The sequence below is a fragment of the Schistocerca cancellata genome, chromosome 4, assembly GCF_023864275.1.
Source record: "Schistocerca cancellata isolate TAMUIC-IGC-003103 chromosome 4, iqSchCanc2.1, whole genome shotgun sequence".
Classification (NCBI taxonomy): Eukaryota; Metazoa; Arthropoda; class Insecta; order Orthoptera; family Acrididae; genus Schistocerca; species Schistocerca cancellata.
In genome coordinates, this window is record NC_064629.1 from 101,025,003 (window position 1) to 101,097,091 (window position 72,089).

Sequence of the window (72,089 nt, forward strand, 5' to 3'; positions counted from 1 at the left end):
CATTTCCTAATCTAATTCCCTCAGCATCACCCGACTTAATTCGACCACATTCCATTATCCTCGTTTTGCTTTTGTTGATGTTCATCTTATATCCTCCCTTCAAGACACTGTCCATTCCGTTCAACTGCTCTTCCAAGACCTTTGCTGTCTCTGATAGTATTACAATGTCATCGGCGAACCTCCAAGTTTTTATTTCTTCTCCATGGATTTTAATACCTACTCCGAATTTTTCTTTTGTTTCCTTCACCGCTTGCTCAATATACAGATTGAATAACATCGGGCAGAGGCTACAACCCTGTCTCACTCCCTTCCCAACCACTGCTTCCCTTTCGTGTCCCTCGACTCTTATAACTGCCATCTGGTTTCTGTACAAATTGTAAATAGCCTTTCGCTCCCTGTATTTTACCCCTGCCACCTTTAGAATTTGAAGGAGAGTATTCCAGTCAACATTGTCAAAAGCTTTCTCTAACTCTACAAATGCTAGAAACGTAGGTTTGCCTTTCCTTATTCTTTCTTCTAAGATAAGTCGTAAGGTCAGTATTGCCTCACGTGTTCCAACATTCCTACGGAATCCAAACTGATCTTCCCCGAGGTCGGCTTCTACCAGTTTTTCCATTCGTCTGTAAAGAATTCGCGTTAGTATTTTGCAGCTGTGACTTATTAAACTGATAGTTCGGTAATTTTCACATCTGTCAACACCTGCCTTCTTTCGGATTGGAATTATTACATTCTTCTTAAAGTCTGAGGGTATTTCGCCTGTCTCATACATCTTGCTCACCAGATGGTAGAGTTTTGTCAGGACTGGCTCTCCCAAGGCCGTCAGTAGTTCTAATGGAATGTTGTCTACTCCCGGGGCCTTGTTTCGACTCAGGTCTTTCAGTGCTCTGTCAAACTCTTCACGCAGTATCGTATCTCCCATTTCATCTTCATCTACATCCTCTTCCATTTCCATAATATTGTCCTCAAGTACATCGCCCTTGTATAGACCCTCTATATACTCCTTCCACCTTTCTGCTTTCCCTTCTTTGCTTAGAACTGGGTTTCCATCTAAGCTCTTGATATTCATACAAGTGGTTCTCTTTTCTCCAAAGGTCGCTTTAATTTTCCTGTAGGCTGTATCTATCTTACCCCTAGTGAGCTAAGCCTCTACATCCTTACATTTGTCCTCTAGCCATCCCTGCTTAGCCATTTTGCACTTCCTGTCGATCTCATTTTTGAGACGTTTGTATTCCTTTTTGCCTGCTTCATTTACTGCATTTTTATATTTTCTCCTTTCATCAATTAAGTTCAATATTTCTTCTGTTACCCAAGGAGTTCTACTACCCCTCGTCTTTTTACCTACTTGATCCTCTGCTGCCTTCACTACTTCATCCCTCAGAGCTACCCTTTCTTCTTCTACTGTACTTCTTTCCCACATTCCTGTCAATTGTTCCCTTATGCTCTCCCTGAAGCTCTGTACAACCTCTGGTTTAGTCAGTTTATCCAGGTCCCATCTCCTTAAATTCCCACCTTTTTGCAGTTTTTTCAGCATTAATTTACAGTTCATAACCAATAGATTGTGGTCAGAGTCCACATCTGCCCCTGGAAATGTCTTAAAATTTAAAACCTGGTTCCTAAATCTCTGTCTTACCATTATATAATCTATCTGATACCTTTTAGTATCTCCAGGATTCTTCCATGTATACAACCTTCTTTTATGATTCTTGAACCAAGTGTTAGCTATGATTAAGTTATGCTCTGTGCAAAACTCTACCAGGCGGCTTCCTCTTTCATTTCTTAGCCCCAATTCATATTCACCTACTATGTTTCCTTCTCTCCCTTTTCCTACTCTCGAATTCCAGTCACCCATGACTATTAAATTTTCGTCTCCCTTCACTACCTGAATAATTTCTTTTATCTCATCATACATTTCTTCAATTTCTTCGTCATCTGCAGAGCTAGTTGGCATATAAACTTGTACTACTGTAGTAGGCGTGGGCTTCGTGTCTAACTTGGCCACAATAATGCGTTCACTATGCTGTTTGTAGTAGCTTACCCGCACTCCTGTTTTTTATTCATTATTAAACCTACTCCTGCATTACCCCTATTTGATTCTGTGTTTATAACCCTGTATTCACCTGACCAAAAGTCTTGTTCCTCCTGCCACCGAACTTCACTAATTCCTACTATAACTAACTTTAACCTATCCATTTCCCTTTTTAAATTTTCTAATCTACCTGCCCGGTTAAGGGATCTGACGTTCCACGCTCCGATCCGTAGAACGCCAGTTTTCTTTTTCCTGGTAACGACGTCCTCTTGAGTAGTCCCCGCCCGTAGATCCGAATTGGGGACTCTTTTACCTCCGGAATATTTTCCCAAAAGGACGCCATCATCATTTATCCATACAGTAAAACTGCATGCCCTCGGGAAAAATTACGGCCGTAGTTTACCCTTGCTTTCAGCCGTTCGCAGTACCAGCACAACAAGGCCGTTTTGGTTGATGTTGCAAGGCCAGGTCAGTCAATCATTCAGACTGTTGCCCCTGCAACTACTGAAAAGGCTGCTGCCCCTCTTCAGGAACCACACGTGTGGTTGCACCTACGGTACGGCCATCTGTATCGCTGAGGCACGCAAGCGTCCCCACCAACGGCAAGGTCCATGGTTCATGGGGAAGGGATCTGTCAGTTCAAATTTATTAGGATCTGTCATAATAAATTTGAACTGACACTCAATTGTGTTTCATGGGCAAACGGTATACTATCAGTTGCTTGTTCTGAGTCAGGAACAGTTCAATATAATAAATTCTCTCGTATTAATCATACATTTCAAAGGCAACAAAGTGTCCATATTATGTTTCTTGAGGAATTGTATTATTTTCACATTTACTTCTGAAAACGCATTTAAACGATAACCAAAACCAGTAACCTTGTATGTGAAAAGTAAACACTTTTGATAATTAAATACAGAAACACAACAGTCATCCTATAGAGAGTGAACATTTATTTCCCTTACAATTCCACAGTCTGGTATCTTATGAGTAGGAATTGAGGTTTTATATTCTTTTAATACACACTGTTAATACTATGCACATACACAGAAAGAAATTACGTTAGTTTGTATGAATATTCTCGCAACCAACTATGTCCATGTTAATTATACACAGTGCCACTGTTGAGAAAGCCAAGTTCGAATCAGTAGCAGTTGAGAATTTTCATGGTAGATATATCTTACATTTCATCAAATATATCAGTACTGCTGCTCCCAGTTTCGTGTTGATTCATCTTGCGCTAAATATCAGGTGTCTCTTCTGTTCTCTAATGTTGACAGTCTTTCAGTTTGTATTATATTCCCATCCTCATCCAGATCTTTCAGTTTGTATCGTATTTCCATCTTCATCCAGATGTTTCAAATTCTACAACATTCAAGCAGCACAATCTCTGTTTTCTTGATTTTCAATTAGTAACTCATAAGCGAAATACTAATTTTAAAAGTGGTAGTACATACGAGGGTAAGTCAATTATTATAAGCAAAGTAGTTATAAAATTTTATTGTAATCAAATAGGAAACTTACAAGAACACCATTTTTGACATAGTCTCCTTGCGTTTCAACGCACTTGGTCCATCGTTGTACAAGCTTCCTGATGCCCTCATAAAAGAAGGTTCTCGGTTGAGCTGCGAGCCAAGAATGCATCACTTCTTTCACTGCTTCGTCCGAAGCAAATCGACGGCACCTTAAAGCATGTTTGAGTGGACCAGACAAGTGATAGTCAGAAGGGGCGAGATCGGGACAATATAGAGGATGATCCAGTGCTTCAAATTTGAGTTTCTGGAGCGTTCCAGCGGTGTGGGCAGCAGTATGTGGACGGGCATTGTCGTGAACAACACAACACCTTCTGACAGCAATCCACGACGTTTGCTTCGAATCGCAGGCTTCAGTCTGGCAGTAAGCATCTCACTGTAACGTACATTGTTTATTGTTGTGCCACATTCTCCACAATGTTCCAGTACTGGACCTTGTGCGTCTCAAAAACCTGTACACATCAGTTTTCCTGAGGACGGTTGGGTTTTGAACTTTTTCTTGCACGACGAATTTGAATGTTTCCATTCCATACTCCGCCGTTTACTCTCCGGCTCATAATGATGGATCCATGTTTCGTTACCAGTAATGATCCTGTCTAAGAAGTTTTCCCCTTCGTTACCATAGCGACCCAAATATTTTTGCAGATGTCCAAGCGCGTTTGTTTATGCAACTGTGTGAGTTGTTTTGAGTCCCATCTTGCACAAACTTTATGAAACCCAAGTCTGGTTCAAAATGGTTCAAATGGCTCTGAGCACTATGCGACTTAACTTCTGAGCTCATCAGTCGCCTAGAACTTAGAACTAATTAAAACTAACTAACCTAAGGACATCACACACATCCATGCCCGAGGCAGGATTCGAACCTGCGACCGTAGCGGTCGCTCGGCTCCAGACTGTAGCGGCTAGAACCGCACGGCCACTCCGGCCGGCCAAGTCTGTTGTGGATGATTTCGCATTCAGAACCGTGACTAATTTGCAGGCGATGTGCCACTTCGTCAATAGTTAATTGTCATTTCAAGTGAACGCTCAATGGTTTCTTCAGTCTTCATTTGCAGCGGTAAACGGTCGTCCGGCTCCTTCATCGTGCGTAACACTTGTGCGAGCATTTCAGATTTTTTCAATCCATTCGTAGACACTCCGTTGTGGCAAAACACTGTTCCCGTACTGTAGCGAACGTCTTCGATGAATTTCGGCCCCTGATACGCCTTCCGACCACAAAAAACGGATCACTGAACGTTGCTCTTCTTTGGTGCAAATAGACGGCGGAGCAGCCATGATTAACAGCGCGGCAGCGATAACGAAACTAACCTAGCAGCTTGAAAATTGCAAAGATAAAACGACAAATTAACAAAGCATGCGTCATCAACGTAAAACGACAGTACTATCAAAATAAACAAAAATATAACTAAATTGCGGATAATAACTCACCCTCGTATTACACCAACATTTTTTGTAATTTGATGACACATACACATGCACAGAGGACGGCGGCAACAGCAGAAGAACAAAAATCGATATAAAAACAAGCAATTTTTCAGTAGTTACACCAATTGGAACCATGAGCACCTATAATGTCAAAAACGTCAGCTTCAATAATCAGCCCCTAGATGTGAAAAACTGGAGCCAATTACGAGAAAAGAAGATAAATAAAAAATTTTATTTTAAATCTTACTTCTACTAGTAACTGGTTCACTTTTATACATATTTTCCTGCTCATTCGATAAATAAATTCTTTCGCAATCTGCACACATGCTACATTTTGCCGACTCGACAGAAATACACATGTTCTTTCTCACAGACAATTTGTTCCCAAAAGGAAAACTGATTGATAAGTCAGTTCAGGTTCGACGATACCAGCAAGACAAGACATGTTTCACCAAACAAAATCCTAAGTCAGCAAGTTGAGACTTGCTGATGACTGCCGAGTAATGACCTGCAGGTCACATTTCACTGTGCCAAACCCAATTCACTGACGTGAAGAGTAAGTTGTATAACAAACAAGACGGAATTTCGAAAAAGGTTTATAGAAACATTATTTCCTCAAACGTTAGTTATATCATTAACCTAAATCCATAATGTAAGTAGTACGATTGTTGATGAAGCTAAATTATGTACTGTTATTAAAACATCCAACACCAACGGTTCAGAATGAAAGGCTACCAAATTTCTATCAAAATTATTTAAAGTCTCGACTTGATGTAGTTCATTTCATCAAAGATCAGTCATTCACATTCATATCATGAACCTACATCCCTAACATGTATAGTATGATTGATTGTGATATGCCAGATTGTCTGTAGCGCCAGTGCGCTGCTTGTATATGTTGCCACACAACGTGTCGGTGCTGCACCGTCTCTCACCTGAGCTGATCGTTATAAAAATAATGTATGTTGGCCCCATCTGAAGCACACTGGCGTCATTGGCGGCTCTTAACCATGCATTCGCAGTCATCTTGCAAATGGATCATTTACAAATCCGTTTTTGCTGGATAATTTTTTACTTTTACGATCATATACTTTCATGTCAGTTTTCAATATTAATTATGGTACTCTCTGGTATAAATATGATGTAATCACAATTTAAAAACGTAGTTCCCAATATGCAACACTGTAGTATGTAAACTGCCCTCATTAGCCGTGATATCAAGATGGCATACAGTGGAAGCTCGATTAACCGTCATCTTCGGGACCGTGGTCGTGACGGTTGAGCGAATAGACGGATAACAGAAACACTGTATTCCTCCAAAACATAACCTCAATCAATTATTTTATGTATAGACTCATATCACTCTCAAAGTAATATAATAATATTTCGGAGCGAAAACAAATTAAACACGATTGTAACAGCAAATTAAACTATTTATTACATGATAAAAACATCCGTACAGTAGCTACAAAAGTTGCAAAATACGTAATGTACAGTACTGTACTGTACTATAAACTTACAGGTGAAATAGTTTATCTAGCTTGGAAATAGTCAGTCAATTTCTTCTGCCTTTTTGATGTTCGAGCTTTTACCGCGGCAATATTTCGTATTTTTCGGAGCAGTAGTGCCTGCGTTGCATTAGCCTCTTCTTGGCTTTCAAACCACTCTATACACTTGGACAGCATTGTTTCGGCCTCTGAATGGCTAATAGTTTGTTTTTCTTCATGGTTTGAACACTCGTCTCCATCAGCCCCTTCTTCTCCTTCTTTGATGGCACTTACGCTGGCAACAATTTCGTCATCACTCAAAATTTGAAAACCCCCGTCCACTTTGTCACACTCTATCCACTCTGATACTTCTTCTGACGTCAAATTTGTGCTGATTTGTAAATTATTGCACAAATTGACCATCTCGTCAACAGTCACACACTCAGGTTCCTCCGATTCTTCATCTCTAGGTTGAGGCCAAAGCTTATTCCAGCCGTTCTTGAGATTTGACACTGACAAATCACCCACGCACTGGCAACATTGAAAATGGCATCTTTAATACTGTAAGACCTCCAAAACTGTTTTACAGGTGTTGATTCATCAGATGAGAGCAAACTTTCTATAAATATTTTTCTGTAACGACGTTTCATGTTTTCGATGATGCCCTGATCCATGGGCTGTATAAGTGAAGTTGTGTTTGCTGGAAGGAAGAGACATGTTATGTTGCCGTCGTCACTTTTCATTTCACAAGCAGGATGCGTTGAGGCATTGTCTAATAGCAATAGCGCTTTCTTTGGCAGCTTTTTTTTCAGCCAAATGTGCTCTAACTTGAGGTACAAATTGTTTGTGAAACCAGTCAGAAAAAATTGATTGATCCATCCAAGCACTCTTCTGGGCGTGATTTTGTGCAGGGAGAGCATTCAAATTCTTGAATGCACGAGGTTTTCTTGATTTCCCAATCACAAGGAGGGGTAGCCTATGATTGCCGGTCGCATTTGCGCAAACCATAGCAGTGATGCGATCTTTTTGTACTTTGAAACCTGGAGCAGCTTTTTCAGAGAGTGGTGCTAATGTCTTTTGTGGTAAAGCCTTCCAATGAAGCCCAGTTTCATCACAGTTGTAAACTTGCTCCCTAACAAAATTCAATTCAGCCATATTTTCTTTAAATTGTTCCCGGAACTCAGCAATTACAGAGCTATCCTTCCTGAGTTTTTCTCCACTAATATCAAGTTGGCGAATGCCATGACGAAATTTAAACTTGTCGAGCCATCCGATACTTGCTTTAAAAGACGAGTCACCATCAAGTTTGTTGTTCATTTCAACAGCCTTGGCCATTATTATAGGCCCTGAAAGTGGAATCCCCTGGCTTCTTGCTTGTATGAACCATCGGTACATTGCAGTGTCCAATTCATCATATTTTTCAGGTTTCATTGTCTTTCTTGTTCGCACATCTCCATCCATGCTCTGCATTGTTGACACATATTGTTCTATTTTATCAGCATCACGTTTTATATCGTTAACTGTTGTTCTTCCAATACCATAAATCAGCGCTACACTTGTCGCAGTTTCGCCCTTTCTTAAGCATTTTATAATTTCAAGTTTTTGATTAAGTCCTAAAACAACACGTTTACGTTTTTCAGACATTTTATCAAGTCACTGTATCACACACATCTGCACTAAACACGGTAGTGTAAAATATAGGTCAATAAAGCTTATTCAAGTGGAAAACACGTAACACGGCACAGCCCGCTAGATACACTGCGACAATTACAGTCTTCTCGCCACAACTGGAAACCGATCCAGTGGTGATTGTTGACTCACAAGTGAGACAAAGACAAGAAAAGGTGGATATGTGTTAGCACGTTAACTGAAGGTCAAATTTTATGTACCATTCTACGGCGGGAGGGTACATTCACTTCCCACTAAAATTGAGTAAATAAACAAAGCGAACGAGTCACTGCACCTTAAAGTATTCTGTTATTACAGTATCATTGTGCTGTTACAGCAGTGACGGTTAACAGAAACTGGCGGTTTAAAGAGTGACGGTTAATCGAGTTTTTACTGTACCTCAGATGAGATTGGCTACTTATGAAGAATACCTTATGCCTGTGCCTGTAACTAAGGTAGGAACAAAGGTAGGAAACACTTCCCCCATATCCTGCAACTACACTCCTGGAAATGGAAAAAAGAACACATTGACACCGGTGTGTCAGACCCACCATACTTGCTCCGGACACTGCGAGAGGGCTGTACAAGCAATGATCACACGCACGGCACAGCGGACACACCAGGAACCGCGGTGGTGGCCGTCGAATGGCGCTAGCTGCGCAGCATTTGTGCACCGCCGCCGTCAGTGTCAGCCAGTTTGCCGTGGCATACGGAGCTCCATCGCAGTCTTTAACACTGGTAGCATGCCGCGACAGCGTGGACGTGAACCGTATGTGCAGTTGACGGACTTTGAGCGAGGGCGTATAGTGGGCATGCGGGAGGCCGGGTGGACGTACCGCCGAATTGCTCAACACGTGAGGCGTGAGGTCTCCACAGTACATCGATGTTGTCGCCAGTGGTCGGCGGAAGGTGCACGTGCCCGTCAACCTGGGACCGGACCGCAGCGACGCACGGATGCACGCCAAGACCGTAGGATCCTACGCAGTGCCGTAGGGGACCGCACCGCCACTTCCCAGCAAATTAGGGACACTGTTGCTCCTGGGGTATCGGCGAGGACCATTCGCAACCGTCTCCATGAAGCTGGGCTACGGTCCCGCACACCGTTAGGCCGTCTTCCGCTCACGCCCCAACATCGTGCAGCCCGCCTCCAGTGGTGTCGCGACAGGCGTGAATGGAGGGACGAATGGAGACGTGTCGTCTTCAGCGATGAGAGTCGCTTCTGCCTTGGTGCCAATGATGGTCGTATGCGTCTTTGGTGCCGTGCAGGTGAGCGCCACAATCAGGACTGCATACGACCGAGGCACACAGGGCCAACACCCGGCATCATGGTGTGGGGAGCGATCTCCTACACTGGCCGTACACCACTGGTGATCGTCGAGGGGACACTGAATAGTCCACGGTACATCCAAACCGTCATCGAACCCATCGTTCTACCATTCCTAGACCGGCAAGGGAACTTGCTGTTCCAACAGGACAATGCACGTCCGCATGTATCCCGTGCCACCCAACGTGCTCTAGAAGGTGTAAGTCAACTACCCTGGCCAGCAAGATCTCCGGATCTGTCCCCCATTGAGCATGTTTGGGACTGGATGAAGCGTCGTCTCACGCGGTCTGCACGTCCAGCACGAACGCTGGTCCAACTGAGGCGCCAGGTGGAAATGGCATGGCAAGCCGTTCCACAGGACTACATCCAGCATCTCTACGATCGTCTCCATGGGAGAATAGCAGCCTGCATTGCTGCGAAAGGTGGATATACACTGTACTAGTGCCGACATTGTGCATGCTCTGTTGCCTGTGTCTATGTGCCTGTGGTTCTGTCAGTGTGATCATGTGATGTATCTGACCCCAGGAATGTGTCAATAAAGTTTCCCCTTCCTGGGACAATGAATTCACGGTGTTCTTATTTCAATTTCCAGGAGTGTATTACTCAGTTGACAATGTTGGAAGCTCCGTGAGACATTTTGCCGATGAAGCTATTATCTATAGGAAGCTAACAACACCAGAAGATTGTAGCAGAGACCGGCAGTTGAACCTGAACGTAAATAAATGTAACGTATTGCACATAAATCCTTGAACATTACGTAATGCACACAGCTGTTATATAGCCACTTAAAATAGTTAGCCAGAAATAACCCTGTGCGGTTCTGATAGATCAATCTTTCATAATTTGTTTGATTATCACGATAGTATAGTTTATATAGAAAATGAGAAAACTTCAGTAGCCTCCCTTTTCTTTATTCAGACGTTTAAGTAATGCTCAATACTGTAGACCCAAAACAAATGATGATTAATATTGGATTTAGTATTAAATTAACAAAGACGCTTAACAGTTTTTTGCCAAATTCGTAACAGTATGTACTTGTATATGGCCATTCTACCTGTCAAAATCCAGAGATGGGTCAAACAACTATGTTCGAAGTCAGAGACACTATTTGGAGTAACACTAGATCCATCGCTACGCAAACTCACTTCAACATGCAGAGGAGTCAAGTGTGGAGAGCTGCATACAGTATTCACAACGCATACCGATCACCTAGGAATTCTTGTAACCAGTCCAAGCGACTCTGCCGCTATCCATGCAGTACTCTAATTTTAATATCGTGTAGTGCGATCAATGCTCAGTCAACAGAAAACAGTGCTGATCACACTAGGAGTTGGGATAAGACTATGTGGGTGATGTGAGTGATCAGTATCATATTAAAAGAGGTTAACATAGAAGCCATCATCTTTATGTCTGTATAAGCCTCTTGAAAACAGGCTATCACAATTTGAGCCCAGAACTTGACTCATAACAGCAATAGCAAAATGAAAACCCACACTAATTTATAAACATCAATTTCCTCTCGAAAGCCTGGTGCAGCACATAATTTCTTTAAGCATCTCAAAGGAAACTGGTACAGAGTTTGCCCAAATGGCGTATTGTCTACTGTATCGAGGAGACATGTTTAACATATCTGATGCAACATGGAGTTCAAGCCACAGGAAGAAGGTCACAAGCTCAGTGTTATCTTCTCAGAATGAGAACCACTGTTTGCCCATCTAACAACTTCTACAATGAAAGGTGACAGATTTTTCCCTACAGCTAAACTACTTCAGAAGCGGAAGACAGCTTTTGTTGTTGTTGTTCTTGTAGACTTATACTGAAGACTGGTTTGATGCAGCTCTCCATGCTCACGTATCACATGTCAGTCTCTTCACCTCTGCGTAACTACTGCAGCCTACATTCAGTTGAATCTGCTTACTGCATTCATCCCTTGATCTCTCTCTACTATATTTACCTCCAGCAGATTTACCAGATTGGCAATTCCCTGCGTTTGTTTAATTTTTGAATAAAACCAAACGTTTAGGGTAATGTCAGTCACCTTGTAAGCTGATTACCAGTGCCCCACCCCGTTAATTGACCGTCATTGCCCCAACCAGTAGTATCCCAGAAAGGTGGGAATAGTAGCAGTCACCCTGTAAACTGACCACAATTTTCCCCGCCCAACAGTACATAGAGTAATGGTAGTCATCCTGTCAACTGACCATCATTTGTAATGGTGAACGTAGCGAGCAGTCTTCTAAGTTTAAGAGGCATAGTGCGACTATGTTGGCAGTTTCTGTTTGGGTGTTCAGCAAGACAGACTGTTTGTTGTAAGTAAAACCATAATACAGATTACAACTAATTGGTTGTTTCACAATTTCTTCTGACATGCTAATGATTACACAGAATCAAGGTAGGCTCTACTTTCGCACCATATACTTGTTTATTGAGGATTTTAAGCATATCATTTTCTTTAATTATTGAGTAAAACCTTGTGCTCTAGGTAGCGGTAGCTACAATGGTCGAGCAGTAATAGCAGTTACCCTGTAACTGACCATCATTTGACAAAATGGTAGCAAACTGTTTCTGGATTTTTATCGATTACAAGAGCTGGTGAAAATTTTAAAATAGCTTTTAGCACGTTGGAAATCAGATTGAAGAGTGGAAGAGAATCAGACGACACAGTCTTAGGAAAGAAATGTGACTTTCCTCCTCCTGCACATGAAGAAGTTCTAGATGACCATGTTAAAGCACCTGAAGTTAAAGTATGGTTGAAGATGTGATTCATGAAGTGTACACATCAACTTCCAATCAGACCCATTTCTCAGTTGTAACAGATATTGTTCGAGAAGGTGGGTTGTTCCAAAAGAACAAGAAGCTAGACCAAGACGTAGAAGACAAAGACGTTAAATTCAAAGAACGCAAGGTATTTATGAAAGCAGAGGGCAGATGAGGTCATAGAGACACTAGAGGAGGAGAAGGAGGATCTGAAGGAGGAGGAGGAGGTGAAGGAGGAGGAGACAAATACAATGATGATGATGATAACGATGATGAATATGCCTAAGAGTTATGAAAGAAAAATGGCTGACAGAATAATTTTAACTCAACCAATAGACAAAACATCTCATACTGTATATGGCATCACATTTGATGCAGTATCAAAAGTATGGATGTTTGATAATTCACCGGTAGCTATTGATGAGGCTCGTTTAATAATTTACAATATAAGATACCTGGTATAATAGGATTACATAGTCCAACATTTAAAATTAAATCCAATAAAAAGAATTACAAAATACGAGATCTTCAATAGTAGACTAAAATACTCACGACTCCATAAAGGAAAACTATCTCTTTTGCAGGCCAGTAAATTCCAACATAGGCTACAAATATACAGATCTTTATGCTTGCAACAGATAAAAGTGGTTCATCATTATTGAGAGGTGATAACATACATGTTGGCATGGGCTAGAACGAAAATTAATTTGACGTTTACAATTGGAAGAAGACCTCCAACAAATCATCAATATATATCTAACATGTTCATTTCAGTAGCTCGAACGAACTGCGAGAGCAATTAGTTTTCTTTTTAGCTTTAAATGCGCTAAGCAATAATTCCCAAGATAATGAAATAATATCTATTGAAGAGAAACTTCGTTAATAAGCAATAATTCGCAAGCTAATGAAATAATATCTATTGAAGAGAAACTTCGTTAAGAAGCAATAATTCGCAAGATAATGAAATAATATCTATTGAAGAGGAACTTCGTTAACCACCAGTCAGTGCTTGATATTTACAATGATTGTCGAAAATAAAGTGACTCAGTTGCATACGGAAACAATGTGTCAGTTTAGAAACAAACCCAAAAGATCCATTTCGTAAAATCTAAAGATTTATAAACAGTTCATGTAATTATTGCATGAGATTTTGCGTATTCAGCAGCACGCATTGGAACTTGGAAACAGATGGTGAGAGATAGTATTCAGTGTAGCATATCTTATAAAAAATTTATTCATTTTTGATACATTATTTTGTTACTGACTGACATAGTAATCACCATGAAAGTTGGAATAGCTGAAAAACTGCCATCGCTCAGCATGCAAAGTTTATTTGAGGAAAGCTGTTACCACGAAAAGAATTGGTGTCTTTCATCAAGCTGATTTGTTTGGCCTGGCTGCATATTCCAAATATAATTCATGTTATAAATATTTATTAACAGTAATTGATCTGGACTCCAGGTATACAAAGGTTGTCGCTCTCAAGACTAAAACTGGCGCTGAGGTTGTAGATGTACTAAGCACAGTTAACGGAAAGTGTCATATGATTCCAAATAATTTACAACAGATGTTGGTAAGGAATTTTACAATAACCATTTCAAGAGGCTTATGAAAAAACGTAAGTTATTCCGTATTGTATCGCTTCATTCTCATTACAATATCAATAAATGATCACAAATAGCCTCTACTCTTTTTCCGAACCACATATGAAAATTAACTCTGCCTCATAGAACTTCACCAACAAAACACAACCTGATTACACAATTTTCATACCCAAAAGTACAGATGAAAGTGTAAAATTGTTACCTTTACTCTAAATCAGCAGAGTATTCTTCCCACAACATCATTTAACCTGTCACAAAGCAATTAGCATTAGAGCTTAGAAAATCTATCTTCCAGAATATCACTTCAAATTGCTTTCACAATGCAACATTCAATTTGCATTTAGTATAAAGATAATCATTGACCAGTAAATGGCCTGCAAGACATAAATGTGTACATGAAGTTATGTAACCTCATCACAAGTAACAATAGCATAAAGTGTAAAAATTAATAAAAACTTTCTTATTAACATTGCTGTTAAATGAGGGAATCGTAGCTGAAAGACACAGAATAAAAATTGCAACAATTCAAAAAATAATGACAGAGTTGTTTTGAGGATTTTGGTGGATTTGACATGAAAAACACTGAATATGGAAATAACTGTGGTTAATTCCTTATCGAAAAAGTCATAGGCTCGACAATCTTATGCCCCAAAAAGCCATCTGAAGACGCAATATGACTCGTATGTTTAATAGAAACAGCCACACAAACTAACACAATCCATTACAGCTAAAATGGGCTTATCACAGCTATCATTTTAAGACTAAGCAATAAGTACTGATGCACTAAGAAAGGGATCCAGAACTGAACAAGTGTTAGCCATCTGCTATAACTTCAAACTGTACGAATCTACATCTGTTTACATCTACATGTACATACTCCGCAAGCCACCGTAAAGTGCGTAGCGGAGGGTACACTGTAGCACTACTAGTCATTTCCTGTCCTGTTCCGTTCGCAGAGCTACTGAAAAACGACTACCTACACTACTGGCCATTAAAATTGCTACACCACGAAGATGACGTGCTGCAGACGCGAAATTTAACCGACAGGAAGAAGATGCTGTGATGTTCAAATGATTAGCTTTTCAGAGCATTCACACAAGGTTGGCGCCGGTGGCGACTCCTACAACGTGCTGACATTAGGAAAGTTTCCAGCCGATTTCTCATACACAAACAACAGTTGACCGGCATTACCTGGTGACACGTTGTTGTGACGCCTCGTGTAAGGAAGAGAATTGCGTACCATCACGTTTCCGACTTTGATAAATGTCGGATTGTAGCCTGTCGCGATTGCGGTTTATCGTACCGCGACATTGCTGCTCGCGTTGGTCGAGATACAATGACTGTTAGCAGAATATGGAATCGGTTGGTTCAGGAGGGTAATACGGAACGCCGTGCTGGATCCCAACGGCCTCGTATCACTAGCAGTCGAGATGACAGGCATCTTACCCGCATGGCTGTAACGGATCGTGCAGCCATGTCTCGATCCCTGAGTCAACAGATGGGGACGTTTGCAAGACAACAACCATCTGCACGAACAGTTCGACGACGTTTGCAGCAGCATGGGCTATCAGCTCGGAGTCCATGGCTGCGGTTACCCTTGACGCTGCATCACAGACAGGAGCGCCTGCGATGGTGAACTCAATGACGAACCTGGGTGCACAAATGGCAAAACGACATTTTTTCGGATGAATCTAGGTTCTGTTTACAGCATCATGATGGTCGCATCCGTGTTTGGCGACATCGCGGTGAACACACATTGGAAGCGTGTATTCGTTATCGCCATACTGGCGTATCACCCGGCGTGATGTTATGGGGTGCCATTGGTTACATGTCTCGGTCACCTCTCGTTCGCATTGACGGCATTCTGAACAGTGGATGTTACATTTCAGATGTGTTACGACCCGTGGCTCTACCCTTCATTCGATCCCTATGAAACCCTACATTTCAGCAGGATAATGCACGACCGCATGTTGCAGGTCCTGTACGGGCCTTTCTGGATACAGAAAATGTTCGACTGCTGCCCTGGGCAGCACATTCTCTAGATCTCTCACCATTTGAAAACGTCTGGTCAATGGTGGCCGAGCAACTGGCTAGTCTCAATACGTCAGTCACTACTCTTGATGAACTGTGGTATCGTGTTGAATGTGCATGGGCAGCTGTATCTGTAGAAGCCATCCAAGCTCTGTTTGACTCAATGCCCAAGCGTATCAAGGCCGTTATTACGGGCAGAGGTGGTTGTTCTGGGTACTGATTTCTCAGGGTCTATGCACCCAAATTGCGTGAAAATGTAATCACATGTCAGTTCTAGTATAATATATTTGTCCAATGAATACCCGTTTAATCATCTGCATTTCTTGTTGGTGTAGCAATTTTAATGGCCAGTAGTGTATATGCATCTGTACGAGTAATAAATCTCTATTTTTATCTTCGTGGTCATTGCGCGAAATGTACGTTGGCAGCAACAGAATCGTTCTGCAGTCAACCTCGTATTTCAGTTCTCTAGAATTTCTTAAGTGCTCCTGGTAAAAGAACGTCACCGTCCGTCCAGTGATACGTGTTGTTCGAACCTACCGGTAAAAGATCTAGCACCCCATCTATCGATCGCTTCGATGCCTTCCTTTAATCTGACTTGGTGCGGGTCCCAAATACACGAACAGTACTCAGCAGTAGGTCCCACTAGTGTCCTATATGCTGCCTCCTTAACAGATGAACCACACTTTCCTGAAATTTTCCCAATAAACCGAAGTCGACCGTTCGCCTTCTCTACTACAGTCTATACACGTTCGTTCTAGGTCTGCAAAGCGGAGCTTTCGCTCGCTCGCACTCGCTAGAGCGCGCCGCGACCTACCATGGCGTGCGCGTGTATGAAAGACCGGAGCGTGCATGCTGCGGTCGAGGTGGCCGGATCTGGTGCACTCGCCGCTTTGCTGCTTTGTAATAGTTCTGTGTCTCTGTGGGCTGGTGTTACTCCATCCACCTGATGGAACTACCCTAAGACCAATTTAGTTATGCTGCAGACGTATATTCCTGCAAGGCAGCGTCTAACTGCGACCTCATTATGACGCATTAGAGAGAAGAAAGCTTCCGTTAGACAAAAAAAAACCGTATCGAAACAGTTAAAAATTTCACAGGAAAGCTAAGGAACTACCAACTTTTGTAATGATGGTTGGTCTCTGAACGAAAAAATTACATTTCTACTTTTTATGTCATCTGCTTTATTAATTGAAATTTACGTTTGTGAATCTTACCATATAAAATCAAATGTCTATTCTTTGCTAACAATGCAACTGCAACGAATTGTTAGAATGTCGTCGACTCGTTTCGGATCAAGTATGCTTCGTCTGTCCGCAGCTCAATACGTGGTTTGTGATAAGCCATAACAGCCAGAATATTCATGGACCGTGAGGGGAATCCACTATACACAACAAAACGGCGGCATTGCAGTGCCAGTTATACGGAAGATCAGTTGTTAGAGCGGCAGCCTGTCGAATTTTGCAAGACGATGTCCATAGATCCCTGATTGAAAAGTAACCCGAAAGAACATTTAAACTTATTTGTAAAACGACTCGACAATCCTCTCAAATGAGAACCAAATCACAATTACAAAACTTCACTACACCGATCAGAAAGAATATTATTGCGTTTTCCTTGCTGTTGACATGCTCTTACATTTGCAATCACCCTACACACACGTCACATTCAAAAATATATTTTCTAGTTAAAGTGACCACACACTTTTTGCTTTATTAGAAACAATGTTTTTATCTTCGTACTGTCTAGCTAACTTTTACCCATCGTCTATAATACTCACCAATTACTTATATGTTGACAGATTATGAGAGGTAAAATGAAACAGGTTTCTTAGGAAATTATTTACACAATCAGCTTACAAGTAAACTAAGAGTGAAATGTCTGAAAGTAAGTTTTGCCTTTTTTTAGACAAAGACGTACATTACATGTTAAACATTTTACAGTGTTCTAACAGGACCCGAATCTGCGCTGCATATGACATATCTTCTACATGTGGCCTGTTTTGGGTGATTTATACTGCCTTCCAGTCCGATCTGTTTGCCCACATGTGGTTTGTGTTTATTGAGAGTCACACTCTTCCCTTTTTGACTTGCAAAACTGCTGTGGACAGTCGCTTTGGCAAGCAGTCCGTACATTTTCCTTCACAAGTCTTTATTCGTGAATTGCTCCACCTCAGTTGCTTTGTGGGTGACTGTATTCGTTACACATATATCAATAAAATGGAAAATAAGCCTACGCCACGATTTTTACTTTTCTGATTACAGCCCTCTCCTTTTAGATCAACAAATTAACAGCAATAAAATTCGTGGTCCTGTTAATAGCCACTACACAGGGGCATGCCACTACATTAGATGAACTACGTTCCTAGAACACAACTTTAAACAAAGGAATAACTCCTTCATAACATACGAGAGGATGATAACTTTGAAACCACAGCATGACCAACTGAAACATAATACACAGCGCTATAATCAGATTCCATTCAATCAAGTCCTCATTTCACCACGTGGAAGGATATTGACGCAGTCCTACTCATGGAGTTACCATGGGCAAAAAAATGGCTCTGAGCACTATGGGACTTAACATCTGAGGTCATCAGTCCCCTAGAACTTAGAACTACTTAAACCTAACTAACCTAAGGACATCACACACATCCATGCCCGAGGCAGGATTCGAACCTGCGACCGGAGCGGTCGCGCGGTTCCAGACTGAAGCGCCTAGAACCGCACGGCCACACCGGCCGGCTACCATGGGCAAGGAATGCCGAAATAACCTAATCACTTTACCTAAGCGCCAATACTAAATTGGAGAGAATACTCAACGAAGCCAAGCCGTGATGCAATACGTCACAGTCACCATCATAGGTTGAGGTAAATTGACAAATCGATGTACTAAATAGGAGAATTTAAATTACTGTTTACTGATACACTTTAAGACAAAAAATCATTTACCAAGAAGGAATTATCCGAACGGGGCGGAAATCAGTAGCTGTGATGTAGATGTACAGAAAAACAAATGATAACATTTTCAGAAAATCTGGATGATTTGTTCAGGAGAAAGAGCTTCACAATTTGAGCAATTCAGTAACGCGTTGGTCCACCTCCAGATACGTCATCGCTGGTCCTCGGGGCTCAGTCTGAAGCAGAAGACATCATTGAAGACAATTATATTCCAATCAACGCGGTACCAGGCCGAAGCCATGTCTGGAGACGCCCCGAAGAGTGGTGGAATACCAACGAGTCACGTTGGTATTCCACCACTCTTCGGGGCGTCTCCAGACATGGCTTCGGCCTGGTACCGCGTTGATTGGAATATAATTGTCTTCAATGCTGTCTTCTGCTTCAGACTGAGCTGCCCGCCATATGGCCCGACGGCCAAGCGTGACAGCCTGGGGTGCCATTTTTATAGCGGGACCCCTTTGGTTGTCATCCGCGGGACCCTTAGGCCGCGTCCTACGTAAACGACAGAAGCGACCGACAGCTTCAGGCGACAAAACACAACCGCAGGTATCGTTACGGAAGTGTCCTACGTGAGCGACACCTGTGTCGCTGCCTGTCTCCCGCTGCAACTGGCGGCGTTTGAATTTAAACGTGTTTGAATCTTGTTGCTGCAGCACGCGCGACACAGAGCGACAGCCACGTGTCTTCTCGGCAAAGCAGTGGAACGGACGCGGGGGCAGCAATGAAATACTTATCATACGATTTTAAGGAAACTATACTGTGAAAAAATGTGATTCTTCCCCGTGTTACAGTGTGATATCTTTAACCCTTCGGTGGGCGCGCCTTTCATACTTCCATGAGTGGGCGCGTTGCGGCTTTTGCACCGCAGTTAGTTTTGCATTTTCAACCTAAAGGAAAATAATCATCCTATCAGTAATAAATAGGTAAAATGCATCAATTTCTTTTTCCGTAATTTCAGCACTTGCCTTTGGGCCTGGCAAAACTTTTAGGATGTTCTTGGCCTTGGTTTTAGGAGAAGAAGGAAGGGATTCACTTATCCAAATAGTTTCTTTATCTTTTCGTACGTAAAATCGGCAATCCTCTGTTTGTTGTCCCCCCTCTTCAACCAGGTGGTCATCTGTTTCCTCTCTTGATTGTTAAGAGTCACTGCTGTGGTTTTCTTCTTCAATAACTTCCTCTTCCGACTCACATGAATCTGACAATTCTTGTAATTCTTCTTCTGACAATTCTGACAGTACTTTCTCATAGTCTTCAAGATGTATAGTTAGACGGTGCTTGTCAAATGCCTTCTTTTTCTCCATTTCCACGTTTTTATGAGACCTAATGAAACATATGTTTTTGTAAAAGTAATATATTGTAGCAAATCAATATCCAAGACTGTAAAAAGTAATGAAAATTGCATATGGGAACTTTGACTCGATTCGAATATTCATTACATACTAATATAAAAGAAAGATTACCTTGAGGCGAAAGAAAAACACAAGTATAGAAAATACTTACATCAGAATGCGCGTAGCGGCAAACACACCAGAAATGCAACACACGTTTCAAACAACAACAGCGACCAAACTGCTGAAAGCACGAATAGCGCAAATGTAGTAAGTGGTGACATCCGTTGAGAACAACAGATACGATTCTGGACGTGGACGCAACTGTAACGCTATCTGTGAGACTAACAGAAAACTAAACCTTGCGGCTAACTGCCGCAGGCGCGCCCACCGAAGGGTTAAACGATAAAGATCTGAATTTATTTTCGTTATTCGTCATAGTTACTGTGCTGCAGGAAATTGGGTGCATGGCTGCACGAAGTTTTTAAGAATCTGTAGAGGTAAAATCACATTGCGTAGGCTTTCCGTATAGTTCATTTGAGGCCATACATTATTGCGTATGAAATGTAACCAATATATCTAAATTGTATTTAAACTTGAGCCCGGAATGAGATCTCTTTTTCATTCTTGAGATATTTGTTGTTATATCCGCGAACGGGTCGCTCACGGCGCGTCCGAAACTTTCCTGCGCTTTGGGAATCAAGTGGCGTAAAAATCGTCGTATCTTATAAACGGTTCAAGATATCGAAACGACGATTTTTGGAAATGACAGCACGCAGAAAGAAATATTTTATCGTATGGTTAACACTCGATACGTTTTTGTAAACGCGTGAGCAGAGTGAAAACAAGACTTCCTATAAATTACACCGTGAAGTTTTGTCCGAATTTTCATAGCCAAACAAAGGGAGAGAAACAGGCAAACGGAGTATCAAAGTGACCAGCGTGAGGCCTAGTTTTGCATGAAAATATTTAACTGCTTGAAAGTAATAAGGGTAATTCACGAAAACTTAATTAATGAGTTGAGGAAAAACTGAAATATTTCACAAAAAGCTGCTGCCAAAAGCTATGTGAATTAAGTGTCAAAAATTTCGTCTGTTCAAGGTCTAGCTGTTTTGCACATAAAAAGATACATTGGTGCGGTATTTAAATGTCAAAAAGGCTTCCTTTGAATCAAGTACGTTAGGCAGGCAAACGAGGAGTCAGTAAGAGCGTGCTGAATAAAACTGAATAAAACTTGAAAATAAAAAATGAAAGAAATCAGTTAAATATTATATGAAATGATTTTTGTAAAAGAAATAAGTAGATCAGAGAAACGTTCTACGTGCCTTTGAATGATGCTCGAAATAATGAACAGAAAATGAGGTGCACCAAGCGTTTCCTTAATATTTTTTATTTCATACTTTTAGACAAATCATTACACAAAACGTTTGACTTTCTTTTCAAAAATTTTGTATGCTTTACTTTTACAGAGTGTTTAGATTAATTGAAACGCTTGCAATTAACAGTGACTGCTGATGAATTACGTTAGCAACATCAAATATCTGTAAAATTTCATGGTTCATTGTAATTTATTAGGAATTTATGTGTGTGATACACTGGGATAGGTGTGTATACACTTAATGATCAAGTTCTTTGCCAAGACCTTAAAAATATACCTAACGATGTAGTGTAAACAGTATACATAAAACTTAGTATACAGAATTGTAACTGCGTGAGTTGAAATATAACAAGAACCCCGGATCGAACCCACAACCTTTCAGATGCATGTAATCATGAAATGAAACACTACCGCTACACTGAGTGAAAGTATCAAGCTGTGTATTTAACACACTTAGTCATGTAGTTAGTCATTCTTCTGCATTTATTGGCTGTTAAAAGTTCTTGATCGTGTAAAACCATTCGTATTTAATTTAGTGATGAGATATTCGAATGCTCCTCTGCTCATTCACATGTATTCGAAGAATTTGTCTGGTGATCTTCGTAGCTGCCTTTGACGATCCAACGCGGCAATAGAGTATTTGACTGCTTTCCAGAAATTGTTTGCTTCTAATATGCTTTTTTCCTCTTAAATTTCAGTGTCGTTTTACAAAAACGGAAATGAAACTCATATAATTTCAACGCCCGCTAAAACGCTCCATTCGAGTCCTGTGATGCCTGTGACGTCACTGGCTAGCTCGCTGCTTCAACTATCATAATGCTAATTCACAGTGATGTCTTGTTTTTAGAATTTAAGTATCGGAAAATGGGTGAAAATGGTATGTAGTATCATATTGTACAAATACATCTACAAAAACTCCTGAAAACTTATTTTTGAGTGTTCCAGAGAATGAGAAGACACGTAAAATGTGGTTGCACTGGACCGGCAAATTGCCACCATGTCGACACACAAGTTCACTAACTTAATTAAAAATGTGTTGCAGTGTGAAATTAACATTAATTTACCACTGATGGTCTCCCACTATTATGACGAAGGATAGCCTCATTCAACGCACTTAAACTCATAGTAAAAACTGTCGTTTTACCTAACTACATTCCAGTTACCCGGTAGCTCAGTTGTTAGGGAGGTAGCCCGTCGAATTTTACAAGACGATGTCCACAGACCGCTGATTCAAATCTAACCCGAAAGAACATTTAAACTTATCTGTAAAACGACCCCACAGTCCTCTCAAATGAAAACCAAATCATAATTACAAAACTTCACTACACCGATCAGAAACAGAATATTACTGCGTTTTTCCTTGCTGTTTACATGCTCTTACATTTGCAATCGCTGTTTACACACGTCACATTCAAAAAGAAATTTTCTAGTTAAAGTGACCACACACTTTCTGCTTTATTAGAAACAATGTTTTTATCTTCGTACTATCTAGCTAGAATCCTTATTCTTTAAACTTTAGCATTTTCATTATTTTACAGAAAGAATAAGTACGTCTGCTTCAGAATCTAAAGTTGTTTCACACTCACAGACATCGCATCCCTTAAGTTTGTGTCAGCTGCATGTTTTACACGCTTTATATCTGCCCGTATAACCTCATCGTCCTACAGCTTGTTGCACTGTGGGCGTATAGTGATATCTTCACTACTAGCATTGCTTTCCAGAAAAGTGAATTGTTTGTTCGCAGAGTAAATGCATTTCTCCTCTGTTGTCCATTTCTCGGACTGAGACTAATGTGAAGCTATATATAACACATCCCACAATCGAAAAACTGCTACTATCAGTTTTGCTAACGGTATTTTCGTATTTCATGTAGAACTTTTAAAAATATGTAACCGTTGCAGGGTTTGAACATGTGACCTCTTCATCTGCACGCGAATAAACTACCTATTGCGTCATCGAATGCCTGCTGGATGTAGTATCTCTGCTGATAGTCTTCTACAGAGGATATCACCACTAAGGTCTGCCAAAAATAATTTTGTTGTGCTTTGGGTCACAGCTGATAGTCGACAACCTAGCTATAGTATATGGACCCATTTGCAAAAGTTCTACAATTTCTTAGTTTTTAGCGAGTTTAATGATCCTGTACGGAGCAGGGAAAAGAAAGTCCGTCGTTGCACATATCGCCGATATAAATGGGTGGAGCATAAACGCATCAACTTCCGCAAGGCTCCCACTATCAGCGTTCACAAAATTTCTTTCTATTGTTACTTAAAAGTTGTAATTGCGTTTTGCATCACTAAATAGCTAAGCTGTTTGCAGTAAAAGTAACTTCGGCTAACGCTCCTACAACACAAGTATTTCTTCGTTTTACTCCTAGTCTGTGACGTCACCAGATCGTTTTCAATCACGTGACCAGATCTTGATATTTAATTATTTTAAGCTTTAATTGCATAAAAATAACAGGTATTATGTTCTAATCAGTCAGAATAACAACAATACGAACCATGTTCTTAACACAGAAAAATAGGCTATTAGACAGTATTTGTCGCGATATCCCTCAGGAGGACAGCCAATACCTCTGCCAATGAATGCCAAGCTGAATAACCGCTTGCATTAGGGCGAGAGCTGGACATATGTGTTATTGACTTGCTCAATTTGTGAAGGTCTTTCTCTTGAACAAATCACGCAATTTTTTCTGAAATTGTAATCGTTACATCTACCTATTTCCGTCCCTTCAGTTTTTTTTTTTTTTTTTTTTTTTTTTTTTTTTTTTTTTTTTTTTTTTAACGCCGAATGCCCCTATCCAATATGGCATACTCTCCAAGCCAGACATTTCTATGCGTAGATGCCTTTGAGCAGTCTCTCCGGTTTAGTGTTGAGCTCACTGGTTTCAACACAACAAGTAACTGAAATGATATCACCAGACCCCCATCATCACTATAGAATCTCTACACCAGACAGTGGCAGTCTTCCTCCCAAGCTGGAACACAGAACAGGTATCCTCAACATCAGAACACAGAAACGAGTATTTTTTTATTTCCGTACACCTTTTACCCACTTTTATTGCGTAAATATGTACGCATTTTTCATGTTGACATCACATAAAATTTCAGGTTCTGCATGTTACATGAATTATTACATTACATATCACATGAATTAAAATGACAGTATTAGCATTAAGAAAATTTATATGAAGACAGTCATAATATATTAAGAGCCTAATTGTTGCGGCTGATTATTAATCTTTGAAATGGTAATTATTCAAGCAAATAGAAACTGAAATGCATATAATATTTAACTAATTTCGACCGAGTAATAAAATACGCTACGAGTTACATAGTTCAAATGGCTCTGATCACTATGGGACTTAACTTCTGAGGTCATCAGTCCCCTAGAACTTAGAACTACTTAAACCTAACTAACCTGTGGACATCACACACATCCATGCCCGAGGCAGGATTCGAACCTGCGATCGTAGCGGTCGCGCGATTCCAGACTGTAGCGCCTAGAACCACTCAGCCACTCCGGCTGGCGAGTTACATAGTAATCGACCATTAGTTTTCTTACTGCACTTGTTGCACGGAAGTTAAGTAATGTTGTAATGCTCAAAAAATGAAAATGAAGTTGAATTCTATTAAGTTTCGCTGCTGACTAGTTCTGTCTCATTAACGTTTTCAGACTTGATTTTGCTTCACCACAGTCTGATATCACCAGACATTATAATTGAAACAGTAACCTGGTGTTGCACATGGACCAGTACATCTACAACTACATGATTATTCTGCAGTTCACAATTGTCTGGCAGAGGGTTCATCGAACCAACTTCAAGCTATTTTTCTATCGTTCTACCCTCGATCGGCGCCCTGGAAAAACGAGCACTTACATCTTTCCGTGCGAGCACTGATTTCTCGTATATTGTCATGATGATCGTTTCCCCCTATGTCGGTGAGCGCCATCAGAATATTTTCGCGGTCGCAGGAGAAAGTTGGTAATTGAAATTTCGCCAGAAGATCCTGAGGCAACGAAAAACGCCTTTATTTTAACGATTGCCACCCCAACACATTTATCATGTCCGTGGCACTCTCACCCCTATTTCTCGATAATACAAAACGAGCTGCCCTTCTTTGAACCTATTCGATTTCCTCCGTCAGTCCTATCTGATGTGGATCCCACACCACACTGTAGTATTCCAGAAGAGGGCGGACAAGCATGGTGTAAGCAGGCTCTTTAGTAGACCTACTTCATTTTCTACGTGTTGTGCCAATAAATCGCAGTTTTTGGTTTAGCTTCCCCAACAAAATCATCTGTGTAATCATTCCAATTCAAGTTATTCGTAATTGTATTCTCTAAGTATTTAGTTGAGTTTACAGCCTTCAGATTTGTGCCATTTACCGTGTAACCGAAATTTAGCTGATGTCTTTTGGTACGCATGAGGGTGAATTCACACCTTTAATTATTTAGAGTCAATTGCCACTTTTCGCACCAAACAGATAACTTGTCTAAATCATTTTGCAGTTGGTTCTGATCATCTCACGACTTTACAAAAGGGCAGATGACAATATCATCTGTAAACACTCTAAGAGGGCTGCTCAGATTGTCTCCTATGTTGTCCGTGTAGATCAGGAACAGCAGAGGGCCTGTAACACTGCTTTCGGGAACGCCAGATATTACTTCTGTTTTACTCGATGATTTCCCATCCATTACTACGAATCGTAACCTTTCTGACAGAAACTCACGAATCTAGTCTCATAACTGTGGCAATACTCCATAGACACACAGTTTGATTAGGAGTCACTTGTGTAGAACGATGCCAAAAACCTGCTGCAAATCTAAAAGTATGGAATCAGTTTGACATCCTCTGTCTCTAGCACTCATTACTTCGTGAGAATAAAAAGCTAGTTCTGTTTCACAAGAATGATATTTTCTGAATCCGTGCTATCTACTTGTCAATAAATCGTTTTCTTCGGGGTAATTCATAGGGTTGAAAGACAGTATGTGTTCAAAACTCCTGCTTCAAATCGACGTTAGTGGTATGGTCTCCTATTGCCTTTCTTGGCTATTGTTATAACATGTGCAATTTTCCAGTCCTTAGGTACGGATCTATTGACGAGCGTACTCTGAAAGGAACCTGACTGGTATACAATCTGGACCGGAGGCCTTGCCTTCATTAAGTGATTTAAGCTGCTTCGCTGCACCGAGGAAGTTGTTCTTGATCCGAATTCTGAAAGATTTTCTTCGCCTTCTTTGGTGAAAGAGTTTCGGAAAACCTTAGTAACCCTGCTTTAGTGACACTCTCATCAGTGAGATCACTATTGCTATCGCGCAGTGAAGGTATTTATTTCGTCTTCCCACTGCCGTACTTTACATATGATCAGAATCACACCGAATTTTCTGCGTGATTTCAAGACAGAGTTTCGTTGTGGAAACTATTAAAAGCATGTCGCGTTGAAATTTGCGCTAAATTTCGAGCTTCTATTAAACTTCGCCAGTCTGGCGGATTTTGCATTCTTTTAAATTTGACATACTTTTTTCGTTTCTTCTCCGACAGTGTTCTGACCCGTCTTGTAGATCTTGGGGGACAGTACCATCGTTTATTAATTTATTTGGTATATATCTCTCAAATGCCATCGATACTATTTCTTTGAAATCAAAACACTTCTTGTCTGCGCTTATGCAGTGAGATCGGAAGGGGTGGAGACTGTCTCTCAGAAAGTTTTATCTACTTTTTTAAATAGATGTACTTCGCTGTATCCGTTATGATGCCCCCTATTTGCTCAGGATTATTCGTTGTTAAGAGGACAAGCGTGTTTTCGCTACCATTTACATTTCGAGTGGGTTCCTGAACTAATTGCCCAAACTAATTTTCTGAGAAAGCATTCAGTACACTATCGGACCCCGTTTTATGCCTGCCGTGGGCTTTAAACATGTATTTTCAACATATCGAGGGTTGACTGAAGTCACCATCAACTATTATTGTATCGTTATATCAGTTCATATCATTATGTTAATCTGCACATTATTAAGTTTCAAGAACGTCTACTATCACAAGAAGTAAATGTACTATTGTAGTTCAAGGACTTTTACAAATAGTCTCTCTTTTTAAACATCGCTGTAACATACATTATACTTGTTACAAAGTAATAAAGATAATATAAAATACAGTATTTTTCATCGTGGATTTACTAAAGAATAAGATTATAAAAGTGTACATTGAATATTCTGAAGTTTATTACGAGTAGTTACAGAGTACGTTTAGAGATGGCGTCAGCATTCAGCGTCAAAGCTGGCTGTTGCCTTTGATTTCCATTAATTTCTAGGCACTGTTCACAGATGGTGCTGGCATGATGAAAGCTAACTGATCTCCGCACAGAATGTGCGTACATTTGACAGATTTGAACAATTAAGGTACACAAATTAAAGAAAACATGAAAAATTTCTATTACCAATATGCTCGTATTATTTCTGTGTTGCTCTCCGCAGCGGGGATCGTCAGTGTACGCTAGTCTTGCATGATATTAGTCATGTTCCACATCCTGGAGGACCTCCTCACTACGGATCAATTGGAATGAAAGTAAATCTAATCTAATACACAACCGGTTCGAATCGAGGAGGTGGAAGACATTTTTATCGCAGGTATTTGTTTGGTAATAAAAAGAACTGGTGGCATAATGAGTTTAATTATCAGGCTCTACGTCAATATGCTGCGTTAAATATCATACCTTGAGTGAAAGGACCTCAAACTCTTGATGGTGATGCTTTCATAATATGGGGAAGGTAAACTTGATGGTCTCATCGAAACTATTCCAGATTGTACTGCCAGACATCCTGTTTTTTACAGGATGTTCCGTGTTATAGAGCAGAAATTTATGTCCCGTTTTGTTTACCGTTGCCCTGTAAAATTAGATGAACTCAAGATCTGTATAAAAGATAACATTTAACTTGGTGATACTGTCAGTTGGCATATCACTGTTCTGTTTAATACTGTTGTAACTCTGAAGTGGGATACGGTATCTAAACTTCTGAATGAAAAGAAAATCTCTGATTTGCACTGTTTGTGGGCTAGATATTAGTCGAATATTGTTCGGTATACGTTTAAAATGTGTGATCCTGATAAAAATGAAAGTGTTTCAGTTTCACCAAAAATGAACAGGAGGTACTAACGAATGACTTATTATCAGATATCTTGGGAGGAATCTTACAGTTGGGCAAAGTCGGTGCATGGCAATAAGATCAAAGTAACATGCACGATATCCAATAGCATTATAGCCGTTCTCTTGGAGGTGAATCAGATTTGAAGCAGCATGCTACGAGTGAAGGGCACACACTTTAACACACATTTACAACTTCAATCTAAAGATATACAGATTTTTTCCTCAAACTAAGTCATCTGAAAGTAATCTTATTTCTGCCGCAGAATTAGCCCTTGTGTCTCCACATATAGTACGAGGTATTCACGTATGGATTGTAACAATACGTTAATCGCTGCTATATTTGACGATTCGGAAATTGCAAAACAAGTTTCATGTGGCAGAACCAAAGTAGAAAGACTGGCTATTAATGTGCTAGCCCCCTGATGTACTGGTCATATTTTGAAAGTACTCAGTCACGAAGGTGTATACTTTTCGATTGCAAGTGATGCCAGTAGCAAAGGGAATCGTAAAATGTTTCCGTTATGTTTAACATATTTCTCTGCAGAAAATGGAATGGCAAACAAATTACTTGACTGTTAGATATATGCAAATGAATCTACTAATTCTGTTCATGACAATATCACTAATGTAATTAATCAGAGTGTTTTAAGCATGTCTAATACATCTTCGTATTTTGCCAAAAATATTAATGTAATTTACAGCAGTCTTTAAGCTGTTGAAATATACAAATGCGAAAACTTTGGCATCTAACAGTACATAATACAATGAAACCTGCTTATTACTGTCTAGATGCTGCTGTGGAATCTCCTCTTATTACGAAAATTTGTGGCCATTTCCTCGTATGTTCCAAGATAAATTAAGAGTTGAAAGGTTATTTCGATTTTGTGGATGTTGAATGGCTTTCATCGGATGCTGCAGGTGAAAAGACTATTGGTACTTCATAACGAGTCTGCCATTAAAAGTTACTTCATGTCACTCGGGGAGGATTGCCCTGCAAATGATGCAGAAGTGTTTTGATCCTGAAGATCACGTAAAGGCTGCAACACTAGATGTGTATTCGTTGTTCTTCAGCAATGTTTCAAAAATTATTGTAGAGTGTGTCAAGATCTTGGAAAAAGATTTTTTCTCCGTTGTTGAAGTCTGTAAGTGCACATCAGTATTAAATCTAAAAACAGAACACAGAAAAGAAGATAATTTTTTTGGATTTTCAGTTGCAAATAATTTAAAACATTTCCTTGAGTCTGACAGATATAAAAATGTAAACTTTCTTGTAGTTCCATGCTAAAGCCATTCAGTCTATCTCACATATTTATGATTTTTTCTGGAAATGATGTTGACAAAACCCTACAGATAATGAATCTGGAGAATAAAATACAGTTTTATGAGTTGGAAAAAGTAGTGTAACAACTTCCTCTCACAAATTACCTTCATATGGTGGAATTATATGAAGAGTTTCGCATCCATAAACGTGATTTACACAATATTTGTTGACGTCAACAAAGTTTGGTAGAAAAATGGACTTTTATTGCAAAGAAACATGCTGCAGCTAACCTAAAACAAGTCAAAAGGTAAGTGTCCTTTATTTTGGGTGCTCTGAGTTCCAATGTAATAGTTGAAGGTGTATTTTCTCTCATGGTGAATAAATGAACAAATACAAGAAACAGATATTCAACAATTCTAAGAGTGAGCTTTTCAGTGGCATTAATACTAATATATCTTGAAAAAAAATTTATTCTATAGTGTGCTGAAAAATGACGTTGCACTGTTGAAAGCTAAATCTGACATGAAACAATATTGGAAACGTTTACAAACTGATGGCTGTCAACTTGAGGAAGAAAACAGATATTTCGAGGTTAATTTTTCATCAGAGATAACAATTCTTATATCCATCATCCAGAAGACCAAGATGGACAAGTTAAGTAATGAGGAGGTAAGGAAAGAAGTCGGAATAAAGACATTCCTATTAGATGGGATTGGTGCATCTAGACTTCGATGGTACGGGCGTATGATGAGAATGGAGCCAACTAGGACAGCCAAAATAAATTTGGAAAGACAGATGGATGGGAAAAGACCTCAAGGAAGACCTCGAACCCGATGGATGGACTTGATTAAGGCTGATCTAGTGACCAGAGGATGGACAGTGGATGATGTTCTCCGTGAACAGGTATATTTGGACAGGACGATGTGAAAGAGGCTCATTACCAGCACCTGGGAAACTGGAACGGTTAAATGATGACGATGATTATTTTCTTGCATTATTATATATAATAATGTAAGACCTTTAAATCTGTTGTTCAAAATCTAACCTTTGTACTTTCTTACATATTGTTGACAATATTTTAACATTTCCGAGCATGTTCTTTATTTTTATGAAATTACCGTAATTTATAAGCTTGTGTCCCTTATTTCATCGCAGGTGGCAACCCTAGTTCCAGAGTGCACTATATTCTTGTACCAGGCTTCGTGATCTCTCAACTACCTCACACAGCATCATCATAGACAACATAAATCGATACTATATTCTACACGGACTCAGCTGTCACTTGTACCAAATAGTTGCGGATAAGGTTATTTTCTGTTGGTATGACATGGTATGCACCACCGATCAAGCAAGTTTGTCAATCATGTAAAACTGCCTGCGCCTTAGATATTTTAACACGGAAATGAATCAGCCTAGCATTAAGCATATGCAAAGCAATGTGCCCATGCCTAGACTCAAAAAAGTAACAGATATCAGTCATTAAAGTCACGTGCCGATTCGCCTCTTTTCTGGTTCACTTCCATATCAGAATTAATAAGGAAGATTGGAGACCTTAACGACTCGTTGCTGTCTAAGTCACGATAGGTAGCAACTGGGTTAGTTGGACAAGAAAATTTAGTTGTAAATGGAAGATGACCTTGTTGATGGCACCATCACAGCAATCATCTGAAATGGTTTTGGAAAACCATGGAAGCCAGATTTCGACGTGCTAAACTTGCCAGCAAGTGATTAAAATAATATCGCATAATCTCTACTGCTGCTATACTACACAACATTGTTTTCTCAGTAGATTAGAACAGAGTAGGAAGTTGATCTCCCAGTTTCAACATCTACGTCTTGAATACGAATTTCATCTTTTCCCTTCTCTTCGTTGATTAGTGAATTCTGTACTCAGCTTGCCCTTACAGATTCTCCTAATGAACGTCTGCTCCGACTCGTTCAAGCTGTCTAGCAACGCGTTGAAACGTTTCAGTAATTATCACAATTGTATTTGCGTTCCGAAAGTAACTGATCTTGACGTCAAAGAGATGTCAAAAAGCAGAGACTCGTAAAGCCTTGAGCAAGATATTGTTGTAAGCCTGTTAATCATTTACTCGTTGCTAAGTGTAGTGATGCGTTTGTAGTGTGACGAATTATTGTCCTGATACTGTAAGTCGTAATCAGTACGGTAGCATAGTGCAATCAAATACTATTTATCATCACTATATTGTACGTCATGCAGTTGACGCAATTGTATTTGGTCAGTTTCATGCCGAGCGGGCAGGCCACGTGATATGCTGGTGGTAGTTCTTGTGTCTTCACGTTTGCCGCGGGTTTGACTGACTCGGCGATTGTAGGGATATTATACTAGAGCTGCGGCGGCATGAAGATCGAAGAGAAAAGATCATCATAAAATCACAACGATCAAAGCAAACTGGATCTATAATAAAGACAGATATGAATGTTCTTCGTAAAAACTACCTTTGCAAAGATACACTGGTGCCAAAAATTAAAGCAACAAACGGTAATTTTGCAACGTTGCGTTCATTTTGCCGCAAAACAGTGTAAACAGGTGATAGTAAAGGAGGAACAATGTAAAGAATACAGAACATAATCAACTGCAACATGCATAACTGTAGACAAAAATGTTCTTGGTTTTTTTTCAACTTAAAGGATTTGCACACATATTTTGACAGCTGTTTAATTTGCTCAGTGTGGGGTGTGACCACATCCGACACCAATACAAGCCTGACAACGACGGGACATGCTGTGAATGATTTCATCAGTCGCATATTGAGGTAATAACACACATTCTTCCTGTAAAGGTGTTCGCAAGTTTTGGAGAGTGGTTGTGCGGATGCTGACGACATGTAATCCGTCTCCCTAATGCATCCCAGACATGCTCTATGGGATTCAAATGGGGACTGCGAGGAGGCCACGCCATGCGTACAATATCTTCCGTTTCCAAAAAAACATCAACCATCCGTGCTCTGTAAGGTCGAGCATTATCGTCCACCAATACGAAGTATGGGCCCACAGCACCTACCAACAACCGCGCATGAGATCTCAAGATCTCCTCACGGTACCTGACAGCAGTTAAGCATTGCTGATTCACCTGTACAATTTCATGAAGAAGCGTTCGAGTGGTCAACAATAATACCTGCCCACACCATTACGGATGCTCCTCGATATCGACTTCTTTCCACAATGTTTGGGTCCTGAAATCACGTTCGACGTGCCCTCCAGATGCCAATCGGTCGAGTATCACTCTCCAGACCAAATCGGGACTCATCTGTGAAAAGAACATTGGTCCCGGTTCGATTGCCCAGGTGACATGTTGACGTCTCCACTCTAAACGTTCCCTTCTGTGAAGAAACACCGGAGGGCAACAGACATCAGGTTCCCTACAATAAAGGCCACTCTACTGAAGCCTTCTGTACACAGTTTGCCTCGATACAACACGTCCAGTGGATGCTGTGAGGTCAGATTCCAGTTGCAGTGCAGTACTAAGGCGGTACCGTCGTGCCCTAACAGCCAAATAACGGTCCACTCCTGATATCACACGTGATCGGCCCTGTCCTAGCCTCCGAGATACAGTTTCGGTCTCTATAAATTGTCGCCTCATCCGAGAAACAACAGAACGATACGTATTAAGCCATCGGGCCACATCAGTTAGTGACTCTCCTGCTTCCATTCTTCGTATGGCCCTCCCTGGATGTCGAAATACTCTACAAACACTACCCCGCTTTATAGGTGTCCTGAAGTCATTGCTGGCGTGGTTGTCCGTTGATCGGAATGGCATCTTCCGCGCAGAGCACGGTCGTAACGACATCTGTTGACAGTTTGTACGAATAATCGTGAATTAGACACAGAACGGGGAAATAGCAGTTTGTTGCTTTAATTTTGGACACCAGTATATTTAGAAGAACAGATCGTTGCTGCTTGTAAGGATGGCACAAAGTTAATTATTTTCTTTCACAGTATTATATCTCTCTAAACCTAAGTGAATATACGCCAGTGCTTGCATTAACGTGCCATATACTACAAGTTTAAGTGTATTGTGACGTTTATTTCTGTTGAGAAAATTCAAATTATTTGTTGGAAAATTCAAATTATTTGTTGGAAGATGCCAATATCTTGGAAAAGCTTTCACAAGACTTTTACGCTATATTCTTTTCTTCTCTTTCCGATACATATTCACCAATGGATGTTGGTATAATATTTTTTATAGCTTCTCAATTTTCCTACGGCGTGTAATGGAGATCAAATTTCATGTAGTCCCGTCACTTCTGGCTTCAGTTTTTCCTTCGATTATCAGCTGCAAGAATCGGCGTTTTTCGTTTCGCATTATACGCCCTAAATAAATCGCTTTTCTCGTCTTAATTGTACGGGATTCGCCGAAAGCATTTATGAACATTCTGATTTTGCAGATGTAATCAAAACTTCACCAAATAATTTACAAAATGCAAATTTAATCAGAAGCGATGATTCTATCGCGATAATTGTAAAAGAAAGGATTTAACGATCGATATTTTGTAAAAAAGGTTTCTTGCTAAATAAATCCAGTTTTTGAAAATAGAAAATTGTAAATCAAATACTAAAACAGTGTATATGTCAGAATTAACACCGAAAGCTGGAGCTCTGCTGCCCACAGCTAAGAACAATAAATACATTTAACCTTGTTGAAGACATGCGCGTGATCAGCTTCAATTTAATTCGAACCTGCCAACACAAAGAGCTGTTTTAAGAAATTTTGAGAACATGGCAAGTAATACTATCCCAAAGAAAAGATACGAATAACGAGGTTAAAAGACCATAAAAGTCCGGCGAGTTTGTTAGCACGCAACGTGACGAAATATTTATCTTCGGGACAGCGGCAGCTTGAAACAAGATAATAAAGCAAAAAACTATAAACTCCGATGCTCTAGCAGTTTTGTTATTGCAAACAAATGTTACATCGAAAAATAAAAGGACGAAGAGACTTAAACAAGCATCCATTGGCAACAGTCTATGGGTCTTGTGGAAAATTCTGTTGAAGCATTCGAAGCGAACCGAACGTCGGATCAGCTGACTGTTGTAATCTGAAGATACTTCGACGATCTTAGTTTCAGAATGTGCATTCGCACATACGTTAAGACATACATCTCATAACAGTAAATTTTTAGTAAGCGTAATATATCGTCAAAAACGTGATCAAACCTATACGGACAAGCCACTGGTGTGACTAAGCTATGAATTCGAGAGCAGGCAAGTGTAATCGCAATGGGTCAACATCATACTCGTGTTTGTATTAGAATAAATAAACGGCAGAGAGATTTCACACGATATCGGCAACGTTATCGTGAGAGGAAATGCCAGGGAAACACTAAACCAAGTCCCTTCTCAGGCACGCTTAAGAAATTAACTGATAAGGTCAGCCAAACACTAGCATACAGCACGAACCAGCCGTTCAGCTCCGTTACTGCAGAGGAATGCCGTTGCCGCTGACTTACAGAATGAGTCATCGAGAGTCGCTAGCACTCAGGTATTACGACCATTGCTCATAAGAATGAAAGCGCGACAACGCTTAGGGGAGTGAAAGGAACGCCGTTAGTGAAGCGACGAAGGATTCCATGAAGTGATGAATCACAGTACGTGATGTGGCACTCAGACGAACGTGTATGGATCTGGTGCATGCTTGGCGAACGACAACCTGCGTGTGTGATGCACTGGGTCTAATTTTTTCTGTGCTGTGGCTTGAACCATTAGCTTTCGTAGATGACAAAATTTACACATCTGTTCACAAAAATATTTTACATAATTTAATGCTTCCTACACAACAGTGTGGAATCTGTCCTGATACGTATCAGCATAAAAATGCTCCCATTTACAAGGTATAAACAATTACACTTCCGTTAGAAGGAAATCAAGTGCATTTGGCAGACTGGCCTAGTCAAAGTTCCGACCAAACATCTCTGGGGTGAACCAGAGTGTCAGCTGCATACCAGATCGATTCGTCCTGAAATCTGCTGCAACTGCCCGCCGTATTAAGGGGGAATAGAAACAAATTCCACGTTCGGCGTATCAGACCTTGCAACGCTTTCGCTGCATATTAAACAGTGTAGTAGTAGCATAAGGAGGTAATATAACTTATTAGGAGTTGTTGGGGCTACCTGGTTGACGCCTCTGCCGTAAGTAGCTATGGGGATCCATATACTTTTCGTAATATAATGTAACTGGGACTGAAGCCTTCCACATGAAGTTGCAAAGACTTAATCGGTGCCCGAGTACTTAACAGCTAGATAATATCAAGTCATTTATGTTAATTGAACAGTGAGAAAAGAGCCAAACTTCTGCGGAACGCCCATGAAACCAGACCCTGAAGATGTCTAATGTAGAATGCAGAGCGAATTATTTATCTTGATCTTATGGGGAGCTTGTAGTGTATTTATCACTCACCGTTTTGTTACACTTTTATTCATATTTTAAGTTCTCTTCCTTTTACTGCAAATAACATGAAGGCTGAGAATTTTATATTGTAGCGAATTTATACATTTTGTATGTTTTAAATAGCCTGTTATCGAATTACAAACGGTAATAGTGTCTTTTCACTTCCAGTTACCGAATATGAAACTTTAACACGTAATTAATTTCGGTCTGTAACGAGCATCTTCTGACCGAAAATTAATCATCTGTTACAATTTTATGGCCAGTAACCGGAAATAAAAAGACCGTATCATTTATCCCTAGATCACTGTGCCTTCTTTGCGACTGTGTCACATATCGCGATACAAGAGGTACGGTCTCAGTCTAACAGTAATAAATTATCGATAGAAGATTTTTAGATCTCCTGCTAACATACAGTAGTGCTCATTTCGATACATAAGCAAAGAGACAGGTATTAAAGAGCAAAATCATATTTTCGCGTGAATCACATTTATCGAGATTTCTGAGAAAGCTTTCAAACTTTGGCAGAATAGATATAAAATCCCTAATTTTGTTCTTACAAACAAACAAACAAAAAAACTGAGCTCGAATAATACACACGCAGCAGGCATGTAGTTAAAGTTTAATTGTTTTCCTTTCATTTCAGAAGCAGATGAAAGAAGAAACAATAACAAATGTAACAGTGCACCAAATAACATTCCTTTTAAAGTTTGATGCTCAACCTGTTTCTAGACCATTGATCAATTTCAAAACTAGATTGCATTTGTTTCTGTATTCAATATATAACATACTATTGATGTTTGTAATAATACACAGTAGGACACTTTAGAGTTTCAGCCAAAAAAGTTGAAGCGGTGGTTCTGATACTTCGACAGGTATTAGGTTCAAATCTCCGTCTGCTGATCCAGATGTAGGTTTCCCGCAGTTTCCCTAAATGACTTCAAGTGATTGTCAATACTTTCCTTTCAGTATTTCACGACTGACTCCCTCCTCTACTTTTATGTAACCAGCAACTCTCCCGACTTTGATATCCTCTGTGCAGACGGCATGTTAAGTTCGATCCTTCATTCTTTCTTCCGATCGTTCAAACTTTAAGCCCCACGTTTTTATTACAACATATTCGAATTTACTCGTGGCTACTATTTTAACTGTTCGTTTGAATAAAGTACATCATTTGCCTCTAGCAGAACTGAAAAACTTGTAAAATTAAATTAGTTACAAAGGAGTGAAATGAACGGGTTTTTCGGTAGAAGTGGTGATGTTTAACTTTTTATGCGTCGAAGCTCTCACCTCATTTGGTAAAAGTTTTGTACTGTGTGAACTCTTACGCTAGAATTTTAAATAAGCAGTCAAATGAGGAAATACTTCTTTTTTTCCTTCATTTGTAATACAACGTATAAACACAGACCGCAGTTTAATTTTCTAGCATCACCAAACGTACCCTAGATCTTGGTTGCACATCCACCGTCTTTGCTGAAGCATATTACGAGAGTTATTGCAGTAACAAGGTTAATTTTAGTATCTGTTAAACTTTTGTGTGCAGTTTTCTATGTGATGCTGTTATACAAGGTGTGTCTGAAAAGTTCCGTGAATGGTTTCAGAAAATAAATGAAACATAAGTTACAAACAAAATACCATTATTGGCTTTCAAAGCTATCAGCATTAGCTACAACACACTTCTTGCATCAGCTGTAGTGCTGTTGAAAACTGTCAGCAAGCTCTTCTTGTGGAATCATTCGTAGCGCAACGGTCACGCGTTGGATATCCGCGACGTCTGCCACCGTTCGTGAGCAATAGTGCTCGCACTGCCTTTGCTTATCGCAAACTCTTCTCAAAGACAGCCGGCGAATACCCACAACCATTTTGGAATGGAGTCCGAAATAGAGCAACGTGTTAACATAAAGTTTTGCTTCAAATTAAGGAAATGGGCGACGGAGACTCATGGTACGCTTACGTAGGCCCGACAAGACGCCTCCTGAGACGCGACAAGATAGCAGTAGGCAAAACGCATCAGGGAATGACAATATTAATGTAATTAATGACAAAATGGTAGATATCGAAATAGATGACAGAGGGATAGAAAAACAATTAAAATCGCTCAAAAGAGGAAAGGCCGCTGGACCTGATGGGATACCAGTTCGATTTTACACTGAGTACGCGGAGGAACTTCCACCCCTTCTTGCAGCTGTGTACCGTAGGTCTTTAGAAGAGCATAGCGTTCCAAATGATTGGAAAAGGGCACAGGTCATCCCCGTTTTCAAGAAGGGACGTCTAACAGATGTGTAGAACTATAGACCTATATATATCAGTTGTAGAATGTTGGAACACGTATTATGTTCAGTATAATGACTTTCATGGAGACTAGAAATCTACTCTGTAGGAATCAGCATGGGTTTCGAAAAAGACGATCGTGTGAAACCCAGCTCGCGTTATTCGTTCACGAGACTCAGAGGGCCATAGACAGGGGTTCCCAGGTAGATGCCGTCTTTCTTGACTTCCGCAAGGCGTTTGATACAGTTCCGCACAGTCGTATAATGAACAAAGTAAGAGCATATGGACTATCAGACCAATTGTGTGATTAGATTGAAGAGTTCCTAGATAACAGAACGCAGCATGTCTTTCTCAATGGAGAGAAGTCTTCCGAAGTAAGAGTGATTTCAGGTGTGCCGCAGGGGAGTGTCGTAGGAGCGTTGCTATTCACAATATATATAAATGACCTTGTGGATAACATCGGAAGTTCACTGAGGCTTTTTGCTGATGATGCTGTAGTATATCGAGAAGTTGTAACAATGGAAAATTGTACTGAAATGCAGGAGAATCTGCAACGAATTGACGCATGGTGCAGGGAATGGCAATTGAATCTCAATGTAGACAAGTGAAATGTGTTGCGAAAATATAGAGAAAGAAAGATCCTTTATCATTTAGCTACAATATAGCAGGTCAGCAACTGGAAGCAGTTAATTCCATAAATTATCTGGGAGTAAGCATTAGGAGTGATTTAAAATGTAATGACCATGTAAAATTAATCGTCGGTAAAGCAGATGCCAGACTGAGACTCATTGGAAGAATCCTAAGGAAATGCAGTCCGAAAACAAAGGATGTAGGTTACAGTACACTTGTTTGCCCACTACTTGAATACTGCTCACCGGTGTGGGATCCGTACCAGATAAGGTTGATAGAAGAGATAGAGAAGATTCAACGGAGGGCAGCGCGCTTCGTTACAGGATCATTTAGTAATCGTAAAAGCGTTACGGAGATGATAGATAAACTCCAGTGGAAGACCCTGCAAGGGAGACGCTCAGTAGCTCGGTACGTGCTTTTGTTGAAGTTTCGAGAACATACCTTCACCGAGGATTCAAGCAGTATATTGCTCCCTCCTACGTATAACTCGAGAAGAGACCATGAGAATAAAATCAGAGAGATTAGAGCCCACACAGAGGCATACCGACAATCTTTCTTTCCACGAACAATACGAGACTGAAATAGAAAAGAGAACCGATAGAGGTACTAAAGGTACCCTCCACCACACACCGTCATGTGGCTTGCGGAGTATGGATGTAGATGTAGATGTAGAATCAGTGAGTAAAAGGTGTGTGTCCGTGGTTTAAACGCTTCAGAGACGGAAAGACGGTGTCGAGAATGAGTCGCTATCTGGTCAAAAATCACAATTCCACGCAACATCGAACCAGCTGGATGCTTGCAGCTGATCGGCGGCTGCCTTTGAGAACGAGAGCAGAAGGGTTGAAGATAAGCGAAGACAATGTAAGCACTATTGCTCACGTGTGTTCGCAGATGTTAAGGATATACAACAACATGTGACCACGGTGCTTCGAGTGATTCCACAACAAGCATTTGTTGAAAGATTCCATCAGATTTACAACCGATGTCAGAGGTAAGTTCTAGCTAATGGGATTACTCTGAAGGCAAGTGAAGGTATTTTGTTTGTGACTCTTGTTTCCTTTATTCTCTCTAACCATTCACCGAACTTCTCAGGCGCAGCTTGTGTGATAATCAATAGAATAAACTAACACATTTAATAAAATATTCCGGGCTATTATGCCGTGATCGAAAGGATCGGAGGTGAAAGATTAGTAAATATCTTCTTCAGTACCAGGATCCAGATGTCAATCAGTTCCGCGCAGTCCTCCTTCCTACTGAAATTACTGGAGTGTTTAATAATCTCTATGGCCTCTATGTATAGCCTTATCATGGTATCCGCTTGTGGCTGCCAGTACTTGAGTCCTGTCAAAATGAACGTGGTGGTCCCGTGGCTGCAAAGCACATTCCAGTGCTACGACCAAACTGTCCTATTGTCCACCTTTTTTCCTATTTTACTATCACAGTGGTTAAGCCACTGGACTCGCACATAGGTTTCCCGCACTTCCCCTAAATCGATGAAGTGACTGCCGGGATGGACACAGCTGCTTTCCTTCTCTACCCCAACTGGTGCTCCGGTTCTAAGCACCTCGTCATCGGAGAGACGTTAAACAATGATGTACCTTCTCTGCCCTCGAAGTATTTAAAGTATTCAAAGGAGCGAGTAAATTTCTACTTAGTTAATCGTTAAAGGTTTCAGTTACTCAGACGCTAGGCAATTTCCTTCCTCCCAATACCAGAAGATGACAATAATGTAGTATAATAATATAAGCTTTGTTAAATTTCTTATTAAATGTTTTACAAAATTACACGTCCAATATGCTCCACGTAGTGGCGAAGGCTGCTATACAGGGAAGTCTCACATACGGTGTAACGTCAACATAGCTCATCCCGCGATCGAAATATGTGTGTTTCGATAATTATTCTTCTTCTTACCGGCTCCTTATCGCTAGTGACGTAACAAAATGGGGGAAATTAGTTACTGTAGAGATTAGTTCATCTTTCATGGTACACCAAGAAATTATCAAATGCATATTATCTGATCTCGCTTTATGCTCTTAGTGACATATCATTGATATCACTGAATCTCCTTTCTATAATGCGTCTAGTACCGCTTCCGCATGGTTATAAATATATATCATTTGCGTCGTACAGCTCTGAAGTTAGCACGCACGGCTTGGCAAGCGTACTCAGTTTCTATTGTCCACTTTTTTTCGTATTTTACTATCACCATTTACCAATATCGCTGGACTTTATACCACATCGGATAGATTCGGGGCTTCTGTAACCATGAAATAACTATTTAATTGACATTTTGAAAATAATGAGAACCAAAATGATATTTTTCATCGATCGGACGATGCGGTGACTCCATCTACACGTCACGAAAGTATTACTGAAAATATTTTAGAAATATTAGAGAAATGGCTGCTGATGACTCTTCGCAAGGACACTCGAAAGATCCAGAAAAGCAACAACAGAAGCCTGTAGGCAACCACCACTCCACACCACCCAAGTAAGGCTTCAATTTTATCCCTACTTGTGGCCACTGGGAAAAAAAACATTCCGTTTCTGTTTTATAGGTACGGAAGGAACCGTTGCTGAACTGTCTTCTAATTCACTTTTTCTCTACAGAGCAAATGATCCTCTCATTTGAATACTGAATACTGTTACTACCAATCGGTAGTTCAACGCCTTTGGTAAATATTAAGAGACGTTACGTCAGCTGGGACACCCTGCATGTTGAGCGATGTGTACCACATCGGCGTTAAATGCCGTTGAAAATGTTCACTGGCTGCACGAGCCGTTAAAATTTTAAGGGTAATAAGCAAACAGTGGACAAGGGATTGTGTCACGTCGTCAGCAGTTACGTGTACACGGCATACACGTGGCGTCACGCTTCTCGCAAAGAATAATACGAGAGCGCTAGTCGATGGCTTTTATAAATGTGTCGCATTCTCGTTTCCGCAAGAAAGCTGATGCGGAGCACTCGGGCGTAACTCCAAAGTGTCGGCCGCGCGCATAATTTTTCACGCTCGCTTTGTAAGTGAGCACGCTGCCCGAGGAGTGATACTGTTTAAATACTTTATAAAGGAACTTGCTGCGCGTGATTGATACGTGACCGAGACCCACAAAGAAAGTTTCACCCCAGTGCGTTTCCACAATGGCGGCAGCTTTTGTCGCGTGTACGCCCGACGCGCCCCATGTGGTCCTGCGGTCATTACTAATGCACGGCCCTGTACTCAGCACCCGTCGGTGAACTCACTCTCCCGTCGCTGAGTAATAACCACCGGCTAATGCCTGTCCATCGGAGAAACATTTCTCCCTGCTGCTGAAAATATCACGCCGCTGACAGTTATCGATTGAAACGGAGCCGGCCAAGTAGGAAGGGAGGGTGTGGCGCTGCACAGGTGTTTCTAGCGTATCGAACAACCTGGCGTGGAAGTAAGACAATGAACGCAATCCTGTCGCTATATCTCTCTGTATGCTGATTTAAATATGAGTCGACACATATAGTGATTCGGTGTGGTGACCGTCTAGGACTGCCACAGATAATTCCTACGCAGATAATTTCTATTGGAAGCGCTTTTCTCTTGCCTACCTCCAGCTTGTGTATGTTCAGAGAGTGTGGTGTGCGTGACAGCAATCAATACTTGTCAAAATATTATATGATGCTTTTCTCCTTTTGCAGTGAAATACATTGACGGAAATGGAAACTGTTACACCATCAACACTTTGACCGAACGCTAGCAAACTGACACCCAAGTCTTTTCATGCCTGTGGGATATGTTGATTAAAATTTCATCCTTATGAGAGCTTATTTCCAGTGTTTTCAGTACGGAAAAAAAAATTCCGGGAATGACGAATAAAACCGTCATTGTGTAACACCACAGCTCTAATGCTCTGTTGATTCATTTTGCCTTTTGTTTTATTTAATGTTACATCATTGAGTTTCTGTAAATGTGTTTGTTTGAATCGATAACACAAAATTGTATACTTCTTTCTTTGTAAAAAACTTTAATGTCTTTTAGAGTGTAGGTAGTGTAATCTCTGTAATATATACAATATGAGCAATTTATATGTTTTGTCTTCATCATATAATCTCTTTGGTTATCTTTAAAATTGAATAATTTTGTGTAGAACTACCAATATATGCAAATGTTCTGTTTTATTTAAAATGTTTGTTTGCTGTTATGTAAACTGCTGACCTTCACTTAGGGTTCTTAGTTATTTTGTATGTAAAAGGTGTTGTGGTTGCCCTCGGGAACGGAACTGTGTAGCGCGCGCAAATTGTGGTTGGCCTAGGTAGAAAAGGTGGAACAAAAAGCCAGTCGGGGACGAGCTACCAAACTATCTACTACTCATGTAAAAGTTGAGTATTGTGCTGGTTCCGAGAGAGGCCTTTCCTGACGCTTTCCAATGCCTCGGATGGATGGATTAAGAGCTGTAACTATTCTGGAATTGGTATCTATCATCACCACCAAGAAATGACAGAGTCCAGCAATTCTACCTGCAAATCCACCTACCAACATGCAATCGCCACCACACTGCGCAATCACTGTAATGGAACACTACAGTAATGTACAGTGAAATCAGCTCATAGGATGTTATAGTGTACTAAAATATAAGGTAATTTGTAAATGAATTTATGTACCTACCTTGATTTTTTCCTGATCATAACACCTCTCAGGTTCCTCTCCGTTTGAACTTAAGTGATTGCCGAGTATCCTTTATTGAAAGCATATTAAAATTAATATGGCAACAGAGTGTGCTAAATTTAATATTGTTTTTTGAAAGGATCTTACATATATCTAAAATTTGTGTTTCACTGAAGTAAAAGTTCAGAACTGCAGCTGTTGAGAGTTATATGTTCATACTTGTTAAATACTTGTTTCTCTTGTGTATTGAAAGTGTGTTTAGCTTGCTCTGCTACAGTGGTCAAGATTAAGGGCCCCCCTCCATTGAAAGTAGTTCAAATGCACCAAGTTACTTAATTACAGAAAGTTTTAATTACTCTTGCTACTCAAGTCAAATTCTGTACAATATTGGGTTCCTCTTGTGCACTGAAAGTGCATATTAATAGCGTAATAGGATCCACAGTTTATCCTTTATGCTCATGATAAATAACAATTAATAGAAAGACCACTATCTATGAAAACAGTAACTTTTTTTATTCAAAATTCAGTGAGAAGTAATTTGTTAGTGAACTCCATTTAATTTTCATTCTAAGCAGAAAGGTGTTTAGTATTGAGAGACTTAATCTATGCACAATAACTAATTTTGCTGTGAACCATATCCGTATTTCATGACAGAAAGGAATATCTTTGAAAAGTAATATTGAGCCTATGCCCAATTTACGATCCTGCAGTGAATATTAATAGTAACATTATTAAGACCATTCAGTTTGACTAAATCCTCAAGGTAATAGTGTGTTTTGTTATGTGTTATATTTATACAAATAGTTTGTTCTGATCTGGCAGCTCCAACCTTAACGTGAACATACTGTATTCAGGTTCCAGAGTTCATTGCACTCGCGTGTGGCAAAGTATAGGTTGTGTTTGTCCATTAAAGTTACTCGTACTTATTTTCAGTTCTTAAACAAGAATGTTCATCATCCTCATACGTAATTAGGCTGGCGACCGTTTTCTTTATTCTTTGAATAGTGTGGATAAGTAAATTATTGTTTGTTACTGTTTGAATATTTGCGTAATTCTGACTTTCACTTCCGATAAGCCACCTAAAAATAATTTCATTGTACGAACTGCCTCCAACTTTAAGGTTATGGTGTAGCAGTAGCGGACAGTAGTGTTATAATTGACGGCTATTGTGTCTAACGTTAGTAGAACTTTGCAGGTGGAGATCGCAACACTGCATACCCAGAGAACGTGGACGTGCAACTTATCGCAATCTTTCAGACTTTCAAACAGGTCGCACTACTGGCGTGTGAGAAATGGAAGCATCATACCGACAGATCGCACAGACAGTTGGCTGTAGTGCAATGACTGCAGAATGACTGGTGACGGGACGGGCTCAGGACAACAGTATGGCAACGAAAGTAGGCACGAGTCCAACCAGAGGGATTCTACCACAAGAAGGTCGTTGGATTCTTCGACAAGCTCTGTCAAATAGATGGATGACAACAGCTGAAATCCCTGCAGATGGTACAGGCAGAATGTCACCACGAACCGTCGGGCACAGATTATTGGAAGCTGAATTATTGAGTTGCGGTGCGTCGTTTACCACTGACAAGATATCACAGACGATAGAGACATGCATTGTGTGGAGCCAAAGTCTCACTGAGTGGCATTCTGCAGTGCTCAGCGATCACTCTCGCCCTTGTTTCTGGGATCGACCTGTAGACGTCACAGAAAACAGGAAGCAGCGATTCTCGAACCCATACCTCTCCAACTCCTGGAATCATGGCGAGAACGTGGTTTGGCAGTTGTTGAAGGTAGACTGAATGCTCGCCAGTATTTGGCAAGAATCTTAAACACTGTTATGATAGCCTTTGTAACCGGGGGACCAAATGGAGAATTCCAGCAGGATAATGTAAGAACCTCACATTGCCGATACATCTCAAGCGTCTCTAGGAATGTACGAATGATTCACTGTTTTACCCAGTCGTCCTGATTTGACACCCGCAGAGCATGTCTTGGATGCGATGGAAAGTCGTATAATTTAATATCAGCAATCTTCATCAACATAGCATTTGTTTCAGACTTGGCAGGAGATTCCTTAAGATGACATTTGGAGGAGACACATCTCATTCGGTGGAGACACATCTCATACCGTTGTTGATGTTTCTCATGGACTCCGAATGAAATGAAAGTTTAATCATTTAATACTCGCTATTTGGTGCACATTTCCACAAAGTTTGATAAATATCGGACTGGTACTTCATGGTGTAACACTTTCCATTTCATGCGGTGTAGATTGAAAGCGAAGGATAAAATAAAACCTTATGTCAGCGCACAAATCACTCTCCTTCAAAAATTAGTTAAGCGCTGCAGTGCTTAAACTCTCAACGCGATAGACAAAATATCACAATTGCTCTTGCATGTTATAATTTAGTGTGCAATGGACATCAAAGTTATTAATGACCGCGCACTAGTTTATTTCGATCCGGATGTGAAACGAAATTGGTAGTGGTCTTATTAAAAGAATCATACCAGTATTTAAGGGAATTTACTACTCCACAGGTACACTTTAATTCTTTATTTATTTAGTCACGACTCAGTTTCGAGCCTAAAGCCTCATCATCAAAAGTTCATGCACGAGAATTTGACAACGAGCTTTCACCCTCGAAGGAAACCAAGACTAAATAAATAAAACAGCGTAGCTTTGGAAATTTATTTCCTGAAATATCTCCAGCTTCTGATCTACAACAATTTTCGCTAAAAAACAGAATCTAAAAGTGGATGTCCAAATGAGATTCTGAATCCTGCTTGTCTCGAATGCTAGTACTGCGTCACAAGCGCTCAGTATGTGCAGGACTGGAAGTATACTTCTAAAAATACCCAAGAAATCTGATGGTCAGGAACTGCGTTCCACTGCCTATCGTCTTCTCTGCCACATCCACATCCTCCCACTACCAATAATAAAGTTGGTTACCTACTAGACGACCGCAACGGCGATTTAAATACCTAGGTCGCATATATGGGTACATTTCGGCATAGCTTTATCTAACTGTCTACAAATCAGTTTAAATTCCATTTAGTGCCTGTCACAGCTCTCTGACACAAAGATTGTACAGACGCTCGGAAAACCTTATTTCGTATGGCACTAGGGATATTTGGAAAAGAAAGGAGGATTAGGGTTTAACATCCTGTTGTCGAGGAAGAGTTCGTTAGAGATGGGAGGGGTACTCGTCATCTGGCTAAGTCTTTAGAGCAACCACGGAAAATCTAAATTTGGGTGGCCAGACTGAGATTTGAACTGTCGTCCTCCCGAATGCAAGTTGTTTGTCTCATCTAATTTGTCCTCCTTCTTAGTCGAAATCGAAGAATAGCGTAGAGTGCCGTAACCTAGAGATTGACGGTTTGTATACTGATGCCGAGGAAAATTTTCATCTTCATAATTTGACCAGCAATGTGGGGATCTCGATTAAATCTCACAGCATTCTACGGCGTTTCATGGCGTGAGTGCACGTAACATTGTTGATAGTGATCGGTGATCGAATTAAGGCGTCATTATATTTGGCAGCCACATTGGTGGCACTCAAAACCATTAGCTTGTCTTCCAGCACCGCATTTAACCTTCTCCCTTTCTTTCATGCCGTAGTCACCGCATAACAACACAAAAATTGAACTACACTGCATCTGACAGCGACTCATCACTAACAGCATACAATGCATATTTCGACCTTCGCATTAATGCCGTTCTCTGAAGTGGTGATAATAAGGATGTGACAGAAAACTGGCTGATAAACATCGTCATGGTTAGTGTCAAAGAACAGAAATTAGGCATGGCTTCTCTGAGATCCGTGAAATCAACTTCGACGAACGTAGACTCATGTCATTATTTTTGCCCCAAATACACATAGAAGCACGAAGAAAAGTGGATACAGAGAACAAATATTGTGTCAGGGACAGACAGACGGGGCACATTTCCGTTTCTATCACTAGGGTGATATTTGTAACGTACAGCTGTCGGTAAATAAAAGGATGCAGATTAAGCTGCACTCGAACAGACCTAGCACGCTGAGAATATACTGTGAAAGAGGCACTGACGTTCCGTGTGGGCGTAGCGTCACAGAACTGCGAAGTATGAGCCGTAGGTTCGAGTCACGCCTTGAGCATTTGTGTTGATTATCAGTGTAGTGTTTCTATGCCTGTGCTATGTATTTGTAAGATAACAACGTATGTTTAGATACTGATTGTAAACATAACGTGAAATAAATTACATTTTTATGAATGAGATACGTTACATGCTTTTTTATTTTCACTGGTGCCCTCAGTGCCGATCCTCACATATCAGATACTTATCATCATTCCTTAAGTGCTATTCCAGCAGCGTGTGCTGCCCAGCATTTGGGCTGCACATATGCGCAGCACTAAACCTTTCTCCACCTCTTTCTCCATTTCACTCATACGACTTTGGATGGAAATGCCCAAACGACTCTGCATTCGAGAGTAGATTAAAGCTTAATCTGTTACCGTCGGCGCAGTTCACCTCTCGACATATCCCGGCTGTTTTCCTTCTGTCCGACACTGATTCAGTAACAATTGTCAACACTATCCATGTTTTCCTCACTCCAATCTATTTCTGTTTTCTATTTTGCATCCAAACTGCCAGTCTAGCCTATCGCTTTTCGCACGTCCTCTGAACTGTCAACTCCTTCTCCCGTTTGATTCTTTCTGTACTGCAGCCATACACTTTTGTTAAATGTCATTACTCACATTCGACAAGAACGTAATCAGAAAATTGCTTAAGACAGTGTTAATAAGACTGACCGTTCTTAAATTCGATAGATTCATTACTATAGCTACTGTACTTATTAATATTGTAATTATCATTATTTACAGCTCATGTACTGTGCAAATTGTTGTGTTGACTCACTAAGAGTACCTGGTTTGTATAAGAAAGAGCATGAAGGACCCTAACCTTGTCAGGTGAAATACGTGAGTAATTACATAATGGGTGCAAATGACTTAAACTTCCACACAACTAGAGAGCTACCTATGTCACCTAATATCAGTTACTTTAAAGAAGTGTGGACGAATATTTTTGCCAAAATAATATGCGCTAGCCAAGGAAGCTGATTCTGTAGAGAAAACGGATGAACATAGAAAAGAACAACCTAGCTCAGTTTTTATATTCCTGTGTACTAAATGTTGTTGTTGTGGTCTTCAGTCCTGAGACTGGTTTGATGCAGCTCTCCATACTACTCTATCCTGTGCAAGCTTCTTTATCTCCCAGTACCTACTGCAACCTACATCCTTCTGAATCTGCTTAGTGTATTGATCTCTTGGTCTCCCTCTACGATTTTTACCCTCCACACTGCCCTCCAATGCTAAATTTGTGATCCCCTGATGCTCAGCACATGTACTACCAACCGGTGCCTTCTTCTTGTCAAGTTGTGCCACAAATTCCTCTTCTCCCCAGTTCTATTCAATACCTCCTCATTAGTTATGTGATCTACCCATCTAATCTTCAGCATTCTTCTGTATCACCACATTTCGAAAGCTTCTATTCTCTTCTCGTCCAAACTATTTATCGTCCATGTTTCACTTCCATACATGGCTACACTCCGTACAAATACTTTCAGAAACGACTTCCTGACACTTAAATCTATATTCGATGTTAACAAATTTCTCTTCTTCAGAAACGCTTTCCTTGCCATTGCCAGTCTGCATTTTATATCCTCTCTACTTCGACCATCATCAGTTACTTTACTCCCCAAATAGCAAAACTCATTTACTACTTTAAGTGTCTCATTTCCTAATCTAATTCCCTCAGCATCACGCGACTTAATTCGACTACATTCCATTATCCTCGTTTTGCTTTTGTTGATGTTCATCTTACATCCTCCTTTCAAGACACTGTCCATTCCGTTCAACTGCTCTTCCAAGTCCTTTGCTGTCTCTGACAGAATTACAATGTCATCGGCAAACCTCAAGGTTTTTATTTCTTCTCCATGGATTTTAATACCTACACCAAATTTTTCTTTTGTTACCTTTACTGCTTGCTCAATATACAGATTGAATAACATCGGGGAGAGGCTACAACCCTGTCTCACTCCCTTCCCAAGTGCCCCTAGACTCTTATAACTGCCATCTGGTTTCTGTACAAATTATAAATAGCCTTTCGCTCCCTGTATTTTACCCCTGCCACCTTTAGAATTTGAAAGAGAGTATTCCAGTCAACATTGTCAAAAGCCTTCTCTAAGTCTACAAATGCTAGAAACGTAGGTTTGCCTTTCCTTAATCTTTCTTCTAAGATAAGTCGTAAGGTCAGTATTGCCTCATGTGTTCCAACATTTCTACGGAATCCAAACTGATCTTCCCCGAGGTCGGCTTCTACTAGTTTTTCCATTCGTCTGTAAAGAATTCGCGTTAGTATTTTGCAGCTGTGGCTTATTAAACTGATAGTTCGGTAATTTTGACATCTGTCAACACCTGCTTTCTTTGGGATTGGAATTGTTACGTTCTTCTTGAAGTCTGTGGGCATTTCGCCTGTGTCATACATCTTGCTCACCATATGGTAGAGTTTTGTCAGGACTGGCTCTCCCAAGGCCGTCTGTAGTTCTAATGGAATTTTTTCTAATCCCGCGGCCTTGTTTCGACTCAGGTCTTTCAGTGCTCTGTCAAACTCTTCACGCAGTATCATATCTCCCATTTCATCTTCATCTACCTCCTGTTCCATTTCTATAATATTGTCCTGAAGTACATCGCCCTTGTATAGACCCTCCATATACTCCTTCCACCTTTCTGTACTAAATAACGGAGGTATATCCAGGCTATATAATTGACCCAAAAGATACTAACGTAGAGTTACACTAACGCTCCATCGAATTACTGCATACATTAACAAGGAAAGTAAGAAATCCTGTGCTTCACACTGTATAATCTCCTAATACCATTGCTCAATACACAACTACCACTGCTGTATACTAGGAAGTTCTAATAAGTCTCAGTACTTTCCCTTGTTTACGATTTCTACGTTCCAGAGTACTGACGAATGCAGCTACCTGGGACGTCTGATGCAACCTTAATGGCTCACGAGAGTCTACTGTGGAGGTCATGAAGTGTGAGTGATGCTAGTCTGCGGCGCAGACACCATTACCAATAACAGTTGTGGACAGCAGGAGCAGTACTCGAAACGCGGATGCTTCATGCTTCGAATATGGTCAAGCACAAAGCGTGATTTTAAATCCAGAATTATCCATATTAGCCGCACAGCCCCTATAAACAGCTGAATGCAGTACTGACCTATGACTTGTCGTAACAGTGTTACTCTTTCCGAAATGCAGACATTGCTATGAGTATTTATTGAAAATAATAAAATTTCACAATTACAAAAACCGATTCATGACACACATGTATCTAGTATGACTGTCCGCCGTAGACTATTACTTTCGTCTGAAATCGCACAATATTTCGGAAGCTTGTTACCAGAAAGCTGGTAAGGTCGCTGTTTTGTCCAAATAAATAATAAAACCTACAAAATTAAGGAATCATTCTCACGATACCTTTCATTGATCAGAACTCTTACTGTATAGCTATATATTTTAGAAATATACTCAACATAAGTATTCTCAGAAACAATACATTGTCATATTACGTACCAGAGCTGGCAGCTAAGATTATACGAGTGATAAAATGTAAAGCCACTAGTCTTCCTCACACTGCTTGCTCTTAGTAGACAAAATGCTTATTAAAAATCTCACAGCTGCTAGAAAATCTACGACCAGCCAGTCCTTTGAAAAATCAGTTCCTGCGCTGTACATATCATCTCTTCTATCGTAATGTAAAATGACGTTCAATTAATGTCAGTTTTACGAAATAAAAAGGTCTGTGAGTGTGCTTCCAGAGAGATAATAGTGAAATTACGAACATGCGGAGAAATGTCAGTTCGTGTTGCACAAAATACAATGCAAATTCATCTCAGTGTGAAATATTTCGGATCCCCAGTGGTGCTTATTGTTCGTAAAAAAACAAAGCGAACACACGAGCCGGTTTCTGTGCCCCTTGTTAAGTCTCTACTACAAAAGACAGTCGCCTCTAATCAGCAATGCACAAAGTCATGAACATCAAAGCTGCCAATCTGAAGTCCGTAATCCATTCCCAGGAGCTGTTTTATCTGCTTTGCATTCTCTCTGGATGAAGGAACCTCTTACTCTTCAGACTCGTCCCTGTGGGGGCTGTACTCATTCCGAAACTAATCGCCGAACTCACGTTGGCAAACACAAAAGAACCCTCAACCTCTGTGACTGGTGCTCTGAAACAGAGGGCTAATAGCCAAATTGCGATCGGCTCAAGCGTGCTCACTGCCCCGCGGACCGCTGCTCTTCAGCACACCGCAGCCTCTGACCGCCACCAGCACTGCAGTCCCGTGCACTGGCCACCGTTTCACTCTCCCAACACTACTTGTTACTCTAACACGACTGTCTTTAATTGCATTACATATATTTTATTTCATGTATCAGTTATTTCTCTCGTTAATTTCGTATCTATTTACTTACCAGATATGCATTTCAACCTCTTGGCGTTTTTCCGCAGTTCTCTGTGTGCTATACGACTACAATAGTCTGAAAAGTATAATAAGTTAGTATATCGCCGCTTGGCGTTGCCACTGTTGCGTATAATGTACAGTTCTCGTGAACATGAGGGTAGACTGGTAACTTTGGAAAGAAAACCTAGTGAACAACGTATTTTTGCAGAAATAAAATTTTGTTTCCTAACATAATCTTCCTAGAGCTTCATACACTTTATCCAGTGAAATATCCTTCCTTGCATTCCCTCTCAAAACAATTTTATCATCAACAATGTAAAAAATGACACGTTTACAGCATACACACACACACGCACGCACACACACACAAACACCCTCTTCATATGACGAAAATTACTTTCCTCCAAGGTTTTGGTTAGGTTATGACGTAGAACAATATTACACGGTATAATCTCTGGGAATAGGGTGGTAGGAAAATTGTTTCGAAGCCTGGCTCGTATCGTTTTGCTGACACAAGGGCGCTTAAACTTGGTGATAGGAGTAATTTCGGTGTTAGTATTGGTCTATTGTCCTTCGACTCGATAAGCAAACATACTCCAGTAACTGTGTCGACTGCTCTATACATCCGTATTATTCAATCTATTTTGGTGTTCGGTTCATGTACGATGGATTTCAAGAAAATTTACTTTCATCATAAGATACCAGATGTGTCTCAAAAATCGTACCGTAAGTACCACCATCGTTCATTCAGGAAAGGAGGACTCCATAAAGAAAACACCAAAGTGTCGAATTCTGCGTACCACACGTTCCACACAGCAAAATCAAGTCACAGCAGCAGTTACGCCAAAATTTCTTGGTGTGTAACGTGTGGCTCGCGGAATTCGACACTTCGGCTGATTTACACATAGTTTCTTCCTATTCTGGCCAAACATTAGTGCTATTTATGGTACGAAATTTTTAAAGCATATTTGGTACCTGCAGATGCGACTATGTAGTCGTTAAATTTACTATACATTAACAGAACTTCAAAATAAATTGTTTAGTGCAGTTTTATGGAGACACTGACTTTTTTTACTGGAATGAATTAAACAACAACTGAAAATTTCTCTAATAGATGTCCTACCCACAGTGGGCTATATGAAAATAACGCATTTCAGATGGTTACTTACTTTGTGTAACAAGAACCAGTCACCGTCCGGTCACTTTCCAGCCGAAAAAACTGTTTTCGATTTTTTGAGTGAACCCTCTTCTTCGCCAAGCCACTGCTCTGATTGCAGTTTTGTCTCTGAATTGTTACAGTATTCGAATCGCACTGCGCAGGCGACCACTGTCTGTACCTTCTCAGCCACTTTATAATTCTTGCCAAAAACACTAGCTGCATCGTACCAACCATTTCAAAACTGCTTCGTAAAATTCTACGTTGGCAATTTGACGTAGAAGTACCAATTTCCGGATCCTTAAAAAAAGATCATCTATATTGTCTTAATGTAGGACTTATGATGCAGTTATTTTTGGGGTGTGGGAATGACGAGGAATGCCATCCAACTGATTGGTATTTGAACACATTAACTGATCTTCCGCCTATCAGAATCTTTATAAATAATGGTGCAAATATTATCGTGGCTAATCCTCAAGTTCCCTGTTAACAATTTCTGAGACAGTTGCTTATTTTGAGCCATGGCATCATGTTCTTTGTACACGTCATCGATGTGGTTCTTGATAGTGTCGTGCATCATAAGCAACGTCCTTACCGTCCCTACAGCGTTTGAAGGGGCCGTTATCATATTTTGGCTCGCTGTTCATTAAATGCACTGCCCAATTCTCTTTATATCTCAAAATGAGGAAAAGTACACACAGTTGCTCGTAAAATGAAATATTTGGAGAAAGAAAAGAGCAAAATTACTGATGTAGACGTTAATGATGGTAAGAAATGTCGACTTCATTTCTTAGGCTTGTAAAATACCAGCTGCGTCAATACTGGTGCGCTGTAGACAATATAAGAAATTGCACCCCTTCCACGTGAGTTACTGAATGTCACCGCAGTGCATTAGATAGAGAAAACAGTTGACATGGTTAGCAGGCAGTATTTGCAGGATGAACTGTCGAGGCTCGCTCTCGGAATCATTGGTGAGACAAGACAACTTTTATATTCCAAAATCGTAATAATTTATGCATTGTCGGCGGACAGTATTTAATTAACAACACACAGCACACAGCAGTGAGAACTAGTTGCAATTATCAAGAGTAGGTCAAGCATTGTTGAAAAGATCACAATCACTAGAATATATGTAAAAAAATATTTCGTGGCAGATGCAAGTAAATAACAAGACCGGAAGCACTGGTAAGGCAAAACTACATCTGGAGGTGGCTTGGAGTTCATACCACAGAGATATGAAAGCCATACATTTCAGGAGACACAGTATACCTCGAGGAGGTAAAGTGAAATGCCACTGAGTATAGCATCAAACATGACGATTGATATGTTTCAGTGAATGCTCGATAGAATAGCTAACGATTTACTATTCGACCTTAATGAAAAATACAATTTCTTGAAGCCTTCAAAAAGATGGTCCATATAATGGCAAACAAATAGGATATGAACTTCATGTGCAGTGCTACGGAACAGAGTGTGGCAATAGACCGCTATCAATAATAAACAGTTCTGTCACAAATAAATACCGATTTATTCTATATAGAGTTTTCTGGGTAGCGATGTACTATAGTTACCATCTATCCACTGCAAATGAAACAAGACAATGAAAAAAAAATAAACGAAAATTTTGGGTAACATTAGTCTCGAAGAAATCACAGTGCTATATTTGCTCTGGCTCGAAAACACAGCTGAAAACTGATGAGGCCTTTGATCATTGTATGGGGCTATTAGGTCAAACAAGAAACGTAAGAACAAATCACAGTCCTGCACCATTTTCATTCAGTCCATCCAACAGACCATTACTTCGAAGATGCCAGATAGCTGTGGGGCACATATCCATCGACATCCGATAACTTTTCTTCTCAATCAAACAGTCCTACGGGAGCTGCGAAGTGTTATCAGAAACAACGGAGGTAGAGGCTGGTCCATTAATTCACACACTTTAACAACACGTTGCATCGTCGTGAAGAGTCATCACATTCCTTAATAAAGGTGAACTTTTTTCTAGTTTTTTGATAATGCCTTTCGAAGTTCAGTCATGTAAAACGGGCAAACTGCTAAATTGCGAGTTCAAAAACGAAAGTACATACTCTTGTCCGTTGAGTGTTAACTGCTTCATAAAGTAATTATAAAATAAAGAATGCGGCAGCAGAAAGCGAGAAGAAATCATTTCATGGAAGAATTATTCAGTAATTTGGTAGACATTATTCAACAGACGCCTGCTGAATGCAGCACTCGAGAGAAATTAATGGTTTGGTTGCGATGAGATCATTAGAAACTGGAAGGAATGGAATGGCTAAAAAAAGTCATATCTGAATAACGAACGTGAAAAAGCTCGTTGTCACAAAACAATGGACAGAAGATTCAGCTCCAATGTACAGCAAGACGACAGATCATTACTCATGTGATCTGAACAATATCATCATCATAATTCATCTCTCACGTTTGCCAAACCTTCTTGCAAGTGATGGGTTGTACAAAGAGAAGAAAACACGAATCAGTCTGAGAACAAACATAGTACATGAGACACAATGATCGGAAAATGAAATCGTGAAGTATACAATCATCTATGAACATCAGTTAATGAAGAATAGCGAAGAAGAATCAATTTCAACTGCAGCATAGAAATTATAACTAATTTTAGCAAGCACTGTTTTCTTAATTGTATTTGGAAGACAAATATCTAAGAGCACAATGCGAAAAATAGGATTTGATTGTCGTTTTGAAACGATGAGATGTAAAATCTCAGAGAAAACCCAAAAGCGTTAACACAAAGACATTATCACGTTAAAAGAAGATACTGTAATTCTATGACGTGATGTAAAAATGAATGCAGTAAAAATCTATTAAAGCATTTCTGCTGAAGAAGTTTTAAGGAAACAATACCAATGGAGCAAGCAAATAGAGATAGACAGGAAAGAGTGTAGAGTACAGAAATTATGAAATTTGAAATGTATGTATTTTAGCTAAGAAAACCGAAAATCGTACTACCACAAGAGAAGTGTGTGGGTGCAGCACGTTTGGAAAACAAAGGAGTAGCTAATATTATGTAGAAAAAACATTACAAATTAAAAAATAGGGGCAAACAATCACTGTCATAAGGAATGCAGATTTTTCGGAAAATTGTGGGGAATTAAAAAAAAACAGTACGAGCATATAAATCAGTTACTGGCAACATCAGACAAGTTAAATACAGTATTTAACGAATCTAACAATGTTAAAGAATTATCATACTTCCTAATTTTCTAATGAGGTAGAGATGAGAACCATTCGTCAGTATTGTGTTAAAAAAGAACTAGGATTGTCCCAATGAACATAATTTTTTCGGTGCAACGTTGAGAAATGCAAATATTTCACATTCAAGCACATCAGTAGCGCTCTGGAGCTAAAAATAACCAGTGTGTCACTTCTCATGGATAAACAAATGGGGGGGGGGGGGGGGGGAGCGAAACCAGATTAGGGTTAGAAATACCGTCGACGACTGCGTCTGGCACAATAACGAATTGGGAAACTAAATCAGGCACATCATACTGTAATTTCCTTAAGCAGTTCTACATCTACATGGTTACTCTGAAATTCACACTTAAGTGGCTGGTAGAGGGTTCATCGAACCATTTTCATACTATTTCTCTACCATTCAACTTTCTAATGGCGCGTGGGAAAAAGGAACACCTAAATCTTCCCGTTCGAGCTCTGATTTCTCTTATCTCATTATGATGATCATTTCACCCTACGTAGGTTGGTGTCGACAAAACATTTGCGCATTCGGAAGAGAAAGTTGGTGATTGAAATTCCGTAACTAGATCTCGCCGCAAAGAAAACCGCATTTGTTTCAGTAACTGCCACCCCAACTCGCGTATCATATCAGTGACACTCTCACCCCTATTGCGCGATAACACGAAACGGGCTGCCCTTCTTTGCACTTTTTCGATGTCCTCCGTCAATCCTACCTGTAAAGGATCCCACATCGCGCAGCAATTCCAGGAGAGGACGGACAAGTGTAATGTGGGCTGTCTCTTTAGTGGGTTTGTCGCATCTTCTAAGTGTTCTGCCAACAAAGCGCAGTCTTTGTTTCGCTTTCTCCACAATATTATCTATGTGGTCTTTCCAATTTAAGTTGCTCGTAATTGTATTTCCTAGGTATTTAGTCGAATTGACAGCCCTTAGATTTGTGCGATTTAACGTATACCCAAAATTTATCGGATTTCTTTTAGTACCCACGTGGATGACCTCGCACTTTCCTTTGTTTAGTGCCAATAACCACTTTTTGCACCATATAGAAATTCTCTCTAGATTATTTTGTAATTGGAATTGATCGTATGATGATTTTACTAGAGGGTAAATTACAGCATCATCTGCAAACAATCTAAGGGGGCTGCTTAGATTATCACCTAGATCATTTATGTAAATCAGGAACAGCAGAGGGCTTATGACACAACCTTGCGGAACGCCAGATATCACTTCTGTTCTACTCGATGATTTACCGTCTGTCACTACGAACTGTGACCTCTCTGAGAGGAAATCACGAATCAAGTCACACAACTGAGACGATACTCCGTACGCAATTTGATTAATAGTGGCTTGTGAGGAACGGTATCAAAAGCCTTCTGGAATTCTAGGAATATGGAATCGATCTGAAATCCCTTGTCGACAGCACTCATTACTTCATGGGAATAAAAAGCTAGCTGTGTTGCACAAGAACGATGTTTTCTGAATCCGTGTTGGTTATGTATCAATAAGTCATTTTCTTCAAGGTGATTCATAATGTTCGAGTACAGTATACGCTCCACAATCCTACTGCAAATTGAGGTCAGTGATATGGGTCTGTAATTCAATGGGTTACTCCTATTTCCTTTCTTGAATATTGATGTGGCATGTGCTACTTTCCAGACTTTAGGAACAGACCTTTCGTCAAGTGAGCGGTTGTATATGATTGCTAAGAAAGGCACTATTGTGTCTGCGTACTCTGAAAGGAACCTGACCTATACCACCTGGACCGGAAGACCTGCCTTTCTTAAGTGATTTGAGTTGTTTCGCAACACCTAAGATATCTACTTTTATGTCACTCATGCTAACAGCTATTCTGGTTTCGAATTCTGGAATATTTACTTCATCTTCTTTTGTGAAGGAATTAGGGTAAACTGTATTTAGTAACTCCGCTTTAGTGGCACCATAATCGGTAACATTTCCATCGCTATCGCGCGGTGACGGTATTGACTGTTTCTTGCCAATGGTGTGCTTTACATATGACCAGAATCTCTTTGGGTTTTCTATCATATTTTGAGACAATGTTTCATTGTGGAAACTGTTAAAAGCATCTCTTGCCGGCCGCGGTGGTCTAGCGGTTCTAGGCGCTCAGTCCGGAACCGCGCGACTGCTACGGTCGCAGGTTCGAATCCTGCCTCGGGCATGGATGTGTGTGATGTCTTTAGGTTAGCTAGGTTTAAGTAGTTCTAAGTTCTAGGGGACTGATGACCACAGATGTTAAGTCCCACAGTGCTCAGAGCCATTTGAACCATTTAAAAGCATCTCGCATTGACGTCCGCACTAAATTTCGAGCTTCCGTGAAACTTCGCCAGCCTTGGGGATTTTGCGTTCTTCTGAATTTGGCATGCTTTTTTCGTTGCTTCTGCAACAGTGTTCCGACGTGTTTTGTGTACCATGGTGGATCAGTCCCGTCTCTTATTAACTTATGCAGTATGAATCTGTCTATTGCTGTCGATACTGTATCTTTGAATTTGAGCCCTATCTGGTCTACACTTACATAATTAGCTTGGAAGGAATGGAAACTCCCGCTTAGGAAGGCATCAAGCGAATTTTTATCTGCTGTTTTAAATAGAGATATTTTGAGTTTATTTTTAGTGGTTTTGGTTGATATGGTTTTGAGCCTCGCTACAATGACCTTGTGTTCACTAATCCCTGTATCCGTCGTGACGCTCTCTATTAGATCAGGATTATTTGTGGCTAAGAGGTCAAGTGTGTTTTCGCAACCATTTACAATTCGTGTGGGTTCATGAACTAATTGCTCAAAGTATATCACAGGGAAAGCATTTAGTACAATTTCGGAAGTTGTTTTCTGTCTACCACCGGCTTTGAACATGTATTTTCGCCAACAAATCGAGGGTAGATTGAAGTCTCCACCAATTATAACTGTATGAGTGTGGAACTTATTTGTAATGACATTCAAGTTTTCTTTGAACCGTTCAGCTATTATATTATCTGAGTCGGGGTGTCGGTAGAAGTAGCCAGTTGTTATTTTGGTACGGCTGTTGAATATAGCCCTTACCCATAGTAATTCGCACGAACTATCTATTTCAACTTCACTACAAGATAAACTACTACCAACAGACACAAACACACCACCACCTACTTTATTTAATCTACCCTTTCTGAACACGGTTTGCACCTCTGTAAAAATTTCGGCTGAATTTATCTCCGGCTTTAGCCAGCCTTCTGTTCCTGTAACGATTTCAGCGTTAGTGCTTTCTGTCAGCGCTTGAAGCTCTGGTACCTTTCCAACACAGCTACGACAATTTACAACTACAATACCGACTGTTACTTGGTCGATTCTTGTTGTTTCTTTTCCCTGTACCCTTTGAGAATGGAGCCCTTTTTTATCTTTCCCGAGACTATCTAACCTAAAAAAAAACCGCCCAGTCCACGCCACACAGGCCCTGCTACCCGTGTAGCCGCCTCCTGTGTGTAGTGGACACCCTATGACGCAAGTCGAGGAATCTGTAGCCTATTCGGTCGCAGGACCGTCTGAGCCTCTGATTCAGAAGAATTGTTGAAAACCGAGGGTGACAACGACTGTTAGTGTCCGAGACATTCCTTAAGTCACGCGTGTCCTCTTGGTGATACTAAGGAACACTCATTTCGAGGCAAATATCTAAAGCCAAGAAGCAGATGCGATCAGATCAACTAAAAGACCTCCTAGGCAAAATGAATTTGTCACAAGACATGGCCTCACACAGTTCTTCTCAGGAACCTCCATCTACAAACTATCGACCTGTCATCAAAATCTGTCAAAGGCATAAGTAAATCAGAGTGCCAAGTCTTACAGAAGATTATCAACCTCTGACATCGACGTTGCTGTTGTTCAGGAAACCCATACTGAAAATGAAGATCAAATGAGTCTCAGAGAGAAATATTTCCTGTCTTTGACTTACTAGGAGCAATCAACCATCGTGCTTATTGAGTGGCAACATATGTACCGACTGTCAATCAAAAATTCACATCTACGCTCTGTATCTGATTTCAATGACACCCACGAAATTACAGTAAATGTTGGAGGACTAACAGTAATTAGTATATACAAACCTACAACCATCTCTTGGCCTCCACGGTTTATCGCGGTATCATAACACCCCGCCACATATTTCAGAGATCTTAACAGTCACCACAATCAATAGAACTATAAGAAAACAATGAAAATGATGAAATGATGAAGCTATTGCAAATTGGGCAGAAGACAAGAATTGATGTTTGATATTAAGGATAAAGGAGGATTTGTATCAGTAGTTTAGAGACAGGAGTATAAATCCGATCTATGCTCTGTAACAACTAATTAGAATAAATTACCTCTCCAGAGTTCCCGGTTCGCATTACAAGATTTCCCACACAGCCGATACAGTCAAATCTTGACTGAAATTGGGACGAGTATCCCACTCGTATCATCCTTTCCACGACCTAGACAGAACTTTAAAATGAAATCCCTAAGGGCTAAAGGAAGCAATATAATCCAGGTTGGGATGAAACAGTATAATCGTTTTAAAAGAAGTGGTGGTCTGGAAATAGCGGAGACTCTACTTCATAATCTCGATACAGTCAGACGTACTATGTGGATAGATACTATTGAGCGACTCAGTTTTCAAACATCAAGTACAGAAGCATGGTCACTGCTGAGAAAGTTGGGTGGAAACAAAATTCAAGTGACAACGCTTATAAATTAGCTACTAGGACTGCATCACATTTACTCTCGACATCCAGAGTACCCAGGGGTAAAACTGATATAAGATACATCATACGCAAACTTACATTGCAAAAAGAACACTAATGAACAATCCGATTTCTAGAGAACTTTCTTTGTATCCGATATTTCTGCTGCTCTTAAAACTCTAAAACCTGGAAAGACACCGTGAAATGATTGGACCCATCCAGAATTTCTTCATCCCAGTGGGAACTACGCAAAAAGATGACAAGCGGATTTCTTATGTGACTATATTATATCTGGTTCAATCCCACAAAAAATGAAGTAATCAAAAACCATAGCAATACTCAAGCCTGTCAAGGCTCAGACCAGCCAAAGAACCACCATCCAATCGCACTATTGAGCACTAGTTATAAGTTCCTTGAACGAATTCTATAAGATCAAATTAGCCCAGTCATCTTTCACTACCTTCCTATTGAGTAAGATGGATTCTGACCAAGACGGATCTGTGTTGATCAGGACTTATCTTCAACAGCATTTATTGAAGCAGGACACCAAATGAAGCAGAAAATATTAGCTGCTTTCGTTTATCAAGTGCAGCATATGACACGGTTTGGTTGCATGAACTGCTTTATAAATCATTACAACGTGTCCCATGCAGATGGACAACAAAACTAGTTGACAACATGTTAGCTGGAAGGACACTTACTGCACTACAGGAATAGACACGAGCTACCCAAAAAATATTGAATAGCGACTTACCACAGGGATCCGTCCTTGCTCCTCTCTTGTTTAATTTCTATATATCTGATATTCTTCCAACACAGTTCAGGAACTTTGGCTGTGCGCACGATTGGACAATAGCTACGCAACACTAAACCTTTAAACCACTGAAGAAATTCTAACTTCTGACCTAGAGTTCTTAAACCAATATTCCTGTAAATAGAGGTTACAACCGAACTCGAATAAAGCAGAAGTAGCTGGTTTTCATCTGTCCAATAGATTGGCGCACAGATCCCTTGATGTCTGTTTTGAGGAAGACAAGCGTCATCATAAGATGTATCAAAAATACCGTGAGATCACGTTAGGTAGGACACTTTCTTTTAACGAGCACTTGACACGAAAATCTGCTAAGTTCAAAAGCAGAATTAACACTCTCCATGAAGTCCATGTCAGTAGTTGGGGATCGCCAGCAGACACTTTTCGAGTATCGGCTTTCTGATTGGTATGCTCAACAGCACAGTACCGCGTGGCTGTCTGGCTTAATAGTCCATACGTAAAAAAGATAGCCATACAACTTAAGAGGTCACGTGTATTATTAATGGGCCAACACGATATACTCCCACGCACTGGTTATCTATCTTGTGCAACATTCCACCTTCTGATATTAGACGGAAGAGCGCTCTACTGCTTGAATACCACAGGATTGCTGATCACCACGACCTTCCCATATTGGGCGAGCAAAAACGATTTAGCTCGAGCAATACCAGTCTTATCACAGATAGGACTCTTACAGAAATTGATTTCAATGCCATCTATGAACGGAAACGCTGGTGGCAAGAAAACTGTCCTCCACAATGCCTGAAACTGCCCTGCATCTAGAAGAAACCCCCTGGATTTGACCAGCCTCGATAAATTTGACTACCCTGAACCGCATGCGAACGGGCCTTGGAAGATGTGGAGACACTCCACAAGTGGGGTAAATATTGATCTCCATCTTCTGACTGTAGTGCGGAAAGACAGACACTCATGTTGTATCAACATGTCTCGCACGTGCCTACAAGGCTCCTTTCGAAGATTTCCTGACAGTGACGTGTGGTGTGATGAAATACATAAAAGATTTTGATATCCGTATGCAGCTGTTGTCACGTTATTTTACGCTGGGGACCTGTGTTTAAATGTTGAAATGTAGTAGTTTTGCAGTCTTTGTATATGAACTGCCGTACGATAAAGAAATAAAATTGAAAACCTAAACGTGGATTGCCGGATCGGGATTTGGACAGCAATTCTCTCGGATGCAAGGCTAATGGCAGAACCACTACTCGGTGTTGTTAACACGCTTTGTCTAGAGTGCGCCACTCCTCTCTTTTCCCCAGCGCTGTAGCCCTGTCACGTCACTGCTTACAGACGGAAAGTTAAAGGCTGGCCACAGCTGGATATCGGGCTTCTCCTCTCGGCAGTAATTTGTGTATCATCTGTTTCTATCATCATCGAATTACGGCATTCTACCCAACTCCGATTCTGGGTTTCACTATGCTGAACTTGAAGTGCTGTACAAATGCTTATTGTTACTTCATGTAGTCGAACTCTTTGTTTACTTACATCTGCCACGCTGTATTATTTCTTGTGTATTCTAGTGACTGTTTTTTTTCCCAACGATGCTCCGTCTACCCTTGACAATTGCAGCTTGTACTCACTACATTCAGAACCATGAAAGAAGGGTATATACTGACTACGAGATAGTAAGACAGAGATCTCTGAACCAGACTTTGAACTGTAAGATATCTTTAGACGCAGATATGGACTCTGACCGTAATTTATTCGTTATGTTTTTTAGATTAAAACTGAAGAAATTGCAAAAAGGCAGGAAGTTAAGGAGATGGGGGACTGGATAAATTGAAAGAACCAGAGGTTTCAGAGGGAGCATTAGGCAACGATTGACTGAAAAAGAGGAAAGGAAGACGGACGGGTATCTTTTCACAATGTTGATTGGAATACACTCTCTGAAAATCTGATGGTAGCAGGGGTAAAATACATGGAGCGAAAGGATGATTATAAGTTGTACAGAAACTAGAACCGAGTGAGGTGAGGCGGTGGTTAGCACACAGGACTCGCATTCGGCAGGACGACGGTTCAAAGCCGCGTCCGGCCATCCGGGCTTAGGTTTCCCGTAATTTCCCTAAATCGCTCCAGACAAATACCGGGAAACGTGGACGATAAGCAGTCAGAGAAGAGAGTAGAAGCTTTTGGAATATGGTGCTAAAAACAATGCTCAATTTCAGATGAGTACATCATGTAACTAATGAGGAGGTACTGAATAGAACTGAAGGGAAAAGAAATTTGTGGCACAGCTTGATTAAAAGAGGAGCTCGGTTGATAGGACACATTCTGAGATATCAAGGAATCATCAGTTTAGTATTGAAGAGAAGTGTGATGTGTAAAATTTGTAGAGGAAGATAAACAGATGAATAAAGTAAGCAGGTTGAAATTGATGTAGATTGCAGTACTTATTCGGAGATGGATAGGCTCGTACCGGATAGAGTAGCACAGAGAGCTGCATCAAACTAATCTTCACACTGAAGACCAAAAGAACAACACTATTCATTAGTGGGTGCTGCGTCTTGTCAATGGGTCATTATTTGCTATATACGCCTCATTAAATAATTCTTATCCAATCATCCATCCTTTGACACTATGATCGATACCAAACCTCATACCCTCCATCCCACTATCATCCATCCTTTGACACTATGATCGATACCAAACCTCATACCCTCCATCCCACTATAGGTGTGCCTTCGTTTATCTCCTCTACACTGCCTATATGCTCAAAACATCTCCACCGATCCACGTCTTTCAGTATGATGATGACACCACTTTCCTAGACATGTATCATACACTCCAGAAATCCCAACGAATCTCTCAAAATCTACCTTAATCAGTTTAGCTCCCGATGTAACCAATGGCTCCTCGAGATAAACCCTTACAAAACACAGGCAATAATCATAGGGCAAACTACCCGAAACTTCCTCCTTCATGACTTTTACCTCACAATTTACTATAACCCTGTCCTATTACCCAAGACACTAAAATATCTGGGGCTAACATGGAATCCCCACCTGCTAACAACCCAACAGAGAGCTCACAATATTCTACAATTGCTAACTCGCCGAACTTGGAGATTACACCCTTTCTCTATTCTCTACACCTACAAAACCTTGATCTGAATTGTCCTCTCCTATGCAGATGTTGTATGGATACCCGCTCTAGCTAAGTTCTGTCAATCTCTGCAAAAACTCCGCCTCACTTTACGCATCCGTTTACCTTCTCCCAGATGAGTCCTTTACCATTTCATCAAAATCCCACCTCGCTCTTATTGAAAACCTCTAGATAATCTATACCATCTGCCATCTCGACTTCAATAATTCTATTATCTCTCCTCTAATTTCCAATCCAGGCGCGATGCTGCACCTATGACGTCACATTTTACCAACTCTACACCTGTGCACATTCCGCATCCTCGCAAGGAAATTTCAGCCTTCTCCCTTTCCCAAACCATGAAATCCATCCCAATGTTTACCCCCCCCTCCCCCCCCCACCAACTACAATTCCACCTTACATATCCCAGCCATCAGAGCTCCTCCGTTTTCCCTTTCCTGCCCATCTTTCCCTGCGCCTTTCCTCCTTCACATTATGATCCTATCTACATCCCAAAGTACTCCTCCCTTCCTGCCTTCCTAACATCCACTCCTTCTCCATTGTTACCATCAATCTGACCTCCATACTTATACTCTCACCCTCCTACCCCACTAAACACCTAATTTTTCCCCCTGAAAACACAGACCACTTTTCCAGTTTTATCAACATTTGCTTAAAGTACGGTGCTCCATAATTAAGATCACCATTTTTCTAACGTGTTTTAAATGCATTTTATAGTCTTTCATTTTAAATTTTAGTTTTTCCTGTTTTAATTTTTCTTACAAACAAGGAAGTTATGTTTGTTTCATGTAAAAACATTCATAAAATCCATCCTTCTACAAATTTTAAAACCGTTTATATTCTTTGCACCTTTTAATTTATTGTTTTCGTCTTTGTTTCTGTGTAAACTCTTTGGCTCTAGAGAGTGGGTTGCTTGTACCTCTGACAGCGACGGGGATGAAACAACAATAAAGATAGAAATACAATGTGTCATTCCACGAATAGCTCACTCTACCTTTAGGAGCAGGGAATGAAAAGTAGTTTAAAAATGCATAAAAGATCACGGTTTAGGAATCCAAATGAGTAACAAGAATAACAACACTGCTTGTGTCCCTCGCAATTAACCGTGAAGCTAGTAGGTTGACTATCACAGAGGGTCTACAGATGTTCATGCTTATGAACGCTTCTTTAAACATCTCGTACGATTTTATAATTTCAGTGCAATTGCCAAACGGTAACACATTTGAATGTCTTTATGGAACTGGAAGTGAGATGAAGTCGTTCTATGGATAATATCGATCATAGAATTAACGTATACTCCTAATCCTGTTTTTCTTCTTTTACACCTCATCCTCAAAGACTAATCGCCTATGGATAATGTTTATTCAGTGGTGAGAGGACAGCAGGCTCCGCTTTATTGGTAGGCTGCTGTGGAACTGTGATTACGTCCACGAAAACTGATGCTTATAAAACCATAGTGCTGCCTATGTCACAGTACTGCAGCATCCGTCTCTGGTCGAACTAATACGAGACACTGATGGTGTGCAAATATAGGGCAATTCGAATAGTCACAGACTTATATGAGACCAGGCAAAGTGGCAGATCATGCTGAAAATTCTGAACTGTATGACGCTCAAATAAAGTCAACTATCCGCGAAAGCCTTATGAAACATTCCAAGAGGTAGTTATCAGTTGAAATCTACAGACATTCTTCACTATCTCAAACACCGCTCCCTTGGGGTTCTGACGATAAATTTCGACTAATAACATCTCATAGAAAGGCGTGTTAGCGATTGAAGCGACAAATATTAATACAGAGTACAATAAAAAGCACGTGAACTTCACTTTTATTTGCAGCATGTAATTACGCATAGTAATTCAAATTAAGAATCGGAAATAATAATCACATCCCGTTTTTTTCTTACGCTGCCATTAAATGGAGGATTTTGGTCATGTGCATAGTGTTACGAATAATACACATAGTAGACGAGACATAAAACACTCAGCATCCTTTCCTGTCAATATTACAGAAGACAATGTATTCAGTGCATTTCCCGCGTGCAGAATTTGACGATAAAGTTGGATTTTACACAATTCCGTTACAATCGACCCGATGTAGATTCTAAACGTCTAAATGTCCACGACTGCGACAGCTATCTCAGGAACGCTAATTTTACTACTAATTACAAAAAGCCCAAAAGCTATTTTTTAAAAGAAGTAAGATATTAATCTTTGTGGATGATAACATATCCATCATTATTTGCAACTGCTTAGAAAATATGGCAGCTCGTCAGATTCCTTATTGGACAGGTTACCAATCACTGCCTCCTTTCGGAAATTTCGGCGTGTATTTAACTGAAGAGTGTCCTTCGTGTCCCGTCAGCCATGCCGTATAAGCCAGTGTAACGCGAATCCTCCCCGTTTCGCCGTTCTGTGGTATCGCCGAGGTAACGCGTGCTGCAGCGGCTAGCATTAGGCAGTCGGGGCTCCAGACCGCACAGATAAACGTTGCGTGACCGTCCCAGGCAGCAAACACGGCCTGCAGTAGTGGGGTTGTTAGGTTGTAACGGTAATAGTAATTGCTTTGCCACACTCAGGACGAGGCGAATGTCTCGACAAACGACCAGGGCGTTTCTGTAGCGTAGGCAATAAAGTAAAGCTTCCTTCCCACTGTTTGAGATGTACTGCAAACACTGAACCTTACAATGGCATAAGAAGTCGCACTTAGAGAGCTACGTGAGTCTTCAAATTTGTAAATGACTTCCGGTGGCTTTGGGTTTGTGGAAGGCAAATATAGATGTTCTACTAAAAGTTACACCGAGCATCTAGCGCGTAACGAAAAATCACCTGACTGAAGGTTACACTTTGCTGTGGAGTATAGGCAGTTGCGAAATTTCTTTCCCGAGAGAGTGAAGCTGTGTACCGAATCGGGATTCGAACCCATAGCTTAGCGTTTCGCTGGTAACACGCGGTAGAGCATTTCCTGAAAATGGTAAAGACCTCTAATCGGCTTCCAGTATAACAAACAGTTTTAATCTGTCATAATTTTTTAAAAATCGCCTACTGGACAAGCTATTTTTATTAAATAACATGAATGGGTAGAGATGAGTAATCATTCCATTAATTTACATTTGTACGAAACAAAACTCACATTCGATTATCTCTCGAAAAAGATGTACATTAATTCCGGAATTCAGTTGTAGAGGGTTGCTGAATGATTGATGCCTAGAGATGAAGTATAAAACTTCCATTGACTGAAGTATAAAACGATAACAACATAGCAAAACCTCCACTGAGGTCGTAAACTAGTATTTTATTGAATATATAAAATGATTCAAATAGTTTAAGTCTTTACGGATCACACAAATATAGATGCGAACTATTTGATATGAGAGATAAAGAATCTTACCATAAGCGTAGTGTCTGGCATCATCATACAGATTGTAGCAATCAGATGGCCCCTTCAGTGCAAAATGAGCAAGTAGTCGCAATGGTTAGGCCTCGTCTAGACCTGCTGCTTTAGATTTCTCGCAGTTTACCGAAATAACATCAGGCATATTTCTGAATGATCCTTTCGATGACTTCACAGCCGATTCCCTTCCCCGTACTTAACCAGTTAAGCTACTACCCCGTCTCTAACCTCCTTGATGTAGACGAGACATAAAACACTCAGCATTCTTTCCTGTCAATATTACGGAAGACAGTGTGTTTAGAATCAGAAAAGTTATCAAGCGATGCGACGCGATGGTTAAAATCACTGGAATCAGGGTTCACACACCAGTCCCGCCATCTACATTTGCATTTTCCGTGGTTTTCCTAAATAAATTCAGACGAATGACCAGATGGCTCTTTTGAAAAGGACACAGCCGATCTCCTTCCTCTCGCTTGACGAAGCAGAGTTTGTGTACTGACTCTGTTGACACTGCCGTCGACTGTCCATTTCTTTCTAACAACAAACTGTTATAATTCAACATACTTTTGAATATACTCAAACACGATCATAATAATTCTTAAATTAATGCCTAATGTTAACCCCTAATGTTAATTATTATTTACCTATATTACTTTTTCCGTGATCAAAATAATATATGCGATGATGACGTCTAGCTTAATAAATAACGTTCAAACTACAAAAACTATTAATCGAGTCAGAGAAATCACTCGTACGTAAAAACAATAGTGAACAATTTGACACACTGAAAAACCTGAGTCGAAACAAGGCCCCGGGAGTAGACAACATTCCATTGGAACTACTGACGGCCTTGGGAGAGCCAGTCCTGACAGAACTCTAACATCTGGTGAGCAATATGTATGAGACAGGCGAAATACCCTCAGACTTCAAGAAGAATATAATAATTCCAATACCAAAGAAAGAAGGTGTTGACAGATGTGAAAATTACCGAACTATCAGTTTAATAAGTCACACCTGCAAAATACTAACACGAATTCTTTACAGACGAGTGGAAATACTGGTCGAAGCCGACCTCGGGAAAGATCAGTTTGGATTCCGTAGAAATGTTGGAACACGTGAGCCAATACTGACCCTACGACTTATCTTATAAAATAGATTAAGGAAAGGCAAACCTACGTTTCTAGCATTTGTAGACTTACAAAAAGCTTTTGACAATGTTGACTGGAATGCTCTCTTTCAAATTCTAAAGGTTGCAGGGATAAAATACAGGGAGCGAAAGGGTATCTACAATTTGTACAGAAACCAGATGGCAGTTATAAGAGTCGAGGGGTACGATAGGGAAGCAGTGGTTGGGAAGGGAGTAAGACAGGGTTGTAGCCTCTCCCCGACGTTATTCAATCTGTATATTGAGCAAGCAGTAAAGGAAACAAAGGAACAATTCGGAGTAGGTATTAAAATCCATGGAGAGGAAATAACAACTTTGAGGTTCGCTGATGACATGAGCAAAATAAATGATGGTCGAAGTAGAGAGGATATAAAATGTAGACTGGCAATGGCAAGGAAAGCGTTTCAGAAGAAGAGAAATTTGTTAACATCGAGTATAGATTTAAGTGTCATGGAGTCGTTTCTGAAAGTATTTGTATGGAGTGTAGCCATGTATGGAAGTGAAACATGGACGATAAATAGTTTGGACAAGAAGAGAATAGAATCTTTCGAAATGGGGTGCTACAGAAGAATGCTGAAGATTAGATGGGTAGATCACATAACTAACGAGGAGGTATTGAATAGAATTGGGGAGGAGTTTGTGGCACAATTTGACTAGAAGAAGGTACCGGTTGGTAGGACATGTTCTGAGGTATCAAGGGATCACAAATTTAGTATTGGAGGGCAGCGTGAAGGGTAAAAATCGTAGAGGGAGACCAAGAGATGAATACACTAAGCAGATTCAGGAGGATGTATGTTGCAGTAAGTACTGGGAGATGAAGAAGCTTGCACAGGATAGAGTAGCATGGAGAGCTGCATCAAACCAGTCTCAGGACTGAAGACCACAACAACAACAACAACGATTATTCATCCTAGTCATGCGGAATATTTTCAGTTAAAAGACAGAAGGCTTCTTCCATTTATTGATCATTCACATTAGAAAGTTAAGACAGTCTGCCATTTACAGCCGGCCGCGGTGGTCTCGCGGTTAAGGCGCTCAGTCCGGAACCGCGCGACTGCTACGGTCGCAGGTTCGAATCCTGCCTCGGGCATGGATGTGTGTGATGTCCTTAGGTTAGTTAGGTTTAAGTAGTTCTAAGTTCTCGGGTACTGATGACCACAAATGTTAAGTCCCATAGTGCTCAGAGCCATTTGAACCATTTTTTGCCATTTACATCTCAATACACAAAAGTAAGTTGCTGTCGATAGAGACGTGGCACTTAGGAAAACCGCGGAACACCTGAATCAGAATTGCCAGATGGGGATCAGAACCCCTCTTTTCCATAACATAAGCCTAGTGCATTAACACAGCACCACTCACTCCACAATACCGTTTACGTACTGTTAAGAAAAAATTCTGTGAGGTTCACTGAACACTGGATGGAAAAAAATAAATGTTCGTTGCAGTATTATTCAATATATAATTTCAATTTATTCCCTACAAATTTTATTAAGTAAGCAGAAAAACGAGTTTGTGAGTTAAATGGAAAATCTGTCGTAAGTTACATTTCTCCAGGCCTCCACAACACCTACTTTACAGCTACTTCCTCCACGCTGCACAGAAATATAAACTTGCAAGCCGTTGCTTGCCTTAATCATAAGTATATCTCTGAGTGATGCTAAATATTATTATTTTTACATGAAGAGAAGTATTATCTTCTCAATAACCTTCAAATTATGAGCTACACTCTTCTTTTTTATATATGAATTAGTGAATTTATTCATGGCAGTTTTGTTGCCTATGCCTGTAGTCACTTTCAGAACTCAAATTAATAATTAAATCAACTAATTTAATAAGACTGAACCTTAAATTTCTGGTGTATCCATGTACCACCACAATAAAATAAACACAGTGAATAGTAGAGGGAGTATGAATGAGAGCACTGGCGCATTTAAGTTTTCAAAATCCTGAAAATTTTTATTAATCGATTTGTAACTACAACTAGCTGATAGATCTTACACAGAATGATAAACACAAGCCGGCCGGAGTGGCCGTGCTGTTGTGGGCGCTACAGTCTGGAGCCGAGCGACCGCTCCGGTCGCAGGTTCCAATCCTGCCTCGGGCATGGATGTGTGTGATGTCCTT